The sequence below is a fragment of the Convolutriloba macropyga genome, chromosome 15, assembly GCF_964194025.1.
Source record: "Convolutriloba macropyga chromosome 15, txConMacr16.3, whole genome shotgun sequence".
NCBI lineage: Eukaryota > Metazoa > Xenacoelomorpha > Acoela > Convolutidae > Convolutriloba > Convolutriloba macropyga.
In genome coordinates this window covers 26,070,875-26,142,963 of record NC_134482.1, presented here as the reverse complement: position 1 = coordinate 26,142,963, position 72,089 = coordinate 26,070,875, and the positions used below count along the sequence as shown (strand labels likewise).

General features: G+C 37.6%; 1 protein-coding gene across 1 annotated transcript; it reads left to right on the top strand.

Moving 5' to 3' along the window:
* Positions 1-28,645: 28,645 nt before the first annotated feature.
* On the top strand, positions 28,646-68,362 carry LOC142354676 (mitochondrial import receptor subunit TOM70-like). The gene is made up of 8 exons (XM_075407031.1): positions 28,646-28,924; positions 51,250-51,525; positions 51,856-52,369; positions 54,024-54,226; positions 60,667-60,840; positions 64,116-64,264; positions 64,912-65,095; positions 67,420-68,362. The coding sequence occupies exons 1-8, from the start codon at positions 28,694-28,696 to the stop codon at positions 67,531-67,533; spliced, it is 1,845 nt and encodes a 614-aa protein (XP_075263146.1). The 5' UTR covers positions 28,646-28,693; the 3' UTR covers positions 67,534-68,362.
* Positions 68,363-72,089: the final 3,727 nt, after the last annotated feature.

The window sequence follows — 72,089 nt, the reverse complement described above, 5'->3', positions numbered from 1 at the left end:
AACAAGTGCTGGAAAACGATTTCAGCCCGACAGCCCGACGATAGACGATAGACAACCCGTACAAGATGTACACGAGGAACCCGAAGATGTTGGCACAGATATCGTAAACGCAAACTGGCAAATTCTTGATTTTATAGATGCTGAGCTCACTGAAAAGTTAATTGACTGCCAAACGTTGGAAACACACAAGCTCTGTTTTCATTCAGACTTTCAATCTCTTTTATTGAGAGATCCGAAAGCAAAAGCTCTGTACACGCAGATGTTCAAATCATATCTCGACTCCCTTGAAAATGTTAGTTTCCTCACTACTTCAAAATATGAACCACAAGATGGCTTTACACAGATGCGCGTTGTCGCCAAGAAGAAATTCAGGCCGAAAACAGTCATCTCAGGTCTGGAGGGTTTTACAGAAACTGTCTCTGATGACGAGCTCACGGAGGACATGTCTTTTTCGGTTTTTGCCCCCACAAACAATTTTAAGAGCACACGGATTATGCTCGGACCTGCTTCATTCGTCAATCACGAATGCAACCCAAACGCCCGATATGTTGTGTCCGGTGAAAAGAACAAAACGATCATATCAATTCAGGCAATTAGAACAGTCGAAATTGACGAAGAAATTTCAGTTTTTTATAGCCCTGACTATTTTGGAGATAATAATAGGAATTGCCTGTGCACCACATGCATGAAAGAAGCACCGAGTGATGAAGCAATCGTTCAAGTGTCACCCAGTGAAGCAATCGTCGAGGAAGCACCGAGTGATGAAGCAATCGTTCAAGTGTCACCCAGTGAAGCAATCGTCGAGGAAGCACCAAGTGATGAAGCAATCGTTCAAGTGTCACCCAGTGAAGCAATCGTCGAGGAAGCACCGCCTGATGAAGCAATCGTTCAAGTGTTACCCAGTGAAGCAATCGTTGAAATCGTACCCATCCGTGAAGCAATCGTTGAAATGTTACCAAATGTTGAACAAGCAGACGTCGAGGAAGCACCGAATGATGAAGCAATCGTTGAAATGTTACCAAACGTCGAGGAGAAGGCTCGACTCCAACGACCAAAGAAAGTTAAAACTGATCCCGTTCTGGAGTGCCTAATTTGTCATGCCGTTGTCAAGAGAATGGACAAGCACTTGCAGCAACACAATGACATTATCGAAAAAGCAGAGATAACCTTTATCATCGATTTCTACAGGACAAAAAATGTACAGAAGAAGCACAAAATCTACGACTGTATGGCTTGCTACAGACGATTTGCTTCTCTGGTGGCGCACAAGTACACCAACAAGTGCGATTGTTCTGCAGTCACGAGAGTGGAGAATCCGGAAAGCAGGGCGTAAGTGATAAAGTTATTTTACTCGGAGACCATTTTTGTTGAGTCAAACGTAAGACAATTGCATAAACAATCCAATGTTAAATCAAACGTCTGACAATTGCAAAACAATTAAATGTTGAATCAAACGTTTAACAATTGCATAAACAATATAATGTTGAGTCAAACGTTTAACAATTGCATAATAAACACTCCAATGCATAACCAATTTATTGTTTACTAAAACGTCTGACAATTGCACAATAAACAATCCAATGTTGAGTCAAACGTCTGACAATTGCATAAACACTCCAATGTTGAGTCGAACGTCTGACAATGTTGGGCAATAAATTACAATGTATTTCGGTTGAGTTATATTTTTGTTTGTTTTAGTTCACTTCCAGACAATCTAAGAGCCAAATTGAAGTCCTTAGTAATTGCGAGGACCAGCGATTTAGAAATTGCCCGCAGGTTCACTGAGCACCAAAAACAGTTGGCAAAATGTGCGGGCAATGAATATTGCAACGAGGACAGATCAGGCTTAATTCAGTTGATGGCTGTATTGTATGGGGAAACACAAGGTCTGAGGCGACCACAGCAACTAATACAAGCTTGCCTCCAGTTGCAAGAGCGAAGAGGATTGAAGCCTCAAACGATGCTAAACTATCTCGCAACTTTCAGCAACTTCGTTGATTACTGTTTTTTGTATTCAGACGGTGTCTCCAACAGGATGGAACGAGAGCACTCAACGATGTTGGCGGCAATTAAAAGTGTAAGGAAAGCGTTCTCCACTGCAGCTATTAAGAACTATCGTACCACAGCCAAACAATTGCGAGCCCGGGTCCCGTCGATTGCTCTGGTACGAAATCGTCACAAGCTGGCCTTGAGTCATCTAAAGGACAACTTAGCAACATCTACCTTAACGTACAAGCAACAACAGGCCCTAAATTTCTTTGTGCTACAAGGTAGACTTAATGTACGGTCTGGACCCTTACTGGCACTCACTTGGGAGGACGTCAAGTACATTGAAGAAAACAGCGTTCTGGAAACTGATAGGCACAAGACGGGAAAGTTTTATACGCTGTATTTGAAAATAAAGGCCGATCAAATACCGCTGCTTTACAAGTTAAAGGAGACATTTGCCGACGAGAATGATTCAATGGAGTCGAAGTATGTCTTCAGCTCGAAGCAGAACAAAATTGAGCGGTCCATTTCAAAACACATTCAGGAAACTTTCTTTACTCTATTCGGCGATGACCCAAACGAAGTGCGATTTAACGCCAACTCCATCAGAAAGTATTGGGAACGCCGATGGAAAAGTTTCATTGGCAAGGTTCCAGAAGGGGTGACAAAAGCGCATTTGGCACAAACGGCTCACAACAAGACAACAGCTGAGGATATCTACATTGGTAGAGAGGGAACCTCAGAGGACCGCGACCAGCTGTTGTCGATATATTGTGACGATTTGTCGTCAGATATCCCACCGGAAGAAGCCGAAGAAGCAGAAGTAGACGACAAAGAGTCTGATGTAGAGTCTGACTTTGAAGCGCCCGAAGAGCCACATCCCATTGATCCACAGACGCCAATGGAGACGCCTATATGTTCGGAACCAATCGTACGGCGATTCAATGCAATTAGGCCGTCAGTTAACCTAACTCCAATTAACCCGGTTACTCCAACAGAACAACCTGCTGCAAACGTGACTCGGGAACAAACGGTTACTGCAGACGCTCGACGGAGGTCAACTATAGGTCAGAGTAGTGAAGACGTTCTCCGAGAGAAGTTTATAAAGTCTTTGAAATCATTCCGCGTCAAATCGGGAGCCCCCGCGTGGACTGACCCCGAAAAGAAAGCATGCTTGCTGTTTTCCGGAGTCAGTTCCACAGTTTCAGTTCCCGACATCAAGGCACGATGTGAGGAAGCTGGAATTAGATTATCGAACGATGCGCATTTGCGGATATACACAAAACTAAAGTCTGCTGTTCAAGTATTCAAACATAGATAAATTTTTTATTGTTTTAGCCATTATATTTGTTTAACCTTGTTTAACCTAGTTTAATTGTTTAACCTTGTAACTTAACATGTTTAACCTTGTAATCATAACTTAATGTTTAACCTTGTAATTGTTTAACGTTATTTAATTGTTCAATCATAACTTACCTAAAGTACCTGTCTTTTCTACCAAGAGTACTATGTTTAATCAGTCGTCCGACGATTTTAGTAGTGAAAAATAGACCAAACGTCCGACGCAATGTTTGTTTGTCTGTAAAATTTGAGAAAAAAGTCTGTAAAATTTGAGAAAAAGTTAATTTTTTTAAAAAATAGTCTGTAACTACTGTAAAAAATTTGGTAGTAAAAAAACGTATTCTCAATACCAATTTGAAAAATATTGTAAAAATTTAGTAGTAAAAAACTTAATCTCAATATCATATTAAAAAAATTGATCTGAAATGCCAATTTGAAACCCTTAAAACCACCCTTACTACTTTTTTAAATTGGCATTTCAACAAAAATGTTGTTTCAAATTGGTATGAGCTTTACACTTTTCGCTTCAAATTGTCCTTCAGATCATGTAGTAGTAGTAGTAGTAGTAGTAGTAGTAGTAGTAGTAGTAGTAGTAGTACTAGTAGTAGTGGTAGTAGTAGTAGTTGTAATAGTAGTTCTGGCTTCTAGGTAGAAATCTCAAGTTTAAATTTGCACGAGTTTTGATGATAACAGTTTGAGTTTGGACATTGGGCTTCAGTTTGTTCAATGAAGTTTCGGTGATTCTCAGCAACTTTGGACAGCGCACAATACTGAATTAAAGATTCTAGATGCAGGTCGCGCGGTTGATAAACGGAAGACAATAGAAGCCATCTACATCAAAAAGATGAAACCTCAACTAAATACGCGAGATGAGTACCGGGGACCAGAACTGACATTGAAGTATTAGCTCGAAAACTATTTATCCGTGGGTTTTTCGCTGGCCGTAATTTTGGCAAACTGGCGGATGAAATCTCTTGAAAACTCCTTGCAAAAACCAAATCAAGGAAGCAAGAGCAAAACTCAAAAGTTTCAATTCACTCATGAGACAGCCCGCGGTAATGGAGGCCTGCCGTTTTGAGATCTGAACGTACATTTAAACGATGAAATAAAAAATTGCTGTCATTGGTGTCTAAAATCAACTTATACCGGCATAACCCTAATTTTCCGTAGCTGTGCACCGTTACAACATAAGAAAAATGTAAATCAAGTGACAGTACATAGAATTTTCTATTTTTTTCTTCAAAATTGTATCCTTAACAATGGCCTGGCATCTTTCGTGTAAGTCGTAATATAATACCTGGTAACCTCTGGAAAAAGATGCAGACCAATATTTGTTGACGTTTTAGTAATTATTACAGTGTTTTGACAGAACAAGCCAAAACAAAGTACCAAATTTTAATTTATTAATTCCATAAAGCCTGCTTGTTTGCAAAACAGTTGCCATTAGCCTGTGGTAAATCGTTTTATATATTTTCCCTGTTTCTTTAGTTGATGCAAACTGCTATTTATCTGTTTCTCTTCGTTTAATGGTTAGATCACCACTTTTTCCATTACGAGACTCAAACAGACTGACACTAAGGAATTCATTTAGTTCATCCATGTCTGTTGTCTTTTTCATCATACAAAAACAAAACAATTTAACAATTGCTTTAGCTGGTAAATTCTGACCTTCCAAAAATTGTAAACCTTTTTAATCTTTCTATCCATTATTGGCTCAGGCAAATTTTTGGCGTACCATTTTGCCGACGCTTCCAATTATAATCTTTCACCGTCTGTGTTGTTCTCCCAAAATTTACAATATAGTTTCTCTACATCCGCGCGTAAGTGAGCATCAGTAAACTTGTCTCTGATTGTATGCTTTGGACCTAATAATGAGACGTTCAGGATTAATTTTTGAATCTCAAAACCGTCCAATGTAACAACACTACTATGACAGCCATTCATCAAAGGCATTTCCTGCCTCTCAAACAGTTTCACCATTTTTTCGTTAAGTCTAAAAAACACGCTACTGAGATTTGGATAAAAGTTGTTTCTTTTTGTCTTCCAGTTTTTTTTACCATTGTTTAATCATTTTTACTGATATTTGGTCTGCTTTTTTGTTCCCGATATTTTAACGAATTTCTTTCCTTACCTGATGTTTCAATTCATAAATCTGTGTTAGTTTCTGTCTACAGGGTCGCAAGCAAACCAGTTTGGGATGCCAGCAAATCAGGACCTTGTCAATCTGTTTTAGTAGTAGTAATAGTAGTAGTAGTAGTAGTAGTAGTAGTAGTAGTAGTAGTAGTAGTAGTAGTAGTAGTAGTAGTAGTGGTAGTATTAGTAGTAGTATTAGTAGTTGTAGTAGTAGTAGTAGTAGTAGTAGTAGTAGTAGTAGTAGTAGTAGTAGTAGTAGTATTAGTAGTAGTAGTAGTAGTAGTAGTAGTAGTAGTAGTAGTAGTAGTAGTAGTAGAGTAGTAGTAGTAGTAGTAGTAGTAGTAGTAGTAGTAGTAGTAGTAGTAGTAGTAGAGGGGGACAAAATCCAACCTCACCTCCACGTGGTGTCCCCTGGGGGTAGGTCATGTGCTGCGGCTCTCCGCTCACATGGTCGAGCTAACGAGGCACTGGTCTTCTAGTTTGTGGCGCAACTAGTCGTATCTCAGCCTTCAAACACCAAAGCAATGAATACAATCAATTATGACTTGAAGGAGGTTTTTGGGGCATCACAGCAGATTTGCCGAAACTGGAGTCCCCAGTTGACCAAATTAGTTTCAAGCACTGGCGTCAACTTACGGACGAAAGAGAAACGACTTGAACGCTGGACGGAACATTTTAGTCAACTCCTGAATCCCTCAACATCCAGTTGCAGTACGAGATTGGATCCCGAAGAAGCAGCTGAAAGCTGGTCGATTGACCTGAGCCCAATTCGATTTGAAGAAGTGCTTGAAGCTGTCCGCAGGTTGAAGAATGGCAAGGCAAGTGGACCCGATAACATTTCCTGTGAGATGTTGAAAGCACACAAGGGTATTGTCGAGTGGCTCTGGGACATCATAGATAAGTGTTGGTCGACGGAAGTTCTGCCCGATGACTGGAAGGTAGCAGAAATTGTCCCATTATACAAGAGTAAAGGAAAGAGGTCAGAGTGTTCGAACCACCGAGGGATCTCTCTGTTGTCAGTACCAGGCAAAGTGTTCGCTTCCGTTATTCTCAATCGATGCAAAGATTCAGTGGATCGCGTCTTAAGGGAAGAGCAGTGCGGCTTCAGAAAAAGCAGAGGATGCGCCGATCAACTCTTTGCCCTGCGTCAAATAATAGAGAAATCAATGGCGTTTCAATTGGATATTAGCTTTTGTTTCATAGACTTTCGAGCGGCATTCGATTCTGTCGATCGTGAGCAGATGTACCAGATAATGAAACACTATGGTCTTCCGCAAAAAGTGATAAACATCATAAGAAACAGCTATGATGGATTCAAATGTCGAGTCAAAGCCGAAGGTGAGAAAGGACGCTTATTTGATGTCAGAACGGGCGTTAGGCAGGGTGATGTGTGGTCCCCAATCCTATTCGGCCTTGTTATCAACTGCATTTTGGCTAACTCGGTGCATGGAGGATTAGACATTGGGAGATTGGTGGCTGACTTAGATTTTGCTGATGATGTTGCTCTCGTGGGGGTCTCAGACAGTGAGGTGCAAGAAAACCTACATCGAATCGAGGCCCTTGCGGAAGCCGCTGGTCTGAAGATTAATGTGGCCAACTCCTGGCAGAGACATCTAGCCAGTCACGACTAACCATCAGCACGGAGGTGCTGATGGGAACGAAAAAGAAAGCGGGTTGGTTCGAATGAGAGTCGTTCAGTGGTGGCTGACAAAGAGTCTTTAAGATGTCAGAATTGTCAGCGGCAATTCAGTACAGTTACCGGACGCAAAGTGCACCAAACAAGATTCTGCAAAGCCGGTTTGTGAAAGAATGTCGTCGACAAGTCAAAGTTCGAGCAACTAGAGGCGAGCCTTACCTGTGACAAGTGTGAAAGAAAGTTCAAAACAGTCAATGGCCGAAAAGTTCACCAATCGAGGTACTGTGGCAAGCCTAAAGCAGTTGCCACACGCGTGTTTTCCTGCAAAGTACAAGATGTTCTCGGAAACGAGTTTGAAAACATAGAAGCGTTCAAGTATCTCGGATCATATGTCAGCCTCAAGCATGGAGACCTGCAGGAAGTCAATTGCAAACTTGCAGAAGGTAGACAACGGTTTGCTAACTTCCAAAATCTCTGGAAGAGCAAGCAGCTCAGCGTGCACCTCAAGTGCAATTTGTACAAAGCACTCGTTTTATCAGCCGTGCTGTACAGCTCAGAGACTTGGACTCTTTCGAAATTAATGGAGAGAAAACTTGAGAGCTTCCACTGTGGTTGTCTTCGGAGAATTCTACGTGTGTCATATCTGGAGAAAGCAACGAACGAAGAAATTATGTCAAGATCACGAATGCCCCAACTATCCATGATGATCATGCTCAAACGGATAAAATGGTACGGACACATCCAGAGAATGGAACCAGGAAGATTAGCCCGCAGTGCCTTCGATTGGGACCCGCCCGATCAATACGTCCATGCTAGACGCGCTCCTGGGGGGCAACGGAAAACGTGGATGAGTCAAATCGAAGGAGACTTTGTACGAAACAAAGTATCGTTCACCAGATTGCAGGAGAAAGCAGCAACCGGGTCAAAGAATGCCTTCAACAATTTCGTCGTACAGCACTTCACAGAAAAACCAAACAAATAACTCTTCTTGTTTTGTTTGTATTTGTTGCCAACCGTGCCTTTATTTCATATTTGGAATTAAAGTGTTGAAACAGTAGTAGTAGTAGTAGTAGTAGTAGTAGTAGTAGTAGTAGTAGTAGTAGTAGAAGTAGTAGTAGTAGTAGTAGTAGTAGTAGTAGTAGTAGTAGTAGTAGTAGTAGTAGTAGTAGTAGTAGTAGTAGTAGTTGTAGTCAGAGGGCGAGCCTCTGAAAACAAAAGAAGAAATGTCGGAACGTTGTACCGAGCACTTTAAGCATCTGTTAAATCCAGCCACGACAAGTGGCAATTCTGTATTGAGCATGGTGGAAGCATCCGAGAGTCTTGAAATAGACCTAGGTCCAATTCTGATTGATGAAGTTCTATATGCCGTCCGTAAACTGAAAAACGGTAAAGCAAGCGGACCAGACGATATTTCTGCCGAAATGGTTGAATCGCATAACGGAATCGCTTAATGGCTGTGGGACATTGTCAACAAGTGCTGGACTGAATAATATCTTCCACAAGACTGGAAGTTAGCAGAAGCTGTCCCGCTATACAAAAACAAAGGAAAAAGATCTGAGTGTGGGAACTATCGCGGAATTTTACTGCTCTCGGTACCTGGAAAAGTTTTTGCATCAATCATCCTGAATCACCCTTGATCAAGTGCTAAGAGAAGAACAATGCGGATTCCGAAGGAGCAGGGGCTGCACTGACCAATTGTTTGCGTTGAGGCAAATACTAGAGAAATGCATGACCTTCCAATTGGATGTCAGTTTCTGTTTCATTGATTTCCGCGCTGCATTCGATTCGGTGGACCGCGAGATGATGTACAAGATAATGAAACATTACGGGCTCCCACAAAAAGTTGTTATGTCATCCGCAACAGTTACGAAGGCTACAAGTGCTGCGTCAATGCAGAGGGCGAGAAGGGCCAGATGTCCAACGTAAAAACAGGTGTTCGCCAGGGCGAGGTATGGTCGCCTATTCTCTTTGGCCTTGTGATAAACTATGTGTTCGCTAATTCAGTTCAAGGAGGAATCGACATTGGACGCTGTGTTGCTGATCTTGACTTCGCGCATGATGTTGCCCTATTGGGCGTCTCTGATTCCGAAGTTCAAGCAAATGTACACAGAATTGAGTCTTCAACCGAGGCTGTTGGCCTAATGATCAATGTTGGGAAGACAAAGAATATGGGTGTTAAATGCGAAAAACCCGGAGCCAGTGTACCCATTGCTCAAAAGAACGTGGAAGTTCTTACAGAAAACCAAAAAGGCCGTTTGGGACTCTCATTGAGGCCGAAAACCAATCCCGACTACTCATTGGCAGGGAGGTGGTGGTGGGCAAGAAGAAAAATGCGGGCTGGTTCGAGACACTAGCTGGTGAGAAAGTGAGATTGAAAAGTTCAGCGGAGGCTGAGCTTGTAACAGTTAGCAGCGACGAGAGGTCAGTGGTTGCTGATCTAGTGTCTACGGCAAGTAACAGATCATCTGCGGTCTCTGATGACGATAGTTGTGTATGTTCAGGTTGTAAACGTCGCTTCGACACTGCAAGAGGATGCAAAATGCATGAAGCCAGATTCTGCAAGTCTAAGAATTCGAAGAGGGTCGAAGACAGCGCGTCAAAGTTTGTTGGGCTAGAGAAAAGCCTCACTTGTCAGAAGTGCACTAGGAAATTCGCAACTGTGAAAGGCCGACGAATTCACGAGTCACGATACTGCGCCAGAGAAAAGGCTGGAAGATCTCGCATTTTCTCCTGCAAGGTCCACGATCGAGATGGAGTGGAGTTCGAAGATGTAGAAGCTTTCAAGTATCTCGGTTCTTTCGTGAGCTTGCAACATGGTGACCTAAAGGAAATCAGTGCTAAGCTGGCGGAAGGGAGACAGCGATTTGCGAGCTTTCAGAAGCTTTGGAAGAGCAAACAACTTAGTATTCCCCTCAAATGCAAGTTATACAGAGCTCTCGTGTTATCAGTGGTCTTATATAGCTCTGAAACGTGGACCATGAATAAATCAACGCAACGGAAACTTGAGAGCTTTCACACCACTTGTCTGCGAAGGATACTATGTTTGTCATATCTGGAGAGGGTGACAAATGAAAAAGTACTGGCTAGATCACGTATGTCGACACTTTCTGCAATGATCATGATTAAACGGTTGAAATGGTTTGGCCATATCCTGAGGATGAATGACGATCGTCTAGCGCTCCGAGCCTTCACCTGGGAGCCGACAGAAAAATATCGATATGCTAAACGAGCTCCAGGGAGTCATCGCAAGACGTGGATGGATCAACTTGAAGAAGATTGCTCAAGGAACAACATGAGCTACATCACCTTACGACAGAAAGCGAAAAGAGAGTCTAAATCCCGCTTCAACAGTTTTGTCGAACAGCATTTCCTGGATTAAATAAACACAAATAAGCTCAAACTTATACGCATTTTATTAACTTGTTTGTACTTATTGTCATTGTTCCTTTATTTCTTTATGGAATTTAAGTGTTCAAACAGTAGTAGTAGTAGTAGTAGTAGTAGTAGTAGTGGTAGTAGTAGTAGTAGTGGTAGTAGTAGTAGTAGTAGTAGTAGTAGTAGTAGTAGTAGTAGTAGTAGTAGTAGTAGTAGTAGTAGTAGTAGTAGTAGTAGTAGTAGTAGTAGTACTAGTACTAGTAGTAGTGGTAGTAGTAGTAGTTGTAATAGTAGTTTTGGCTTCTAGGTAGAAATCTGAAGTTTAATTTTGCACGAGTTTTGATGATAACAGTTTGAGTTTGGACATTGGGCTTCAGTTTATTCAATGAAGTTTCGGTGATTCTCAGTAAATTAGTTATTGTTTTTTGTCATACCATGTATTGTCTTAATGAACCTTATTTTTATTGGAAACTGTATTTATCTCGTCGGTGTTGCCGAACAAATACAGATCTTTCTCGTTTGTGCCCCCGCCCCCAGCTTATTGGGTTCATAAAATTTGCGGTAGAGAGTGTTCTTTATACTGAAACAAAAAATCATCTGTCAAGGGCAACAACAGTCCCTAGACTTCTTTTGACCCCAATACAACGAATCGGCTTACTAACGCACAAAACCTTTTGAACAAGTCCGATCGAGCACAGGGACAGACATAGTTGTGTGGCATGATCTAATCAACAACAGCCTTTCAAGCCACAAATCGAAAAACTACAAACCAAATAGTGTACGAGAGCTGATAAACTACTTGACCGCAACAAGGAAGAAATTTAAAGCGCCTGTATACTGCCAGCGCACTGGAAACCCTGTTATTTTCAACGATTTTTTGAGTACTGGGATACTGGTGCTGAGGGTAACAAAGCACCTGATATCGAAGCGGAGAAGGGAAACACAGCTGGGAGACTGGTGGCGAGATAGGAAGGCGAGAGCAAAGGTAAGACTGGTATAAGGACCAGAGAACAAGGTTTTAGCTCCTGAACAAAAGGAGTACATTCCCCCTGATCTTGAGCGAGATTCCGTGATGTATGAAATTCTACAACAACGATGACTCAAATACATTCTCAGGCATAAAAACTGCTTAACAATTCTACCACAACCATGGTTGAGATACTTTCTCAAGCATAACAAATGTTTGGCAATACCTAAGTTATAGAAAATCCTCAAATAAACTAGCAAACTCTAATTATCGAAAAGATTTTTTGAACAACTGTAGAAATAATAATATCATTCCGGATTTTTGAAGTCCCAGAAACGAAGTTTTTTCAGAATATGCGGTGCACCTCTTTCAACTTAAGCTCCTACGGAAGGAATCAAACCGTGCGGAACTGGGCCGTAGATTGTTCGATGAAAAACTCGAGAACGATAGGGACATTCTAAGAAATCAGGAGAGAAAAGAACCTTTGCCGTCAATTGTGTAGAGCAGTAGAAAAGAATTTGAATATCATTTCGAACTGTTTGGTAGGAGATTCAACGACAAGTTGACAAGGCTATCTGAGAGACAGGACCGGCCTTCGCGGAACGGATCTCATAATAATATTGTTACATTGGACCGCGTTGAATTGTCCAAATTGTCCTTGACGTCTTATCACTAGGTCCGAAGCATCCAATAAAATTTAATGAAGTGCACCTCGCTGTGGTTCTAGACAGATTGGTTCGTGAGTTGAGGGAGCACAACACTGTGAAACAATGGTGAAATGTTATGAGAAAGAACAACACTGATGGTGAAAGAAAATTGTTAGCAAAATGCTACGCCGAAATTGAGCATGAGACACCGGTGGATAGAGGTGTTAGAAAATCATGATTCTTTGAAAGATCAAACACTACTGACTGTACCAAACGATAAAGAGTGTGGTTTTTGTGCTATGAAAGAGACAACACAATCGGATAAACTAAAGGAAATCTTTAGTGCCACTCAGTTTGTAATAGTAAAGGTGAAGTTCTAACCATAAAAAAACCAGGAAACCAATAAAAAGTTGTCTGCGTCAACTAATGAAGCAGGGAAAGATCAGTGAAAAGACTTATCGAAGGCTCAAGAGAACTGGATTGCAACCAGCCAGGCTTTATGGACTTGCTAAAGTACATATAAAAGGTACGGCGCTTCGGCCTGTTCTGTCAATACCCAGTAGCAGTTACAAGAGCCTCAAAAAAAATTCTTTACTTTTTTCCAGAGGTTACCTGGTGCAAACATTGAGACAAGCTCGAAAGATGCCACAGCCGTTTTAGAAGGTACAAATTTGGAGGAAGATGAGCTAGTATTATCTCTCGATGTTAAATTGTTCTACACCAATGTACTGGTTAAGGAAGCAATTCAAATTGCGCTGAAAAATCTTTAAACCAGTGACGAGGTTTCTGAGAATCTGAGGTCAGCTATTTAGAGCGTTTTGAGACTAGCTGTAACGAAAATTCACTTTAAGTGTAATGAAATATGGTACAGTGAGTCGGATGGTTTAGACATGGGTCTTTCGCTGGCGGTAATTGTCGCAACTTTGAGGTTGCAATCGTTTGAAATATCTTGCAGAAACCAAATGAAGGAAGCGAGAACAAAATTCCCGACATAAAAGGAATATGCGTTGATTGTAGCCGACGCGTTATTTTCCAAGGGAAAGGAGTCGATTGCGAATCGTTGAAAAACTGTTGTCCTGCAGAATGCCAAGATATCACTGACAATAAGTATAAAAACAAGAAGGAAAATGTGTGGATCTGTACCTATTGTACGTAAAAAGGTGCAACAGATGACACACGGGAATTCAGGTTTTTCAAGACGTGTGTGGGTGACATTGTGTGCACTGTCAGAGGGAACCCTCTAGATTATCTTGAGGATGCAAATTTCATTCACAAAAACTTATAATTATCTCTTAAGACTCCACAGGTTAATTGACATCTGGCGTTCCTATATCTGAACATATATGTAAAAGATGGAAGGAAAATTGCTGTCATTGCTATCAAAAGTCAACTGATATTGGCATAATCCTAATTTTCCGTAATTCTGCACCGTTATAACTTAAGAAAAATGTATTTCTTAAGGGACACTCCATAAAATTTTCAACGCAACCAGTATTGGCAATCATTTTTTGTTGCTCTCAAAACAGTCAAGAGATCTGGACTGAATATCAGTATCCTACTGAGTAGTCTTTCAGTATTGTTAATGAGACATTGGATAAAATAGTCAAAAGGAAAAAGTTACCCAAAGGCTCCCCAAAAATGAACGAACAATATCTCAAAATATTTTTCAAGTCTCAACAAAAACGAACTTAAACCGATGTTTCTTGTTCAATACAGAGGAAACATCAATCAAACTTTTGCAGGTAGACAAACAAAATTATGTGATATTCCACTTATTTTGACAACGAGAAAATAAAGCAATTGCTTGCCCACCCTGAAATCATCATTTGATAAAAATCTTAAATCGCATCTGGTATTTAAAGTTACTTGTAACGGATGTAGTTCCATCTCCATTGGCCAAAACAGCCGACATTTAACCACTAGAAAAATGGATCACCAAAAGAAATAGTCCCCTGTGGGAAAAAACTTCATTGAATGTTGTGGTACAGCGCACAATTTTGAATTGGAGATTCTAGATGCAGGTGCAGGTCGCGTGGTTGATAAACTGATGACAATAGAAGCGATCTACATCAAAAAGCTGAAACCTCAACAAAATACGCGGAGTGCGTACCGGGGGCCAGAAGTAACATTGAAGTATTAGCACAAAAGCTATTTAGCCATGGGTGCTTCGCTGGACGTAATTTTGACAAATTTGCGGATGAAATTGTTTGTAAAATTCTTGCAGAAACCAAATCAAGGAAGCGAAAACAAAATTCCCGACATGAACGGAATGTGCATTGATTGTAACTGACAAGTTATTTTCCAGGGGAAAAGAGTCGAGTGTGAATCGTGCAAAAACTGGTTTTATGCAAAATGCCAAACTTGAAAACATGAAGAAAACTGTATAGATCTGTTCCTATTGTGCGGAAAAAGGTGCAACAGAGGTCAAACAGTAATTAAAATCTGTCAGGAGGCATGTGTATGACATTGTTGGCACTGTTTAGGGGAACTCTCAAGATTCACTTGAGTATGCAATGACTCTTCAAGAAAATTTCAATTCACTCTTAAAACACCGCACGGTATTAGAGGCCTGCCGTTTTATGATCTGAACCTACATGTAAACAATGAAGGAATAATTAGCTGTCATAGGTATCAAAAATCAACTTTTACCGGCATAATCCTAAATTTCCATAGCTGTACACATTTACAACATTAAAAAAATTAAAATCGAGTGACAGTACATAGAATTTTCGTGTTCAATACAGAGAAAAAATCAATCAAACTTCACGATCATTTTCACGAGAGGAAAGTTCAAACTTGCTTGCCCACGCTTAAATCATCGTTTGATAAATACTTGAATTTGCATGTGATATAAAAAATTACTTGTAACAGTTGTAGTTCCATCTATATTGGCCAAACCATCAGACATGTTACTACCAGAATTTTGGAGCATGAAAGGAAAAATTCTCGTGTGGGACAACACCTCGTTGATTGTTGTGGTACAGAGCACAATACTGAATTGGATATTCTAGATGCAGTGAACAGTTACAACAATAAAAAAATAAAAATCGAGTGACAGTACATAGAATTTTCATTTTTTTTTGTTCAATACAGAGGAAAAATCAATCAAGTTGAATCTAAAAATTGTGTGATATTCAGATCATTTTCACAACAAGAAAGTTCAAACTTGCTTGCCCACACTTAAATCATCGTTTGAAAAAACTTGAATTTGCATGTGATATATAAAATTACTTGTAATGGTTGTAGTTCCATCTATAATGGCCAAACCATCAGACATGTTACTACCAGAATTTTGGAGCATGAAAGGAAAAATTCTCGTGTGGGACAACACCTCGTTGATTGTTGTGGTACAAAGCACAATACTGAATTGGATATTCTAGATGCAGTGCACAGTTACAACAATAAAAAAAACAAAAATCGAGTGACAGTACATAGAATTTTCGTTTTTTTTGTTCAATACAGAGGAAAATTCAATCAAGTTGAATTTAAAAATTGTGTGATATTCAGATCATTTTCACAACAGGAAATTTCAAACTTGCTTGCCCACACTTAAATCATCGTTTGATAAATACTTGAATTTGCATGTGATATAAAAAATTACTTGTAATAGTTGTAGTTCCATCTATATTGGCCAAACCATCAGACATGTTACTACCAGAATTTTGGAGCATGAATGGAAAAATTCTCGTGTGGGACAACACCTCGTTGATTGTTGTGGTACAGAGCACAATACTGAATTGGATATTCTAGATGCAGTGCACAGTTACAACAATAAAAAAACAAAAATCGAGTGACAGTACATAGAATTTTCATTTTTTTTGTTCAATACAGAGGAAAAATCAATCAAGTTGAATTTAAAAATTGTGTGATATTCAGATCAATTTCACAACAGGAAAGTTCAAACTTGCTTGCCCACACTTAAATCATCGTTTGATAAAGACTTGAATTTGCATGTGATATATAAAATTACTTATAATGGTTGTAGTTCCATCTATATTGGCCAAGCCATCAGACATGTAACTACCAGAATTTTGGAGAATGAAAGGAAAACTTCTCGTGTGGGACAACACCTCGTTGATTGTTGTGGTACAGAGCACAATACTGAATTGGATATTCTAGATGCAGTGCACAGTTACAACAATAAAAAAATAAAAATCGAGTGACAGTACATAGAATTTTCATTTTTTTTGTTCAATACAGTGGAAAAATCAATTAAGTTGAATTTAAAAATTGTGTGATATTCAGATCATTTTCACAACAGGAAAGTTCAAACTTGCTTGCCCACATTTAAATCATCGTTTGATAAAAACTTGAATTTGCATGTGATATATAAAATTACTTGTAATGGTTGGATTTCCATCTATATTGGCCAAACCATCAGACATGTTACCACCAGAATTTTGGAGCATGAAAGGAAAAATTCTCGTGTGGGACAACACCTCGTTGATTGTGTGGTACAGAGCAAAATACTGAATTGGATATTCTAGATGCAGTGCACAGTTACAACAATAAAAAAATAAAAATCGAGTGACAGTACATAGAATTTTCATTTTTTTTGTTCAATACAGAGGAAAAATCAATCAAGTTGAATTTAAAAATTTTGTGATATTCAGATCATTTTCACAACAGGAAAGTTCAAACTTGCTTGCCCACACTTAAATCATCGTTTGATAAAAACTTGAATTTGCATGTGATATATAAAATTACTTGTAATGGTTGTAGTTCCATCTATATTGGCCAAACCATCAGACATGTTACTACCAGAATTTGGGAGCATGAAAACAAAGATTCCATTGTGGGACAACACCTCGTTGAATGTTTTTGTACAGAGCACAATACTGAATCGGATATTCTTTTTGCAGGTCGCGTGGTTGATAAATTGATGACAATAGAAGCGATCTACATCAAAATGCTGTAACCTCAACTAAGTAAACGAAAGGAGTACCGGGAGTGACATTGAAGTATTAGTTCAAAAGCTATTTAGCCATGGGGCTTCGCTTGCCGTAATTTTTGTTAAATTTGCGGAAGAAATCGCTTGAAAAATTCTAACAGAAACCAAATCAAGGAAGCGAGAACAAAATTCCCGACATGAGCGGAATGGGTATTGATTGTAACCGACGCGTTACCTTCCAAGGGAAAAGAGTCGAGTGCGAATCGTGCAAAAACTGGTTTCATGCAAAATGCCAAGGTATTAATGACACAGAGAATAAAAATAATGAAGAGAACTGTATAGATCTGTTCATATTGTGCGGCAAAAAGTGCAACAGAGGTCAAACAGTAATTAAAATCTGTCAGGAGGCATGTGGATGACATTGTAGGCACTGTCGAGGGGAGCCCTCTAGATTAAGTTGAGTATGCTAAGTCTCTTCAAAAAACCTACATTTCACTCTTAAGACACCCCGCGGTAATGGAGACCTGCCGTTTTGAGATCTGAACCTACATGTAAACGATGAAAAAAAATAAGTTGTCATATGTATCAAAAATCAACTTATACCCACTTAATCCTAAATTTCCATATCTTGAACCGTTACAACATAAGAAAAATGAAAATCGAGTTACAGTTCATAGAATTTTCATTTTTATTGTTCAATACAGAGGAAACATCAATCAATTTTTTGTAAGCAGAGTTAAAAAATTGTGTGATATTCAGATCACTTTCACAACAAAAAAGTTAAAACTTGCTTGCCCACTCGAAAACCATCGGTTTTTAAAAATTTGAAATCGCATGTGATATATAAAATTTATTGTAATGGTTGTAGTTCCATATATATTTGCCAAACCAGCAGACATGTTACTACTAGAATTTCGGCGCATCAAAAAAAAAATCCCGTGTGGGACAACACCTCGTTGAATGTTTTGGTACAGCACACAGTACTGAATTGGAAGTTCTGGATGCGTGTCCCTTGGTTGAGAAACTGACGACAATTGAAGCGATTTACATCAAAAATCTGAAACTGCAACTAAATACACTATGAGAACGGGAGCGGGACCTGAAATTGAAGTATTAGTTCAAATTTAAGAAATTAACCTGGCATAATAGTTCGAAATATTGTCAACCCCAACAAGTACAGGATAACAACAGATCATGATGGGAGTAAAACTTTCTTTTGAGGAATAGAGAACAATTGACCCGGGATTTTCAAATTTACCGAATAAGGTTTGTAATAATTTTGGTGTAATAAATCTAAATAAACTGTTGTAAAAATATTTTTATCTGTAAATATTTTGAAAAATTCGTTGTTAAATTAACACATTTCTTAGTTTTAATTTATTTATGAATGATCTTTCAATAGAAAGCTGAAATCCCACGGGAAATATGAGATAAATTGTAATGGTTGCGGATCCATCTATGTTGGGCAGACAAACCAGCTTGTTACCACTAGGATATCAGAACATCAAAAGAACAGGTTTGCCAAGATCTTGTTGAATGCCATTCGCTCCACGAATGGCATTGAGTGGAAAATTCTGGATGTCTGTTGCACAGTAGAGAAGTTCTTGACTATGGAAGCTATATACATGAGGAAGTTGAAGCCGGCATTAAACACACGCGATGAATATAGGGGCAAGAACTCACGGTAAAAAATTATTTCAAATCGTAATTTTGAATTGGGAATGATAAATAGTGCAAAAAAAAGAATTTGTTCTTGAAATTTGAAAAATCTCTAGAAGAGGGATACATAGGGTTACCCTAGAAATACAAAAACATGGCTAAAATAAAAAAAATCCGGACTCGGAATGGTTTTAAAAAAACTGATAATAGCTGTAAATATGTGTTGGAATCAGATTAAATTTTGTATAAATGAAAAAGTCAATTTTTTACGATAGTTGCTGGAATTTTCGAAATTGTGGTCTCAGACAAATATAAACACATATTCGTTTTTTTCTTTAACAATTTGTGAAAAAGTTTTAACCTGGCGCTGAACGCAAAGATATAAAATGTTTGTTTTAATTATCAGACTTATTTTTCAATTGACAAATTGGTTTTGTTTCCATTATTTAATTTGTCAATTATTTGAAAACACAGCCTAGGGAAGAGCTAACTGCAATATACTTCGAGAAATTTTAGCGCTTCAGCAGGTATGAATTTTATAGATTTATCGACGATGAACATAAAACAGTGTATATTTTGGCTGCAAGCTCGCTTCATCACGCTGTAAAGTACACCAACATGCAGGATTTTGTTTTGATTCGTACGTGTTTCAGCAGTCAACAAGCAGAGGGTCGGTTTGGGGGGATGAAATTGTTAAAAGGTATGTGGATGATATTATCTGCAAGGTTTGTGGTGACCCGGCGATTAATTAAATTTTGCAAACTCGTTACACAGAAACCTGCAATATACCTTTGAAAAATTGAACACGGAAAAAGATTTGGCTTTTCTTGATATCATTGCAAATGCGAGCAGCAAAAGTAATACCACCTGTTATTGGTATCAAAAACCATCTGACTCAGGTGAAATACTGAATTTGCGCAGCTGTGCATCGCGTCAGCATAAAAAAAGAGATTCAAAGGACGGTTCACAGGGCCTTTAATTCATCATCAAATTGATTGGTCTTCGATCAGGAAATTGAAAAGAAAAAAACATGCTGGACAAAAAATCTGTATCCAGATGAAAAGTCTTCAAAAATAGTGAACCAGACTTTAGAAAAAATAATAATTGGAATTAGGGATCAGATGAAAACAACACAAAAAGAGCATCAAAAAACAGCACTAGATCTCATGATAAACCAACAATTTTACTACAATACAGAGGCAACCTTATTAAAAACTTTGCAAGCAAATTTAAAAAACTATTGGACTTGCAAGTGGTATTAATAACGCAAAAATTAAGAACATGCTTCCCGACCCTAAAATCATTTTTCGACAGAGATCTGAAATCTCACGTAGTATATGAGATGGAATGTAATTAATATGGATCCATCTCTGTTGGGCAGACACGCCCGCATGTTACAACTAGGATATCAGAACATCAAAAAAAGGACTCACAGGTGGGTCAACATCTTGTTGAATATAGTGGCTCCACGAGTAACATTGAATGGAAAACTCTGGATGCCTGTCGCACAGTAGAGAAACTCTTGACTATCGAAGCTATTTACATCAGCAAGTTGAAGCCGGGACTGAACACACTCGATAAAGATAGGGGGAGAACTTGCGCTAAAATATTAGTTCATATCATAATTTTGATTGGAAAGATAAATAGAGTGAAAAGGGTTTTTTTCTTGACAAAATGAAATTGCAAAACCTCCACAAGGGAGATACCTATGGTTAGGACAAATTCGGAGTTACCCTAGAAATACATAAACATTGCCAAAATAAAAAAATCCGAACTGGGAATGTTTTTAAAGAAATTGATAACAGCTGTCAAAATGAGTTGTAATTAGGCCAAATAATGTGCAAATGAAATTTAAACGTTTTAATATAGTTCCCGGAAAATTCTAAATTAAGGTCTCAGACAAATGTAAAACCATATTCTTTTTGTCCTTTAACAATTTGTGAAACAATTTTAAGCTGACGATGAACGTAAAGTTCGAAACCTTTGTTTTAATTGTCAGAATTAATTTTTATTTGACAAATTTGTTTCTTTTATATCATTAGATAGAATCAAAGACAAAATTATATGCTTTGTAAATCATTTTGTTTGGTTAATAAACTTCACAATGAACGCAATTTTCGAAGACGTTTGTTTTCCTAATCAATTTAAATTTTCAATTGACAATTTTTCCTCCTCATATTATTTGCACCCCCAGACGCACGCGCAATAATGATTTAATGTGTAATGACACGTGTTCAGTAACTGGGGGAGCATAGGAGCATAACGTACTGGGGAGCGCAAAAGGAAAACATCCACAACTTCTATCAAACTCTGCAGTCGCTGGAATAGAAGCTTGAATAGAGATCTGGCTCTAAAAAACATCAGAAAGCTTTGTCCCTTAATTTAAACAGCAATCAGAAACTCGTATAAGAATTCATCAGACCTTTTCATTAATAAAAGAGTAACGCAGTCTCAAAAAGAACAACACAAGGTGATCCAATAGCCATGACAACATACGGTGTTTCTACACTTCTTCTCATCGACATGCTCGAAGATCAAAGTTTGACTCATAAATGGTACGCAGATGACGGTAATGTGGCCAGTAGCCTTGAATCACTGCAAATCGTGCTAGATAAGCTCTATGAATGTGGCGGTTTATTCAGTCATAATGTGATAAAATGTCATCTCATTGCAAAACCTGAGGTGGTTCAGGAGGCGAAAAAAGTTTTTTCGGGAATAGGTGTTGATAATATTGAAAGCCATCGAGTTCTGGGCTCGGTTAATGGTTCTGATGAAAAGTGTAATGATTTTCTGAAAGAAAAGTCAATGAACTACTCTAACATGCTTCAGAAGCTCGCCAAACATAGTAAGGTTTCCCCTCAGAATGTGTACAAATCATTTACTAACGGATTGCAACTCAAATTGACTTTTATTGCTAAGACTACACCAAACGCGGACAGTCTACTGAGGAAAACCGAAAACATAATTGATAAATATTTTCTACCTTCAATGTTTAATCATCTCTCTTTCATTGACAAATACTGGAATGTTTTCTCACTTCCTTTTAAAGAGGGTGGCCTAAGCATTCTTCTTCCTGAAGACAGGCAAACCAAAACGAAAGATCTATTTGAAATTGTGAGCCCTTACAGAGTCATAAAGCAATATATGCAGAGTTTCATCAGGGAAAAATTCTTCAGAAAACCAGAAAAGAAAAACAGGAACAAGCTCAAACGATAATGGGCAAATGATAAATAGGTATATTCTCTATATTTGGCTGGAAAAAAAAGACCATCATGCTGGCTAAACGCGCTTCCAATAAAAAGATATCTTTTTGATTTAATCAAGGGAGAGTTTAGAGATGGAATTGCTCATAGATATGGATGGGATCCCGTAAAATTGTCATCAAGATGCGCATGTGGAGAAAAATTATATGTAGTGCATGCTCTTTATTGTCCAAAAGGTGGCTATACGCGCATAAGACACAATGACATCCGTGACTATCTTGCCAACCTGCTCAATAAGGTCTGCAATGATTTCGATGTCGAAGTAGAGCCCTGTCTTAAGTCTTTGCAAGGGAAAACCTTCGCAAATTGAACTACCACTATTGATGACGACGCTCGACTGATATCAAAGCTAATGGTTTCTTCGATTTACGTTTTAGCAGAACGGTCTTTGATGTGAAAGTGTTTAATCCGTATACGAAGAGTTGCCCAAGAAGCACACCGGATTGCTACAAATATCACGAGTCCATCAAGAAGCTGAAAAACGAACAAAGGATAATCGAATTCGAGAAAGACACCTGTCCGTTAATGTTCTCGTGTACATGAGGAGCTGGTCCGTCAGCATCAAAAAATATACATGAGATTGGCTTCCAGGATCAGCGATAAGAAAGAAGATTCAAATTTGGACGTGATCACGTACATGAGGACAAAATTATGTTTCGCTCTTTTGCGTAGCTCCATACTCTGCCTCCGTGGCACGCGCTCCATGCGCCGGCAAACTGCAGTAGAAGCGTCAACAGGAACCCTTGTAGAGGAAGTGAAGCTGTGCTAAAAGCTTTATATTTGTTCTAATCTTGATTCAAAATCAAGACAAATTTTACTGTAATTGCTATTAACCATATCTATTTTGTTTATAATTCTGTAGTAGTAAAAAGACTTAATTCCTTTTAAGATAAGGTTTAAGAAAACAAACATGTATGACTTATGCACGACAAAAAGTACAATAACACTTGACAAAATGTGAACACGAACAGTTCATATCATAGTAATTTGATGTTCTGGATTTCAGGTAATTGATGAGGTGTTTTTAATGGCATTTCGAATGAAATGATTTTTAACCGGATGAGCTCGTTTGCAGCTCTATTTGCTCGGATGAAAAAGTTGTATTCTGAAGAGACCTTGCGTGCTGTATGGACGCGAAACAGTCCATTCGAGGAAGATCGTGTTGGCAAAGATGTCAATTGAAAGTTACACTGTACTTCAACGGCCCCGTTGTAAAGCTTCCAAAGGAATACAATGTCATATCTGATTAAGCTGTAACACACAGGAAGTAACTGAAGGGATTCTAAGCCTAAAATATATGATGAGCAGCGTATTATCCAACGAAGGACTTTATACTGGAAACGTTCAAGTTGGTGTAGCATAGTTAAGGACGGAGACCAAACATGAGCACCGTATAATAAAATAGGCAGGAAAGGGATCTATAAAGTAAAAGTTTCTTGTGACTCGACACTGAAAAAGTGGATATTACGCTTCAGGAAGTTAAAAATTCTGTTGCATTTTAGAAGCTTTGAATCTAGGTGAGCTTTCCAGGATAGCGTACTAGACACAATAAAACCCATATCTTCAATTTGGTTATTGAAAGGTAAGTAGTCCCACCCTAGAAAAAATTTAGCAGAATCATGCCCAACAAAATTAAAAGCTTTAAATTTTGATGGGTGGAAATGAAGACCATTTAAATTACACCAATTAAATAAGGAATTGATGTCCTCCTGCTCACGGGAGAACGATGAGGTGCTGAAAATTTTCAGGTCATCAGCAAAAAGATAAAAACAACTGTTTGTCACATCATCAGCAATGTCATTAACAAAAATAGTGAATAACAAAGGACCAAGCACGCTGCCCTGGGAACTCCTGAAGTAACCGGTAAACGAGAAGAAAGACTTTGGTTAATTTTTACACACTGAGAACGTTTCGTTAGATAAGCGTTAAAAAAATTAAGAAAAGCTGAGTCGAAACCAAAATTCACAAGCTTAGACAAAAGTATTTGATGGGACACAGAGTCAAAAGTTTTTCTTACGTCGAATTAGATAGAAATGGCAGGAGAATTGGTATCACGAGCTGAATAAAGAGAATCAAGATAGATTATCATCTTACTTATTGTACTACGTGACTTCTTAAATCCATGTTGTTCACGTTTGATTTGATGCCTTATCATCGGGTAGATAAAATTGAACAATAATCTTTCAAGTAACAAGGAAAGTTTAGGGAGGATGCAAATGGGACGGTAGTTAGAAATATCATTATGAGGACCAGATTTATGTAAGGGAGTAACGTATGCTATTTTCCAAAGATCAGGCCAATATTGGGTTTTGACAATCGAGAAGAAAAGCTCAAAAACTGGCGCACACAGAATATTTGCACATTGGTGAAGGAGGAATGAGGGTAACTCATCGGCACCAGCGGCACTAGAATCATCACACGACTCCAAGAGGAGGAGAACATCAGATAGAGAGAAATCAAGGTTCATCAATTTGATGCATGGTTCTTTCAATTGATCAGGAACAGTATGGTAACTCTTGTCTTGAAAAACCGAAGCAAAAAATTTGTTGAATCCCAAGGCTTTCTCTGAATCGGTGAAAAAGGATTCATTTCCATGAAACATAACAAGAGGAAATGACGAGTTGAAACTAAAACTTCTCAGCAGCTTGTAATATTGTCGTGTTGAAGAGAGAACAAACTGATTGATGAATAATTCTTTATCTAATTCTATAGAATCTGAAATTGATAAGTTGAGTTCTCTCATTTTTAAGGCGAGTAAAAAAGAAGGATCACTTCCTAATTGCTTAAAAGTGGTTTCTCTTTGATTAATGAGATGAATAGTATGTGATGAATAAAACAGTGGAGATTTAAGGCGGGTAGCGCGTTTCAATTTAATTGCATTAGTGAAGGCGTCAGAAATTAGGATGTACCAAGCATCAGGAAAACTGGAATTATTAGAATTATCATGCGACATGACCGTAAAAAGAGGTTGAAGATTAGAATTGAATAAAAGAGCATTGAAGGAAGACTTTGAATAAAGGTTCCGAAAATATAATGGCGCTTCCGGGGAGTTAAGGTAGAAATAAATGCGAAATTGGTTTGAGAAAAGTTGCTTAGCTGCCGTAACTGATAGATTAGCAACGTTAGATAAAACAAGATCAAGGATGTTGTTACTTTTATGTGAACGTCCAGCGACGAACTGAGTCAGATCTTTTTCAATGACCATTTCAAGGAATCGACTTTCATGATATGAGGATGACCAGTAGTTTGCCCAATCAATACCAGGGAAATTGAAATCCCCTATAATATAAACATCATAATCGCAACCGTAACCAAATTGAACCAGTAACAGGTCAAATTTAGTAAAGTAGGACTGAATACAAGCCAATAAGTTAGAAATGTCTACTGAATAGTTTGATGATTTTGGCGGGTTGTAGATTAGCACAAAGAAGGAGAGTTTCTTACATAAGACAGCGCAAGAAATAGCAAAATCGAAGTCAGAAATTGTAATATCAAAAACTTTGACGGCTGAGTTAGAGGATTGTGCAATCTTCAGGCCACCATGCTGGCGACTATCATGATCTAATCTGGCAATATTATTGAAGGAAGAACCCAAAAATATTTCAGAGTTAACGATGTCCGTATTTAACCAAGTTTCAGTGAGAAACAATAAGGAGATAGAGTTCGACGCGCATAGTTTCAAAAGTTCGTAGCGTTTATCTAGAGAGCATATTGATTGACAGTTTATGAGAGCACATTTATAAGTATGTAGTCAATTGTTTGCTATATCAACAAGCGTATTTTTGTAATACAATTTTAAGTTCTTGATCTGAATGTCTTGTCTATCCTTTCCCTCAACTGTGACCATATGGTAACGCTTTGCCAAAACAGCTTTTTCCAATTGACGATCTGCAGAAGATAAGAACTTTTTGATGTATACCGGATGTTTATAATTCTGTAAATAATGACTGCGGGCAAAACAGTTTTCCATAAAATAAGAATTTGATGTTGTAACAAGAATAGGACGACGTCTTTGACTAGAAGGAATATTATCGTTTTGTTGTTTCGAAATCTTGCCAAGCTGCCGGATACTCAAGATATTTCCACCAGCTTGGAAGCCCATATGTTGAAGCAAGGCACCCCGTGCACTCCAGAAAGTCCAGTACTTTGTCGGATTGTTGTTGAGACAGTCTAGAGGAGGGTTTTCCCCCAGGGTCTGCTTGCGTTGGTCATTCCAGTACTGGCATTCCGTTATGTAGTGTGCTGCATCTTCAGGTCTGGCGTTGCAACGTTTGCAAGTGGTGTCGGATTCTTTTCCGAACCTCGCTAAGGTGGCCGTTATTCTGATGCTTTATTTTCTTTATCCTTTGCATCTGATGCTTCAATTTTTGACTACTGGCAGAATTCATAAATACATAGGCGTTGACTTGCTGCCCCCGAGTTGACCAACTACCCTTTTAGTGGAGGGGCTTTCTCTTAATTGACCTTTTTTTGTTGAACTTGTCTTTGTTGAAAGTTTTTCGAGTTGACACTTTTTGTAATACGGGTGATATTTGTAATATACATCCTTTTGGGACCTTTTTGTAATATAAATGCTTTCGGAAGGAACTGCTGCTATATAATTTTAAGGGTACTTTTCAAGTATTTTTTTAGTCAGTGCATCAGAGAATAAAAGTCCTGGGATCTATTCTATTTGCCCCCCAGTGTTTTTACGCCCCCAGTTAAAAATAATGTTTAATATAGCACTTGCGCCTGGGGGCGTAAAAAATTTAAGCCCATTAAGCTGGGAGAGAGGTCAAAACAGAATACATCCAAATTCAGGCTATTACATTTCAATTGTTGCATGATTATGGAAAACCTGTTCCGTGTTGTTGTTGTTGTTGTTTGTAGATCGGCTTACAATAATGCCGAGGGCGCAAGGCGCCCCGTGCACTCCAGAAAGTCCAGTACTTTGTCGGATTGTTGTTGAGACAGTCTAGAGGAGGGTTTTCCCCCAGGGTCTGCTTGCGTTGGTCATTCCAGTCAGTACTGGCATTCCGTTATGTAATGTGCTGCATCTTCAGGTCTGGCGTTGCAACGTTTGCAAGTGGTGTCGGATTCTTTTCCGAACCTCGCTAAGGTGGCCGTTAACTGAGGCCCTCGGTTGAGACAAAGCCGGTAGATCTGGACTTTTTTCTCTCTGGGTAGGTTTGGTAGCACCAGAGGACAACCCCCCTTGGCACTTCTGTGATGCGCATCTTGTGGGGTGTTTCTGCGGAATCTTTCCAGTCTTCTCGCTGTTGGACTAGAGCTTCCAGCGGGTCCGTGTTAGGGGGAACATTAGCGAGTCGTTTCTTCGCAGTGGGTCTGCAGTCGTCTCTGTATCGGCTGTCCCCTCTGGATTCGAGTCGTTGTCTTCCTCCACGGGCGGCCAAAAGGTGCTGATGGTGATCGTTCTTGAAATGTCCGCAACGAAGCAGAAGCCCTGCAGCCCCGTCTTCTATTAGTGTTGACTCTGGCATCCGCCTTGGTGGGAAAGGCTGGCGAGCCTGCGGGGGCTCCGACAATCACTCTAGCTGCCAATTTGTTGCAAGCTATCAGATCGTCTTGGGAGAAGTCAGAGAGGAAACTGCCGCAAACTTCTGCAGCGTAAAGTCCTCCAGGGCGCACGTATCCTTTATAGAGTAGTCGTAAATCCTGTGCACTTGGGCCCCATGACTTCCCTGCGACCACTCTGAGGATCTGAATCCGCTTTTTCAGCTTCGTGGCTGCTCCGCGGGCTTGTGCTGAGAAGCGAAGTTGCGAATCAATGCCGACTCCGAGGATAGTCACTTCTTTCTTATAGTCTATCGGCGTGCCGAGGAGAGTGATTCCTGGTTTGGCCTTTCCCGCGGTTTCGCTGGGATCTACTGAGGTCAGCACCGCTTCCGTTTTCTCTACGCTTATCTCTACGTGGTTTTCCTTGATCCAAAGAGAGACGACTTCTAGTGCTGGCTTCATCTGGTTGGCTGTTTCCTCTGCTTGATTGGCGTCTGGTAGGAGCGACAGGTCATCCGCAAATTGGGCCACTAACTCCTGTTGCTGCTGCCTTGATTACTCTTGGGAGCTTCGCGAATGCCAAGCAGTATAGCAGGGGTGAGGGAGGTGAGCCTTGTGGTACGCCGTCGCTGAAAACTCTGGGCCTGCTCTCCTTGTCGTTCCAGCGAACTCGGTATCTTCTGTCGCTCAGCCATGCTCCAAGCCACCGGAGTGATTTACTTGAGAGTCCGTACTCGGCTTGGTCCCTCAGGAGCCCCCCCCCCCCCCCCGCGCCGCCAAACTCTATCAAATGCTGCTCGGAAATCCAGAGCGACTAGCAGGGATCGTCTGTTCTCTTGCTTTTTGACAGATTGTGGCTAGTACATCCTGGGTGGATGTTCCTGCTTGGAACCCGGCCTGTTCCGGAGGGATGGTGGCATTTCTCTCGGCCCAGTGTTTGAGCCGAGCTTGGATGGTACCCGCCCTTCTCGCCAACTCCTTTTAATGACTGACAGCAGGCATTGTAATCCTTCGGTTGGAAGGAATTTAACGCAGTAGGGGTGCACTCTGTCTCTCCCAGGGGCCTTTTGCTTCAGCTTCCTCCGACTTCGTTCCGTTTGTGACCTGTTCCGTTTGTGAAACCCCCCCCCCCCAGTACATTATGCGCCCCCCAGTTACAGGGCACGTGTCATTACATAGTAAATTAATATGTAAAAATATTGAAATACTTTTTCGTAGTTATGTCAGAAAGGATATGTTTTAAGGTAATATGCCTGCAAGTTATCTTTTCTGAATTCCAAAATAGTGTGAGTTCTCATGTTGGGGAAACTGAAACCCGCGGCAACGGGTGCAGCCAATGAGAGCGGTCAATGGACTTGGAAGCATGTTGCGTTGGGTGCAGCTGGTGTTCTCTTAATTGGTATCAGCTCCTACGGAATATACACATTTTTGCTCAAATCAGATGAATCTGGCTCATCAGGTGCCAAGAGTAGAAGCAAAGCTTCTCTTTCAACGGTCTCAGATAAAACAGAAACATCTACTAGCAAGGTAAATTCGTTACGCGAAAATGGATACTGGAACGTGAAATTGGTGACTGATTTTCGTGTGGAAAAAGAATGTGAGGAACTAGAATGCACTGTTGTTTTTCTCCAGCGAAGTTTCATAATTTTACGCATATGATTAGGAGGATACCATAATTAATCCCATTCAAATTAAAAATTAACAATTTTGATTGCTTGCTCCGTCCCTCTAAATACAGGTAAGCCGAGCGACAAATACGAAGACTCTTAAGCAGGTATCATTACATATAAGGACTAAGATAAGGAATGCACAGAACCCATGCATATGCGGGGCTTATACCCCAGTGGCATATCCACGAAGCCATGATAATAATAATAATATTAATAATTTTGTCAATTGAAAGCAAAGTGCATCAGTTTTAAGCGATCAGCAGTCCTTCGCTATTTTTTTTTTGCTTCGGAGTGCTGGGACCTTAAAAGGACAGACGGCTATAAACTCGAGAGGTTCAACAAACGCGTGCTTAAGTGGATTTGAGGCAACGAAGACTAAGAAAATCGATTCTGCGGACGAACCTACTCCCACCTCTTTACTTTAAAGTTCTTAAAGATCTTGTTCTCTTCAGCAACATTTTCAATGGCCAATACAACATCGACTTTTCAAAGCACCTGAAGACATCCGGATCTGACCGACGAAGAAGAATTGTTATCCCCGACATCAAATATGAATACCAAAGACAAAACTTCTGGTACAGGACAGGACTCAGAGTCAACATTCTGCAACAACAATTTGATTTTTTAAATGCAAATTAGTAAAACCTCGGCTAATCAAACTTATGTTGAGCTACTTGGAAAGACGTTGGTCCCCTAAAAACCCTTGTACATGGACTTTCATCTGTCTATGTCATAACTGTCGTGCCAACCCCTTGATGTAGTGCAGTAACCTCGGGACTACCTTCCCAGTGGGCTCACCCACAAAGCCATTATAATTTTAATAATATTGCTAATGTCACTTACGGATCACGCTCGTTGCGACGACCGGCTTCATATTTAATGGGAAGGTTTTCGTGCAGAAAACAGCAATAAAAAATTAAAGTGGATAAGTGTCAAACAGGGTTCCCCCAAGTTGGTGTATTATCGCAAATTTTCTTCAACATCTACAGGAGCAAGCTGCCTTAACCCCCGAAAATTATAAAAATTACGTTTTATGCTGATATAACTTAAACAACATCTCACCCACAGTTTGAAAATTAACGTGACATAATACCTCCCTGCCTATATATTTTACACGACGGGCTAGAATCAAGAAAAGTGGCTAGAATAAGTTATCAGCTGAAAAGTCAAGTGTCAGTGTTCACAACCTGGAGCAAGCAGGTCAAGTTTGACCCACGATTCACTATCAACAATTAAACAATACCAGTAAAGTTAAAAGTACTTTGTGTTATCTTTGATAGTATACTCATTTTTGGAGAACATGTAAAGAGCGCCAAAGAGAAACTACAGAAGCCCAATAACATATTGAAAAAGATTGCTGGTGGTGATTGGGGTTGCACGAAAGACACTTTGTGAATTACAAAGCTACTGGTGGGAGCGGCCTGAACTATGGTGCTCTCATTTGGGCTTCCTCAATCAGCCATACAAATTGGAACCACCTGCAAACACAACAGAACATTGTTCTTCGCACAATTGCTAGTTGTGTAAAAATGTCTGACATCAGTGATTTACACAGTGTGGGTGGAGTGCTGCCTGTCAACGCTCATACAAATGTTAGCGCATAAATTTCTGGCTAGCCGTTATCAGAGCCACCGTGTCGATCACAAAACAACCTCTACTATCAGTTTTCGTCCCATGAGACCGACACTAAATCATACTTATAGGGACTGGGTGAAACAGCACACCATCAAGGAGCAAGTAAATCAAAAAAGAATACAAAATGCGCTGAAAAGCATTCAGCATTAAATGCCCGATATTCAGCTGAACAAAGACAGCAAGCAACTAGCCATCAATGCACCAAAGATAGCAGAGGAAGAACAAACGCTGTCACAAATTGCAAGTATCCGAATGGTACAACTGAGAACTGGAAACTGCCCCCTGCTGGACTCTTGCTTGAGTAGGATTTGTAGCAATGCTGAAAAACGCTGTCCCAAATGTGAAGTAGCACCACATGACAGGCCACAATTTCAACTGCAGTAAGAACACCACGAACCTGAAAGTGATTGACTCGTCGGAAATACCAATAGAGGTAGCAGACTGACTACACCTAATACCATCAGTCCAACAAGACGACACTGCACAGAGAAATCCGTGGACGACATGTCACCCACCATGAAGTAGATGCAAAAAGGTCGCAAACCACAATAAGTTGCTGGTGGAGAGGCACTCAAACTACTAATTTATATACTTTTTAAAGTAAAAATGCAAGCAAGGAACCATTTAAAAGCGGTAATAAGCCAAGATCCCGCCAAATTGACTTGAGAACTGCAGATCTATGCAATAGCTACAACAACAACAACCAGTTACAGTCGATAGGAACGGTTATGGAGTAGTCTAGACTTTACTATAGGTTTAAATAACCTCCCTGTCATGGTGCTTATGTTCTTTTTTTAGTTTATTACTGTTTATTAGTTGTATATTTCCCTAATTGGTACGTATACTCAGGATATGACTTGCCGACCTCTAGTTCAATTACAACCCTTTTTCGGGGAGGGACGCCCCTTCTAAATATATACAATGAAATCCTAATGTTTTTGTTATTTTTAGATGGGGTTTCAGTTGTCGGATCTTTCCGACCCTACTGTAGGTCTGGTTGGGGAAAGATTTTAACCATCAAAGAGTATAATTGTCTTGTCTTTTTTTTCTCGTTTTTTGACTGATCAAAATATTCTCGTGGTAATTCTTGAATGATACTATGAGACAACCCATTGGGCATAAAATTGTTGGACTTAAGTCCCCAATAACAAGTGAGCTATCCTATAGAAACTGTTTTTATTCATCATTGAATGGCCTAATATTTTAGGCTGTCACTTAGTGCTGCTTCAAAGTAATTACTGTAAAAAAGTTCTCATTAAAGAGATTTTTGAACAGTTTTCAATTTACATGGTTATTCCGAAGGATTTTTCACCAATATTTTTGAATTTTTACGGTGTATATCCGTTTTACCATTTCCTCAGAATTTTGGAAGGTTATTTTTAGGCCCTTAATTACATACCACGTGCACAATAAATATAATTAATCAAGTTATGATTGGATATTATCAGGTGAGGGTATACAATTCTACAGCAACCAAATATGGTCTCGACTTCTCAATTAGAAGTAAATTATAGTGATTGTCAGTGCTTTAATAGAGATGAATGATGTGAGAATAAATGGTGCGAAAGGAGCACGTGAGTTATTTGTAACAAGTTTTTTTTTGTTCTTTCAATCCATGTCAAGGGTCTCCATAGATTTTGGTCTTGGTTAAAAAAATGAACCACAAAATCAGTCGTCGTTATTTTAAATTATTTTTATAGTTATGGTCATTTTATATTGTAAATCATAATATTACTCTGCTCAATAATAATTAGTTCATCATATAAGTTGTGATTTCAATGAAACCACTATTAATGGTAGTTGTTGCGTAGTTTCTTGTGAAATCACTAGCTGGTCAATAATAAGTCTGAAAGGCTTTTCTTAATTTGTAAGAGTGCAATAGAGTGCTTACTTTACGCAGGAGGAGTAAAAAATATTTGAATCTTGTACATCAAGTTTTATGTGCGATGTAGAAGTATGGTCAGACTTTTGAATTGTGTAGAAGTTAGAAAGCCTGTTAGTTTGAGAACTTGAGTTTTAATTTTACGCAAATTGTTTGATGCTGCTGGACTTTAATTCTACTCATACGATTTGGCTAGAATACACTCTCTATGTATTTTTGCTGTTTCTTGAGAAGCATTTATTTACTACGTTTCGATTGTCAAAATGATGCTGAAGCTCTCTGAAAATGTCCCGAATACACATTTTTCTCATCGATTATCAACCGATGACAAAATTTTGGTGGCAATCGATAGCTTGCTGTCAAAATACCACGAGTTTGTTGAAACGATAAGTTCATTAGAGCACTCTTCGGGAAATTATTTGACATTCGTTTTCAAGTTATACTCACCTGAAGTTACTGCCCTAAAAAATCAATCAATTGAGTCGTTAGCCCAGACTATTCTGTTGTTCAAAGCGTGTCCACAACTACTGAAACTTAGTTCGAAGCTGCCTGAGTTGTTGGATAGTTTTGAGGAGAACGTGATAGAAGCGAACGATTCGGTTTATTTATCAGTGCGACATCTTAGGTCACTGCAAATGCAATTCCACCAAATTTTGACATTAGTTATGTCCCGCAATCAATCAGTAACTGACCATGTCTGAGTATACTACCCAAAAAATTTTAAACGTTTCAAATATGCCAAATTTAATCTTTGATTAACTGTAGTGTTAGATGAGTAGCTTTTTAATTTACAGTTGAAACAAGCGCTTTTTGACGAGTCTCGCTAAATAAACGAGTCAAGCTAAAGTAAATATGACACATTTAGTTTGATTTACTTTACAAGTTTATTTTTACTTTTTCATCTTTTAAATTACCCCAGAGCGGTTCCTAAATTGTTTTTTGTGATCTCTCTTGTACGAGAAGAATTTGGCCGATTTTTTGCTATTTATATAAACTTTTAGCGCCTAATTAGATATTTTAGCGCCTTTTAGATATTTTAGCGCCTTTCAGATATTTTAGCTCCTGATGACCAACTTCCTGATTATTTTTTAATTGCTCTTGAACGCAGTTCATAGCAATTATTGTAAACGTGTGTGTCTTTTTTTTATGCAAAATTTTCGCTTGACGGTTTTGACTTTTCGAGTGACTTTTACGCCCTTGACTTTTTGCATTTCGCGTGATCTAAAATTCTCTCTCAATCACAATTTCCAGCAGCTGAACTCAATTGGCGGCAATTTAATACTAAAAGTCAAATAAAAAGTGCGCCGAAACTGGTGTCATTTTTTACTTTAAATCTTAATAGTGGTATATGTTAACCTCTAATATGGTTATTTGAAGCCCACTATAGAACTTCTTAGTCCCATTTAGGCTACCCCTCCTCCCCCCTCCCCCCCCCCCCGACTGAAGCAGGCTGCAATTGATTAGAGCTCCCACTAGTCGTTCAAGAGCAATTCTTCCGACGTTTAGTCGGTTATGTTTATCGCTTCTGCCTAGAGTTATCCGTCGAAGCTGCTCGTATAAATGAGTATATTTTAATAATTATGTAGGTGCGAGTATTTTTTGCTTGGCTTTTGAACCATGTAAGAGTTTTTGTGCAAGCTTGTAAAATTTATTTAAGTCCGGTTGGTTTTAATGCCGTTTTTGCTTGATCATTTCTATCCTGTTTAAGTGCTCTCCGTTTTGCGTGATCTAAATTTCTGTCACTCGCAATTTCAAAGAGCTGAAATCAATTGGCGGTAATTTAATACTGAAAGTCAAATGATAAATGCGCGGAACTTGTCATTTCTAATTGCTCTCAAACGAAGTTTGTAGCAATAATATTAGTCCTGTCGGTCTTTTTTATGCGATTTTTCGCTTGACTGATTTTTCGGCAGACGCTTTTGACTTTTCGTCCTCAAAACCGGGATAAACAGATAGCGCCCAGCGGGCATTAAGTGCTCGTAGAGCCTTTCAGCTCGAACTGCTTTGGAGACTTATACTTATGGTGTGAAGGGCGGTTCGTAGAGGTTGACACCCCCACTATTGCCTCCACCCCCTACCGCGCTGTTGCCGCCCATCAGCCCCCGGTTGGCTACTGACGAAGCCAACCGCTCGCCGGTCGTTTGAGAGCAGTTCGCCCGACGTTTGTCGGTTAATGTTTTCATAGTAGTTGTATACATTAATAGTGGTAAAAGTGTTAATAGTGGTATATATATCAACCTCCAATGAGGTTATTTAAGCCGCCTAGTGAATTTTTTAGTCCCATTTAGGCTACCCCCTCCCCCCGCCGACTGAAGCAGGTTGCAATTGTTTAGAGCTCCCACTTGTCGTTCGAGAGGAATTCTTCCGACGTTAGTCAGTTTCATTCTTCTGTATTTTTTCCTGGAAGTCCCCTGGAAATCTTTTTTTTCAAGCGCTCTTTGACAAACGTCGGCATTCTGGTTCAAAAATATTTAAACAATGTAAAACTTAGATTCATTGCTAAAAATTATATGTCATGTTCTACAAAAAAAAATTGAAAATGAAAATGTCCTGTCTACAAAAGTAGATATGGCCAAATGAAAAACGGGGTCATAGGCATCAACAGCGAAGGATGAGAACTGTGAGCTGAGAATTTTGCGTTTTGCGATGAAGCCTTCAAAAATAGAGTTGATTCAAACACATTTTTAGTTTTCCTGCTTTTTATTTTTTTACTGCCAAACGCAACGCTGTCTAATAAAATAAAAAAAATAGATTTCTAATAGAGGCAATAGTTTGCTCTGCTGTTATTTTCACATGTTGAAAAATCCTCAGTGGTTAATTAAAATTTTTTCTCAACAACTATAGTTTGCCGGATACCAACAGAAACATCAAAATAGTATCAAATTAGCTGAAAAAATAAATTTTGAAAGCATACTTTGACAAGGACGGACAATACCTATTTTCAGCACAACGAATACAAATACGCGATTGTTCTACTTTTTTGCGAAATTATCCTTTTCTGCTCTGATTTTTCTCATTGAGAAAGTTAATTTCACAGCAACAAAAATAGAGGATCGATTTCTGTTGTTGAAAAGCAATAACCCGAAAAATAAATTGGAAATAAAACAATTTGCAGATTTTGTGTCGAAATGGTTTTTTAACAAATTACTGTTGTGTTTTCGTTTAGTCATAACTAGTTTTCTGCTTCAAATCCTTTGCCAAAAAAATCTGTTTTTGTTGGGGACTCTTATTTTCGCCGAATAAAATATAAACAGCCGAATTTAAAAAAAAACATACAATTTTTATTATTTTCAAATTATGAGGTCATGTAATTTCTACAATTACTACTCCAATAAATACTTTTGCCTAGTATGGAAAAGTGTGAAACATTTTCAGAGAAGCATCTTAAAGAACAAATGTGAATTTGAAGCTATGTAGTTACTAACATGACCCCGAGCAGTATCACCGGTATCATTAAGAAAATTTTTCGTAATTCTAAAAGTTAAATTTGCTTTATAAATAATCGAAAGTTAGGTCTTTGAAGTCTGCGTTTAAAGAGATTTTATATGGTACCGCCTTTTTTTACTAGGATGCGTATGAAATTTATCGATTTGGTCTAGAGGAAAAAAGGCAGCCTACCATAAATATTCCGTCATTTTTAATTGCTTTCAAAGTTTATAGCAATTATTTTAGTCCTATTGGTCTTCTTTATGCAATTTTTGCTTGACCGTTTTTTCGTTTGACCCATTTGACTTCTCGTCCTCAAAAACGGGATAAACAGGTAGCGCCCAGAGAGCATTAAGTTCTCTTAGAGCCTTTCAGAGTCTTATACATATGGTGTGAAGGGCGGTTTTTAGAGGTTGAAGACACCCCCACTGTTGATCCCCCTCTATTGCCCCCATCAGCCCCCGTTGCTGCTGACGAGCAGCCGATCGCTAAAAACGCGCGGTTTTGCAATTTTATGCTAATTATCACAATTTTTAATCTTTTTGAAAATTTGTAGTTTGTTGTTTGAAAATTTGTAGTTTGAAAATTGTGTAGAGTTTTTTCAGCCCTAGGTGTCAAGGAATCTCCTCTAGAGTTTTTCAATAGGTTTAAAATCACGAATTTTACCATTTTTTGACAAATTTTTAAATTTTTTTGAAATTTAGTTTTCATTATTCACGACTTTCCAGACGCAGGGGCCAGAAAACGTTCTTTAGAGTTTGATAATCAGTTCCTGAAAAAATCGCAGCTTCAAAATGTTTCGTCAGCCTCAAAAGCCACATAAACTTCTCTAGGGTTTGATTATAGTTTACTGCAAATTTTCTAGATAAAATGGAATGTTTTTCAAGATTTCAATATCAGCAATTTTTTCAAGTTTTATTCTTAAATTTTTTATCTTTTTTTGGAACCATGGTCCTAGAGACCTCCTCCAAGGCTTGATTGTAAGCTGTCGAATAGTTTCTAGAGTTAATGGAATGGTTATCATTATTTTAATGACTTATCATGTTCCAAGTTTATGGATCTTTGAGCCAGTGAAACTATTTAAAGCTTGAAATAGGGATACTGGATAGTTTGTCGAGACATTGAAATGGTTTTAAAGATTTTAATATCTTGAATTTTCGAGAGATTTTGTTAAAATTTGCGATTGTTTTAAAAATTTTTGAATATTTTGTCCTTTTCTGAGGTTAACGATCATTACTTGCCAACGAAGCTTTTCAAGTCTTGCAGATGGGCTACTTGACATAACCCCAGAGACAAAAAAATAGTTGAACATTTTCACTGAGAAATCTTGAAGCTTTTTTTAAATTTTGCAATATTTTGCAAATTTTTAAAATCAGTTTTCTATTTGATTTATTTTCTAACAAGGATAGAAAACTAAAAGTTGAAGAGTCGAATCAAACTAAAGCTAGCCTCACTAAACCGTGGCTAGCTACTGACGAAGCCCACTGCTCGCTGGTCGTTTGAGAGCAATTCGTCCGACGTTAGTTGATTATGTTTTAAAAGTTTTAACGCATTTCGGCGCATCCACCTTATTTCCTACATAATTTAAACGCATTCAGCGCATTTCGTACAAATTAATGCGTCAACACTTTGAACTGGGATCAATAGCATGAGAAGTACTCGATGCAGTTCCATACAGTTCGGGTGCCCTTCAGGTATCTGTACAATTGAAGTTCACCTGAACGAGCCATTACATCCATTAATGGAACAGAGTTCACGTCAGGCACATTTACCTGAACTTTTTAAGTGTGCATCAACACCCAAACAATCGTCTGTGAGCAATTTTTCCGATTTGAGAGTGTTACTTTTTATAATCTCTATTTACAATTTTTTTTGGATCTTTTCCGTTTGTGCCCCCCCCCCCCCCCCCCCCGCTTTGTGGGTGCATATTTTTTGCACCCCCCAACGCACGTGATTTGTGCCCATATTTTTACATGACGATTCACTGTGTAATGAAACGTGCTCTGTAATTGGGGGGGGGGGGGGGGGTCATAACGTACGGGGGGTGGGGGCACAAACGGAAAAGATCCTTTTTTGTAATAAATGTTTCTTCAATAGGCGAAAGATGAGTTTGCAAACGTGGAAGTGACGTGTTTCCCAGGATTCGAATTTCAGCTCTCTCGTTTTATTGTAAATTTCGTTTGTAACATTGTTAGCACAGCTTCATCATTCATAAGCAACCATTTTTCCTTTTAAGTAGCGGCGAAGCGATAGCCGCTATTATTGGGGACATCTTTTTTTACAATTCTAAGAATTCGAATTGTATAGGGGCGCGCGTCTCTTTTTTAAGATCTGTTCACACATTTTCATGATTTTTGAAGTCAAACTGGAGTAGTTATTTTGGTCATGTCGAAACAGGAAGTGGAGCGAAAAAGCGAGTGGTTTTGCGGCGTAGCATTTTTTCGCTCTAATTTTAAAGTAGTGAGAAAATGTGTGTGAACAAGAATTTGGTTTTTTGTTCTATGCGACATTTTCTCTTTGATTTTTATTGTTTTTTCAATTTTTTCTGGGATTTTCTAAATGGTTTTACCAATCAAGTAATAGAACACTATAAGTCTAGTTTTTCGCTGTCTATGAAATTTCTTTGAATTTTAATTCAGGACTTGCCCTGCTGTTTTTATAATCCGTCGTCTCTGTCGATGATTCTTGCGACCATCTATTTTTTCATTTTTAGTGACTTCTACTGCTGTGCAGTTGAAGTTTGTGTGCGTGAAGTTATTTGTTCTGCTTTTAGGTCAATTGCATGACTTGCCTCACTCAAAAAATGACTTCTGATCTCACTTCATGAACTTTAAATTTTTCGAACATTCACTAGTTAAAGATCAATAGTGTGCATCTAAGTATATATCTTAAATCTTGCGTATTAGAGTTTTGGGTTTTTTTATATTTAATATTAATTTTGAAAAAGCTCCTTTTGGGTTTTTCCTTATAGAGCGTATGTGTCTCATAAATATGAAAGTCTGAATCTAACCCTAAAAGTCTATTGGTCTATTAAAGGACCTGTGGTCAATCTGTCTATCTTATTTCTTTAGTTGTTTTAATTCCATTGAAGGCTTCAAGCGTCTATCGCAGCTTTTTTCCGGCAAGCTGCCGGTTATGTTCAATCAATTCAATGGCAGCTTAACTGTTTTTGGTCCCTATTTGAAAAACGAGATGCTCAATTACATTAAGAGAAATCGAATTCGAGAAAGGTTTTCGATAGGTTGTCTCGAACGAAGTTTGGAACAACTTTTTTAGTCTTCTTAGTATTTTACGGAAATTTTTTACATGATCTATGCTGTTTTTTTAATCGAGTTTGTTGTCCTAGACTTTTACGTTTTGTGTCTTGTAAATTGTTCTCTCATTTGCAATTTAAGCAGATGAATTTAATTGGGACAGTGTTCCACTAATGCTGAAATTATTACGCAGAATTTGTTTCGACTTTTTCTACTTTCAGGTTGAAAAGTGGAATATGTTTTTTTAATAACGGCATTTGAAAGCCTTAAGTAATTATGCATGAGACGTATACTCCGAAAGTTTTGTAGTTTGCATTTAAATATTTGAGCGATATTGCTGAATGTTTGTACGATTTTTGTCTCTTATTATTTGATTCATTAGACTTGTTGATTCGCTTTTCAAGTCATACTAATTACAAAGACGTGACGGAGGTTTTTTGCCTGAATACCAATTTTCTGATAGTTCCGCTTATGCTCGAAATATTTAACTTTCTATTGCATAAAAGAAATCTGAATAGAGGTAAGGAATGCTTATTTGCGGTAAAGATTTAAATGGGTCGGCAGTGAATGGATCGATTTTTGGCCAGAAATGTTTGATTGTTTATTGTTTGATTGTTTTGATTGATTGATTGTTTACAGTTTGATTGTTTATAATAACAGTAAAACGGTGCGAATTGTTTTTGTTCTTTATCAATTGTTTTTTATGAGTGATATGCTGATCCCTGGGGAAAACACTGGCGGTTAAATACTCTATTTCGAAGTTTTTCGATTTACTTTCAACTGAACTTGAACTGATTTTCTCTTGTTGTCACGCGCGCTTTTTCTAAAGCGGCGAGCGTTAGACTGAACTTAATTTAGTTACTAGACAGTACCTGTTAAATAAAGAAACAGAAAATGTTCCGGGGAACTGAAGTATAAATGAACAAATGCAACGAATGATAAATATATCTACGTTTAGTTTTAAGAGTGCTTATAGTAGTAGGTTTAAATGCTTGGTTGCGATCCCTAGGGATTGAGTTTCTATCAATACATGACTACTTGGTGTTCCTTCTGGAATTCCTCCATAACACACCCCCGCTGGGAAGAATTTTGTCCTCAAAATTCTGATGGGTCATAAAAGTCTCGGGTTGATGTCCGAGATGGAGCTTGGTGGGCCTCCTTCGTGCTCCTCGGTTTCGTTTGTAGGTAGTTGTTCAGCTTCAAGTATTTGGTTGTCTTCATTTGGGGTGGATTCCAGAGTGATCACCTCGTCCGATTGTTTTCCCGTTGAGTTGGTGCTCTCTCTAAATACACCACCTCGATTGGGTTGTCCTTTTGATCTTGTTTGTTGGGGAGTTGTTCTTCCATATGCGCTCTACTATCTTGTCGACTCGTGGAGTCGATCTGGCTTTACTTGGGCCCGGGATTGTTGATGGGTCTGATGGAGGGTTCATGAAGTCGTTTGCATCTGAGGATGCTGTTATCTTGAAGATGGGTCCCGAGGGACTTTCCCGAATGTTGAACGTTCTTATTGTTGAGGATGGTTGTATTATGCTGGGGGTTGCTTTGGCAAAGGATTTGTTCTCTGATGAACAAGAGTACAAAAGATTTCTCTTCTCCGATCTTGTTTGTTAGCTATGTTTTAGAGCGGCTTTCTTTGACTTTTGTGCAAATGTAGTTGCCCTGTTGTTGTCAGCTTTTTTGCTTCTGCCTTTCGCGTTGGGCTTAGCTTTTGTTTGTTTGGCCTGTTTTCTTTGATTGGCTTTTGCCATCTTTAGCACTTCCGAGTGCCCCAGGGATTCTCTGTTCACCGGGTTCGAACGGCTTGGCATGGTCAGGGCGGCTCTTGCATCTTGCTCTTCTAAATAGAATCGTCTTAGTTTACGTTGGTTACTGTGATATTCGTTAACTGTTTTGCAAGCGACCATATGTATTAGTCGTGGATTGTTATTAGTGATTGTTTCCGATGGTGTTGGGAGTGTTTGCCTTACGATTGCTAGGTCGCTATTTCTAATGACTGTGTTTTTTCTATTATTTGTGTCGAGTGTTATAGTGTGGGGTGAATAATTAGTTATCGTTCCATCTGGAATAATATTCCATTGTGGTTTTAACGATCCTCGAGTTGTCGGATTAGTCTTACGTGCTATAGTTTTTCTAGCTATATTTTTCTTGTTGTAAATGATTGTTGATGTTTTATCACCGAATGTTATTTGTAGTTTAGATGGAGTGAACCTATCAGGAACGCGCTTGTGCAGCGGCGCGTTCTCTGAATCTGAGGTGTCCGGTGATAATGCCCTCAGGACGGCACTATGTGATGGCTCTTCATCCTTGCACTGGATATCTAATTCCCGTTCTGAATCTTGTTCAAGATCCCACATTGCTTCCCTGGGGAGTGCTGGATGTTTCAGTTTCGTCTTGTCTGAAACAAAGGATCGTATTTTGTTATGCGTTAACCTTGTTTTGTGTGGTTTTATTATGATATTCGATAGCTCGTGTTAGGTGGTCATCCGAAGTGTGCCTCAAATGGTTTTATCTTTGTGACAGAGTTATGAATGAGTCTTATAGATTGGTTTATATTTGTTACGATTTGGTCTAAGTCGGCGTTAGACCATAGTGGGACTGATTGCATTGTTGCTATTCGGCGTTTGATCGTTTGGATGAGGCGTTCTACCATTCTGTTGCTCTATGATCACCTGCCGGAGCTAGTATTAGTTTGATATTTTTATTTTTACAATATAGTTCGAATTCCCGCGCTTTAGAAGCTTGTGCTTGGTCACATCTTATAGAACGTGGTATGCCGTGAAAGTTACAGTATTCCTCAAGGTATTTAAGCGCCGTTTCCGTATCACAGTTTATACACTTGTGCATGAGGGTAGCGTGTTAGACGGTCAACCGTGACTAATATATAATAGTCGTCCTTATGTTCACGGAATGTTACGGGACCAGCGAAATACATTTGGATTTCTCCGTTAGGTTCGCTTATTTTTGGTAGTTCTCCTAATTGTGATTTGTTTTGAATTGCTTTTGAATTTTTAACGTTCTTAATGCAGTCCGGGCATGATTGAGCTTTGTATGTCACGTCTCGATGGATGCAGGGGAACCATATTAGGTCCGCTAAGCGCAGCATTCCTAATTGTCCCGGGTGGGTCTGGTGGAGCGAGTCAATAACAAGTTGTTTCAGTAATTTTGGAACCATTAATCGATTGTCATATAATATACATCCCGAGGGAGTGACCAATAGATCACGTTTGAGGGAATAAAAGTCAGGGCTAACGGATTTCAGCGTATTCTAATCCCGATCTCTAATTAGTTTAATAATTGGGGCTAATTGTTTGTCCCTTTGCTTTGCTTCTGCTAGGAATTATTCTCCAAACACCTGGCAGAGATTTTTCCTATACTGAGGCATGTTTGTTTCCTTCCCTAGGGGATAGATTGTAATGTTTGGGTCATCTCTCAGTGGGGCTCTGCCCAGGCCTTTATTCGACGTCCCCTCCGTTTGAGTGCTAGTTGATGTAAATGTTTTCGACGGGCTGGTCATTTAGTTTTATTCCAGGCTCTTTTTCGTTTTTGAATGGGTTGAAAAAAGGTTTCAACTTTTGGATTGCTTCTGGTTGTAACAAAGACTTTTTGGAATTAAGAATATGGAATAGTAATTGAAAACTTAGCTGGGTTAAGCGTAGTGTTTGGGGATTGTGGAATTGGGGGATTAGATTTTGACTGTATGGGATTTATTTTAGATGATTTATAATTTGATAAAATTTTTTTTGCAATTAGAGGATTTGAGGGAAAATTTTGAATTAGAAGAATTGATAGAAGATTTGTAAATTTGTGAGTTAAGTTGATTGGATTGGATTGAATTAATTGTGTTAGAAGATTTATAAGTTGTAATGTAAGCGAGCGACTGATTTTTGTTGCGATTTTGGCAAGCGTTCGTTTTCTGTGCTGTATGCGCTTTGCTATGTATGACGTCATTACTTGTTTGGCATTTGTCTGCATTCATTTTTTGATTGTATCGTTTAGCAGAATATACTTGAAATTGTTAATTGTGTTTTTTTTAATTGTGTGTCGTCGCTCAAAGGTGGCAGGGGAGGTTGTGACGAATTTCTGCTTAAGTAATCAGCAAACCCCATGTCCTTCCCTGGGAAATGTTCAATTGTAAAATTAAGTCGGAGTAGCCTATCGACCCATCTTGTTAGGCAGGCGATTTTGGTATGTTTTATTGCCTCTGTTTTCCTTTAAAGCTGAAAGAAGCGCCTGATGGTCGGTTAATAGCTTAAATTCTCGCCCGTGTAGATAGTGTTTAAAGTGTTCGACGGCCCAAATAACGGCTAGATGTTCTAATTCGTTTGAACTGTAACGGGATTCGTAATTATTTAGGAATCTGCTTGCGAAGGCTATGGTGTGCCATACATTGTCATGTTTTTGTTCAATACTGGCGCCGAGAATTTTATTGCTAGCGTCGCATTTGATGCGTGTTTCTTTTTTTGTATCGAAATGTTCGTTTTCAATAATTGTTTTATTTTTTGTTTTATGTTGTCGAAAACTTGTGAATGTATTTCGTTCCAATTGAGACGTTTGTTTTTGTTATCTTGTTTTTTCAGAAGTGGTCTTTGTGGTTCTGTTAGTTTTGCTAATTTCTGGATGATTTTTATTAGATGATGCTTCCCATGAATGACCGTAGTTGTTTCGCATTTTTGTAGATTTATTGCGAGATTTTCTTTATCCAATTTTTCGAGTATTTTATCTAATTCATTTTCGTGTTCATTCAAGGATTCCTTAGTAATGACCAGAATATCGTCCAAAAATGCAATTTTCGATTTTATTTCTTCTAATGTTTTGTCAATTGTTTTTGAAACGTTGCAGGCATATCCGTTAGTCCATAAAAACCGTTTATGAACCTATATGTTCCAGTAGCCCTGGCTCCCAGAATACTAAAGTTAGTGTTTGGCTATTGATTCATCTAGGGGGATCTGGCTGTAGGCGTATTTTAGGTCATTTTTCGAGAACCAGTACATCTCTGGGGATGCTTTTCTTTCTGAAATATGTAATGCTACTGCATCGATTAGGTGAAGACTAATGAAGACATCGTCGGGGCATTTTTCCAATCGCACTATTTGTTTGTCATTGATTAATTTGTCTAATTCTTGTTCTACCTTCTCTTGTAAGTGCAGTGGGACTCTTCTGCCTTTTTGTTGATTAGGATAATGATTTTCTCGGAATAGTGATTTTGCTATGTGATTTTTGGATCTGCCTAACCGTGTGCATAGATGGGGATTTTTTAAAATATCCATTTTATTATATTTTTCCCGGTTTCGACATCTGAAATAAGATGGATTTGCCTACCTTGTTGTTTTGTTTGTTTTAAGCTGATGCCCAGTTTTGGCAGGACGTTGCGTCCCATTACATTTGTCCTGTTTTGTTCCACTATGAGGGTTGCGCACAAACTCCCGGACGTGATATCCATATGGATCACCCCTTTGATCTTTATTTCTTTTTTGTTGAAGCATCTGTAGCGTTTGTTCTCGTTATATTTTTCGATTCTGACGTTGGGCTTTTGCGTCATGAATTCGTTTGCCGTTGTAGGGTTGATGAAACTGCGAGGTGATCCTGTATCTGCAAGCCAGTCGATCTTTTCCGAGTTGTTGCAAGTTGTTTGGACCCAGATTTCATCATTTTGTTCCTTGTTCACAAGATGTTTCTTACTGCGCGAAATACTTTTGGTTGTACCAGGTTTGTATTTGCCCATCCTTCTGTTAGTTCTTTTAAGTAGAGTGTTGCTTCTGGGTCTATTGATTCCGCGTCGTCCTCTGTGATTGCTTGGTTTACCTCTTGGCTTTGTTCGGTGACGTGTCGTACACGTCTTGTTTGATTACTCCCTGGGGATTGGTTGTATGTTTGTTGTGGAGGTCGTTGGGATGGTCGTGGTCTTGGTCGTTCTGGCATTTTCGACCGACATAGTTTTTGCAAAATGTCCCATCTTTTTACAGATGTTACATTGTGCTTGTTTTGCTGGGCAGTTAATATTGTGTCCTTGTGTAATAGGGGCTCCACATCTCCAACATGGTTGTATTTCTTGTGTTGTTTGTTGTCGTTGTACGTTTGTTTGAGGGCAGATATTTTGTTGTGTTGTTGCGTTTACTTGGTTCCAATTGGATGGGTTAGCGCGTAAAATCTTTTTGATTTTCCTGGCCTCTCTCGCGTGAGAGGGCAAAATTCAACACCTGAGCAGCTGTGCAAACTTCGGAGAGCAGCTCTATCTGAATTGCGGAGTTGCTCATTTTCGCAATAAAGAAATCTGTTATTAAATCTTCTTCGACGTTTCCTAGGGCTGCTTTGGAGCCGAGTTCGCGTAATCTGCTGAAGAATGTTTCGAGATCCTCGTTGGAGTTTTTGTTGTACTGTGATCAGCTGGAAGCGATCAAATGTTATATTTCTTGGTCGTGTGAATGTTATTCCTAACTCGTAGATGAGCTCGTTTGTGGAACATCTATCAATTAGTGTGCTGGGATTACGTTGATGGTAGATTCGGCTTGCTTCTGTTCCGAGGGACAGATACACAAGGCCTTTGACCTTGATATCTGCTTCATCCCAGGTGTAGCGATCGATCATTGGTCCCCGGTTGCGGATTGCTCTGCAATCGTTTTCCCAGTCTACGCGGCGTCTTTCATAAGGAATTTGTCTTTTGCGAGTTTCTTCTTCAGTCGCTCCCTCTATTACTTCTTCATACGATGGGACTGTGGGGTAAAAGAGGTCCGCTACCGTGGGCTTTAGTCGTAGCAGTTGGTCTACGTGTAGATTTTCCTTCGCCATGACTGCCAGTTTAAACGTGGACAGCCATGACGGCCACTCTTGAGGGGGGTTGGCGCCGGATTCCCAATATAATGGGACGCCAACAGGAGACTTTACCGACTGCGCCATGATACGCTGATCCCTGGAGAAAACACTGGCGGTTAAATACTCTATTTTGAAATTTTTCGATTTACTTTCAACTGAACTTGAACTGATTTTCTCTTGTTGTCACGCGCGCTTTTTCTAAAGCGGCGAGCGTTAGACCGAACTTAATTTAGTTACCAGACAGTACCTGTTAACTAAAGAAACAGAAAATGTTCCGGGGAACTGAAGTATAAATGAACAAATGCAACGAATGATAAATATATCTACGTATAGTTTTAAGAGTGTTTATAGTAGTAGGTTTAAATGCTTGGTTGCGATCCCTAGGAATTGAGTTTCTATCTATACATGACTACTTGGTGTTCCTTCTGGAATTCCTCCATAACAATGAGAGTTTGTTCAATCATGTATTATTTAATTTTTGTGCTTGTTTCTACTACTTTTAAGACTCACTTTTTCATTAAAGGTATCCTCACTTTTAATTCCTCGCTCCGATAGTTTGCAAAGGAGAGGCGTTGGAATATTGTCTAAACGCACATTAGGGAGCCGCCATGTTGTGCACGTGGCTAGTACTTGATGTAGAATTTGCACGCAGTAAATCATAGAGTAATAGAAGCGACGAGAGCTTTGCTAACAGCTTGAACTAAATCTGTGATTAATTTGAGAATTTCTGCTGTTTTTTATTCGATGAATTACAATTACTCCATTGTTGCGCATAAATATTCTCTTTAGATAATGCAGCTCCTATGATTTTCTCGAACAAATTTTGAGACAAATTTTTGTGTCTTTATAAATAAAACTTTTGTTTGAAAATTTGAGTTAATTTTTTTTGGTCTGAACAGCTCTTTAGCACTCTATTTTACGCGTTTGAACTCAATAGTTGGCTGTTAATTACTAAAAGTTCTTTAAAAAGTGCACCGATATTGGTTTCATGGTTTGCTCTAAAATGATATTGGTATTCAACAGTCTGTAATAAAGCAAGTTACGCTCCCCTTTCGTCTCGTCTGTCCAAGAGCTGTTGGTTCGACGCTGGTCGGAAATGTTTGTTGTGTTGAGTTCGTTAGATTAATTTATTTCCGCTTAGAATGCAGCTGGCTTCTTTTCTTTTGAATGTAGTTGGAGGAGAGGAATCGACTTCGAAGTAACGAATCGGTAGGAAAAGAAGTATCAAAATTCTGTTTGTTTGAAATGCAAAGCAAAGCCTTCTAGTCGTAGAAATTTTACGAGTTCCATGTAACTCTGTAACTCTAAGTCCATGAACTTATTTGTAAATGTTAATTTATAGTCATAAAATTTTAAAGGAAGTGCGATAAAACATTTATTCTGCTGTGCAATTATCTTTTGGGAATTGTTAATTTGTATCACCTGTCATCGGTTTTCGGCGTACAATGATTTAAATATCTAAAAAAAAATTAGTGGATTGAAAGTTGGAGTTCAGAAAGATTGAAACAGTTAGCTTTAAGTTCATTGTTTAATGGCCACGAAGGACGTTGAGTGGTGGAATCCTTTTTTGGCTTGGGCTGAGTTTTTGTTCTCGAAATTTTACCTAATTTACTTTTTGAGGGACGAAAGATTTCGTAGTCAAGAGTTCAGGCATTTGATGAGGACCAAAATTTTGGCTGAGACTCGTTTTCCACTTTTTGTACAGCTTCCCCGGTAAATTATTGGGTCTTGAAAATGAAGTTTCGTATTTTTTTCAGATCTCCCAAGTAAACTGGAACCTTAGCTTATTAGAAGATCTACCAAACAGTTTTCGCGCATTCGATTGTTCTGTAACCCAAAACGTAAGTGACTGCCTGTCCATACTCGAATTTTTTGCGAAAATTCGACTTGATTTTAAGCTGAATTGCTTCGATTTTAAGCTGAATTGTTTTTTGTGAAATCTGAGATTTTGAATCGAAACAGCATGGGGGATATTTAGTATCGGAACCGCATGGGATAACAGTCCAAATACAAAGCAGCTTAACCATCTTTTCTGTATACGCTGAGAAACTGAGAACGAAATTTCTAATTTTCACTTTTTTTTGCGCCTTAGCTCAAATCAAACGTCGTGTGCAAAATATTGCTTCAAGGGCGCAATTTGTGTTGCACGCAGTTTTTTGGTACCATAGTGTATGTTTTCTCTTAAGTTTAAAACACGCTTAGTTAAACAAACAAAACTAATTGCCGAAATTGCTCAAAAGGAATGCTATGTATCTGTTGGTCAATGATTGTTTCTATCATTTACAGCTTATGATAGAATAATATTGCTAAATCTTTGTCATTCGGATGATCGTATTATTCGCATAACGGGAAACTCGGCTAACTTGCCGCGCGTCCAACTGGTCATAAAATGATATGAAAACAAGGCGGCTCGGTAATGTGCAATGGCACATAAGGTTCCGACCCCGCCCATCCACAATTTTGTGGATGGGCGACCAAATGAGGAACAGATAGAAAAACCCAAAAATTATTTTTTGCGAATCCCAAAAAGCCCAAGTCTTTTTCAAAAAATTCTGTATGAACGATAAGATAACCTCCAAAACAAATAACTCAGTGGAGTAAAAATTGATGCATTAGATTGCTGTAATATGTCAATATTAAGAAAGCGAGTCAAAACGAACAGCAAAATCAAACAACAACAACAACAAACATTAATTATATCAAAAAATTTATGTCCCTCTTAAAAACTAAATTTAATAACAAAGTCAGCATACCGTCAGATAAACCTGAAACTAAACAAAAATAACTTAAAAATCACCAGAAAACATATGCGACCAGTCCATAGAAAGGTTGGGTAACAATTATACAAAAAAGAACAAAAACAGAAAAGTAAAAAAAATTAACTTATTTTTTTGAAACAATTAACTTCAAAGTAATAAATACCATTAGGAATAAATTAATATTACCACAAATTTGAGATTACCACTGCTTCTATAGAAGGGCATTAGGACCTGACCTTATTCATTTTATAGAGCGGCTAAAAAGAACAACAAAGAACAAACAAAATTTAAATTGAAACTTGCCAGAAAACGCTGTCAAAACCGTCAAGCCAAATTTTGGCACTCAAAATATATTTGATTGCGCCTTCTTTAAACAGCTATAATGTAGTACGTGGCCATTCATTAGTAAGACTAGGTAACAAGTAGACAAAAAAGCGGAGTGCTAAAGTATGTAATACTTTTAATTTTTTTTTCGAAACAAAATTACATTCAATGTCATGAAAGGCATTAATTACAAAAAGAGCTATTTAAATATCGTCGTTTTTTCATGAAAAAGAAACCCTCGAGACCTGTAATTATCCAGAATATTTCTTGCATCTACAAAAAGAACGTCAAATATGACAAAAATCAAATTAATTTAATTTTTTTTGTGAAAAAGCGGTGTCGAAGCCAGTAAGGTCATAACAAAATCTTTAAAAAAAGATTTTTGGACACTAATCCCTTTTATTCCCTTGACACCCATAATGTCATATTTGACCTGTAATCAACTAACGAGATTAGGTAACAAAAAGAAACATAAAAAGAACAAAATTGCGAAGTTAAAAAAGTTATTTTTTTAATTTTGGAAAACGATGGGTTTGAAAGTCATAAAAGCCATCAGCTATCTGCTAATATCAGAATATCAGTTTTTCTATTCTTCCATGAAAAGCCAATGAAATCTATCACTAAACAGGAAATTTCATACGACCGAAACGACAAAGTATAAATGACAGTTAAGACAAAATTAAAAAATTCAATTGATTTCTTCAAGAAAGAGGCGTCGAGGCCATTAAAACGATGATTTATATCTTTCAAGATTTTAATATGTTCAATTGTGTTTTAATTTGAATGCTAATAAGGTGACATGAGAACTGTCAATAATGTGATAATGTGACAAAATTAGAAAACTTGAAAAACTGGCAAATATCAAAACAAACAAAAATCTAAAATCTTGTAGTATCAAAGCCAGAAAACAATAATTTCAGGCTTAAAACTGCAACCGAGAATAAATGTTAACTCAGTAGAAAGAAGAAGCAGTCTTTTTTTGCTGACACTAAGCTGGAAGTTGAACAAATTAAGAAAAAAATAGAGGAAAAGTTAATTAAGCCATTATTTATTGAAAAGTCAATTATTTTTTAAAAAAAACGACCATAAACTTTCAATTAAAAAACTAAATGAATTAGCCTGGAGCTGTTTCGCAAGCGAATTGGTTGGACCTATCACTCCTGAGCTTTGATTTGATATGTTCTGTTCTTTATTATTAAAAAAAGTCTTTTTTTTTAAAAAAAAAGACCGACTGATTACAACCCGATTTTTTTTGGATTGTAACAGTCCAAGAATGGCCCAAAACTACCCCTGTTAATACTTATTGTCCGTTAAGAACAATTGATTTTTCAATGTTGTAGATATAGATAATTTCTGAGTTGAAACTCAAAATAAATTTTGCATTTTTGATAATCAACGAGTAAAGTTAGCAAAAAACGGCAAAGTTTTAACTACAAGGCACTCTCTGCGGACTCTGAAGTAGAAATAGCCCCCCTCTGAGTCTACAAAGATTGTATGAGTGTTGTTTGGGGGTGTACTGTAGGCAAATTTAATCAAAGTGGACTAAAGTAGCTTATTTCGTGCTGTTGTTGATGAAAAAGGCTAAATTTTGAAATGTTTATCCAGATTTTTTGACCAAAAAATTAAATCAAAACAATCAAAAATGCATGTTCGTCTTCAAAAATGAAATCAACGACACTATTCTTAAAAATTATAACAAATTTTAGCAAAATTGACGAAAATTTAGGCAAAAATTCCGGAAAATGTGAATAAAAACAACGTGAATTCACTCTTCTTTTCTCAGAAGTTTAAGCCTCGATAACTCCCTGTAGAAAACGAAAATTAAAAAAATCTTTTTAATTCCATATTCTACGCTGGACGAGCTTTCTAATGATACCAGTCTCAACTCTCTACGATGAATATATCGAGCGGCGAAAATTCACTGAACAAAAAAAAAAACCCAGTTGAGTATATAGTTCCTCCCCCCTCAAGAGGGTCGGAACAATAAGACTTCGTATGCTCCAGTGAGCTAGGACCGCGAAATAGTCATACAAAATACAACAGCATAATACGCTAAGAATAAAAAATGATATTGTTTACGTTGCTTTAGACACCCTTAGAATCAGCAGTGGAAGCCAAAGTGCGAGGCAACAAATACTTCAAGGCCAGGGAGTATGAAAAGGCGATAGAATGCTACCACAAGGCTCTAGAGCTATCATCAGAACTGCCTCCATCTGCTGTAGTTTCATCGGTGCCTTCGGGTGGAGATTCGCCCAATTTTAGTAAGAAGCAGCAGAGTGGCAGCAGTAGCAGTGGAGAGAAAGATCTAGCTAAAGCGGAGAGGGCAACATTTCATCACAACCTAGCGGCTGCTTACGAAAAAATGGTTGGTTACTCTGAACTATCTTTGGAAACAGAAAATTTTTATATTGATTAGAGAAATCTGATATTTCTAATCGGATAGTGATTTATTGAGGTCAGCAATTAGAACAATAGCAACTGCTTTCAAACGGCGGAAATTTCACGCGAGAACAGGAAACAGTTCATGAACTCCTGTTGAGAATTTATCAGAAGTCAGTTAAAAGCAGAAGTCTTCGAGAGAAATTTAAATTTTTTGTACCTATCATTTCTTCATTTTATCTAGATAAAGTATTTTTCGATCTTGGGCAAATTTGGACCCTGTTTTTTTTGGAAATCAATTGATTTCATCTTTCAGGAGAGTCACAATGACGTAATAAGAGAGTGCTCCAATTGTTTGGAAATCAACCCCAAATATATCAAAGCCCTTTCCAAACGAGCCAGGAGCTACAAGGCACAGGGCGATCTAGAAAATGCTCTATATGACGTGACTGCGGCTTCCGTTTTAGAAGATCTTACTAACATGGAAAATCTACAGTTATCAGAAGTAATTACCAAAGAGCTTGCTGAAAAAAAGGCAAAACAACTAGCTGAATCGAGAACCACCAGACATTTGCCATCGAAGCTCTTCTTGAAAAATTATTTTGCTAGTTTCACATTCGACATTTTTGAATGCGAACTGCAAGAAGAAATAGAGAACCCGAACATCGAGGAGTCTATGAAGGGGTTCTTGAAAGCGAAGAAAAGTTACGAAGATAATGATTTCGATAACATTGAAGATTTGTGTACATACGAGATCAATAAAGTGGGAACTGACTCGCCCTACTATGTTCACGCTTTGTTGGTCCGAGGAACATTCCGACTTTTATCAGGTTAGCAACAAAGTTTCGAACGTTTCTATGCACCCTCTACTAACTAATGCTCGAACGCAGTTCGAAGAAAATCATTGTAGTCGTGTGTGTCGTTTTTAATAGCCACCGTTAGCCTCTGAACTATTCTTTAGGCGCTCTTCATTATTTAGTCGCAAGATCTCTTCACACATTTTGATGCTGAAGTTGAGCTGTAGTGGTAATTTTGGTCATGTCGAAACAGGAAGTAGTGCGAAAAAGCGAGTGGTTTTGTGGCATAAATTTTTTTTCACTCTAATTTTAAACTTGAGTGAGGCAACGGTTTTTGAACAAACACTCGCTTTCTCGCTAGTGGTTTTTTGTTGTTCACATGTGGCAATTATTTGACTATTTTTTTCTGTTTCCATATTTTATCGGATTTTTCTTTCCAACTGGATTTCAAAAGCATTTCTAAGTCTAGTTTTTTGTTTAGTCAAAGAAAATTCTTTGAGTTGTAGGTCAGTACTAGTCCTGCTATATCTTGGGTGGCGTTGATGCGCGGTCAACTTTTTATTGCCCTCGCATGAAATTTCAGGCAATTTTGCAAGCGTGTTTTTATGCAAAATTTTTGCTGGAACGTTTTCTACTAGAGCGTTTGGACATAAATTGCTTTTGTTCAAAAATTAAGTCTGTTGCCTGAAGAAAACCGATTGTAAGAAAACCTAATACGTTACTCCGGAAGTCGGGCGTTCGAACCCTGCTTGGACACCAAGTTTTTTACCCATAACAATTTTTCTTGGCTACAGCCCCCTCTGGATTAAATTGCCACGCCTGTCGTTAGATCTGTTCACACATTTTATGATTTTTGAAATCAAATCGGAGTGATGATTTTGATCACGCCGAAACAGAGAGTGGAGCAAAAAAGCTAGTAGTTATGCGGCGTGCAACTTTCTCTCTGTTTTTTTTTCAAGTAGAGCAAGAAAACTGAATTTGAAAAAAAAGTTAGCTTTCTCGCTAGGTGTTTTTTTTTACATGTGGCAATTTCACTTCCGTGTTTACTGTTTTTTCGAGAATTTATCGGTTTTCTAAATGCTTTTCCTAGTCAATTCCCAGTTCAGACTTTTTCAAGTCGGAGAAGTCAAATTAAAATGGTGATTTCAATCACACTGGAATAGTAAATGGAGCAAAAAGTCACCATCGGAGTCTAGCAGTGCTTTTTATGACTTTAAAACAATTTCGTTTAAGAAGTTTTTGTGGAGTTTTGAATTTTGCCCATTTTTATTGCTTTTCTATAGCCATTTAGCCGGAGGGCATAATAAGTTCTCATAAGTAGCGACAAAGCAGCACATTGGTTAGGAATAAATTTTAAAATTTTACAAAAGTTTAAATTTAATTTTCAACCTTCGGGACAAACAATCCTGTTTTAGTTGTTCACTTTTGTGAGCTTATTTTCAGGTAAGTGTGAAAAGATTAATATTTGCAATGAAGAACACACGAAATGCTGAAATGAGAAATTACGTGGCGTAAATTTCAGATTTTTAGCGGAAAAATGATGCAACGATAATTTTGAAAGCAAGCAGACCTTGAAATTAAAATTGAATGATTATAATCAAATAAATACATAATGGATTATATGCATCTTCGACAAAGTTTTTCCAAAAATAAACAATTTTTCGATTCACATCGTGCCTGTTTGCAGGTGCTGCCAAGTTGGCTCAGGAGGATTTGGACAAAGTTGTTCAACACTGTCCCTCTGCGACCCCTCTCCAGAAGTCCAACGCTCTCATCAAGCGGGGCTCTCTCCACATGCAGAACCAGCAGAACTTTGCGGCTATGGCTGACTTCGAGGAGAGTGTGAATGTCGCGAAAGATAGTGTAGACGCTCATCACCATAGGGGGCAGGTTGGCGACTAATGATCATAACATATGCGAATATTCATTCATGACTTTAGTGCCACCTTGTCTGTCGTGATTGTTGTTGATTATGACCATCAACTATCAAATGGCAATATTCATCATGATTTTGATACAATGGTGCAGAGATAAATGTGGTACCATTAAATTTATACAAATCAGATTGAACGTTTGTTAGATGCTGATTTTGAGTAACCTTAATTTGTATCAATTTTCTTTAGGCAGGTAATTGTTCGAAGCCTGCAAGTTTAATTTGGGCTTAGGAAATTTGTTTTATCCCCGCATTTATTTGTGAAGTCAATTTTTGTTGATAGAGAGTTGCAAAGAGTGAATCTACTCAACAGCAAGCTCTTTAAAAGTTAAATTAGTCCTGGAAATGACTTGTTCCATTTTTGCTTAAAAAGAGCAATCTTGCCTAATACTGTGCGTTGTACAGAAATTTTCCATTATTAACGTTGTAGGACATAATCACTATCCTCAGAGAAGCTTTAATGAACATGTAGAAGGCCGGTTTTCGAAAATAACGCCAATTTCGACTGGATTTCGAAATCGTGAAAAGGATTTTTTTTTAAATGGCTTGTTTTCCCGTTGATCTATGGAGAAATAATGGAAATACATAAATAGTCATTCAACAAAACTTAATAAACTTTTTATGGTATTCGAAGCTGTAATGAAAATGTAAAATAGGCCCGGAGGACTCTTAATCAGTTTTCAAACAATTTGAATATTTGGCATTTAAGCTGTCACTTTTCAGTAAGAAGAAGTTCCTAGGTATGACAGTGCTTCAACGTGGCGTTACAAAACGTGAAAATATTGAAGCTAAATATAAGAAGAATGGTTAATCGTTCAACTTTTCGTCCTCAAAACCACAATAAATCCCGGAAATCCCGGAAGGCATTAAGTGGCTGAGAAGCGCTCTTAGAGCCCTACGCCTTACTAAAAATGCGATTCAATAAAACTGTTTTGAGAAGACAATTTCATGGTGTGAAGGGCGGTTAGTCTTAAAGTTTGACACCCTCAGACATCCCCCACTCACCCTCCCCATCTCCACTCAACCCCCGCCACACACACACACACACATTCCCAGTCCACTCTCTCCCAACTGGCGGCGGTTTGGACTTCCTACTTCCTTTCAGTATGCGATGCTGAAACTGTTGAGGAGACAATTCCATGATGTGAAGGGCGGTTCCTTATCTTAAAGTTTGGCTACCCCAGTCACCTCTAAGTTAGGCTTTCCCCCTCAGTCTCTAAGAACGTGATTCAATAAGACTGTTTTGAGAAAACAATTTTAGGGTGTGTTTAAATTCATGCAATTTCATCCGAGTTGCGTGCTTGACGTCATTTTTCGCTTGTAGTGGAGAGTGTTTTTTTTTGTTTCTTTGAGTGATTAAATTTATGGTCCCTCGTGACTAACCTCACTCTCAAAAACGACTTTTTCACTCTTCACGACTTTTCTTTATTTGAATTCAAAGAGATATGCTCAAGTGAATATGTGTGTCGTTCTAATTGAAGGGTATTTGAGGGCAGCTAATAGAAGCAGCATTAAGTTCAACAGATTCTTATTCAAAATATAAGCCTAATTCTTAAGCCTAATTGTTGTGATAAATGGTGGTAAATAGTCTCCGCTTGCACGTGGGAAGCTATTTAATTTCGTTTCAGCTTGTGTGTTGTTATTTATTGATTATTCAGAGGCCGGACATTGTTTTTGGGTAGCCCCAATTACATTGGATTTTAGATTCCGGCGGAAGAACGAAATCTTCGAGAATTATTTTTTTGTTTACTACGTGGAAGCATTTGGTGTAAGATTTCTCCACATCTGCTTGATCTGCGTGATACAATTTTAGCATTTTCCTTCCAGTTCAATTAGCTACCTTTTTCTCATTACAGTTGAACATTTAGCGTGAGAGTTCTCAGCATCTGTTTGACTGAATAATTTCCCGGCCCCTTAGCGGGCTTTTCCCTTCGTCCCACTGATTCCCCAATTGAACCCAAAGTGAAAGTGGCAACACCACCGCCGCCGCTCCCTGAGCCACAATGCGATATTTGTATGAAGCAATGTAATCCATTAACAACTGCGAAGTGTGTTAAATGCAAGAATGTATACGTTCATGATTGCTTAGGAATCACGAGCTGTTCAAATTTACAAGGAATGATTTTCTGGTCGTGTAAAACATGCTCGCCAACTTTTGCTGCTTAGATGTCAGACCTTGACAGAATATCAGCTATGTAGAAAATAGAATGCATCGATACACTAATCCGCGATGTTGCTGTGCTTCGAAATGAAGTGGCGTTGCTTAGAAAACCAAACTTTCCATTCCTGAATGCGGCTAAAACTGGATTTCACAGGAGTAGAATTGACAGCTCTTCAAGCTCTCAAAGCATTTCGGGCAGCAAAAAGAAAAGCTGAAGAATTTTTTGAACCTACCCAAAGAAAAATAAGGTCTTCTTAGGAAGACGGGAACAAAAACGAGTTCCTCGATATGAGTTGTCAAAAAACCTCCTAAGCGACGGCATATCTATGTGGGAAGACTAAGTCAGCAAATAACTACAGCAGAGATGCAACAGTACTGTGCTATAAACGATGTTGATCTTATCTACATCCATCAGATTTCTAAACCAGAGTAACTGCTTAAATCTTTCCACTGTCACTAAGTTTGATGTTGAAAAAGTTTAATCACCTGATTTCTGGCCCGAAAATAATGGTTTTTAGATTTTTTCTAGTCAATACTTCTTGTTAATGGATATCTCGTCTTGATCAAAAATGAATAAAAATAAGAAACTCATTTTAGAAAAAAAACTCAGCACAATTGTTGCTTACATAATGCGCGTTCTGTTCAGAATGACAAGCGAATTAAGTGCCATTCTAGAATTAAACGAAATTCAGAGTATATGTGGATTCTTGAAATAGTACTGAATCTGATGACAACTTTTTACTCCAATGTTGTCTACGCTGATTTAAGTTTTGAAGTGCTCCAAGACTCAATAAAAGAGGTGTAGTAATCTGCATTTATAGATCTGACCTTGTATTCGAAAATTTTTGAAGTCGTTTTGTCTGAATTTTTTTAGTGGTTTTTCATGATACTTAAAGCTGAACGAATAACTTCACCCATTACTTTCAGTAGAAAAGGTTGCTTTAAGACAGAATTCTGCTAGGTGATCTGAATCTCTTTGACAACCAATGATGCCTGAACTCTATGGAATTTATTTATGGAAGACTTCAGCTCAGTTCAGCACGTAGAATGAGAAACTCATAAAAAAGGAGGTCTTCTTGATCATGTCATGTCCTCCGAAAATATTTGCATTGAGGTTACTACAAATTCATTCCTTACAACGTCAGATCATTCAGTAATTTGCTTCTCGTTGAACAATTTAATTGTAACTAAGCCAACGCAACAAACTGTTTACAGAAATTGGAAAAAGTTCAACTCTGACATTTATGTAGAAGATCTTCTAATTTTTTTTGAAGGAAAATCATCCGGCAGATGTTGACAGTGCTTGGAACAATTATCTTGCAGCTGAAGAAAAAATCTTAGAGACTGTTATCTCGCGTAAAACAAAGACCCTAACAACTCACAGATGTCTGTTCTTTGACGACGAATGGATGAATCTGAAGAGGAAGAAAAGAAAATCAGAGTGTGCTTTTCGAAAGACAAAGAACATTGACTTAAAATCCGTCCTTGAAATAAACACGAAAACTTATTTTCAGAAGTTTCTTCAAAAGCCTGCTACTTAAATCAAAAAATCACTGAAGAATGAGTCTGCCCGTCAGAAGTTTCCTTTATTGAAATCTCTTTTAGGCAAGGAAGGACGTCAATTGGCAGGATATGAAAGCAAACAAGCTCTAGCCTCCGAATTCAACAAGTTCTTCATAGCATTCAATCACGTCTCAGGAAAACCAATGCATAAGACGGAATAGGATGAGTCTTTTTGGGCAATTATCTATGAATGACGTGAGAAAATTTCATTTCGGAGTCCTCTAGCAGTACGTCTCCGCTCGACTGAATCCCGACGGGTTTTGTAAAATTGTTTCCTGATTTTTATCTATCCGTGCTTTTCAACCTTATAAATTCCCTTTAGAGCATGGATTTCCACAGGCCCTAAAACAGCTTTTGTAAAATCTTACATAAAACATTTTAATCTCGTTTGTCAAAACTCAGCGAATTATCGACCTGTATCAAATCTAAGCTTTATCTCAAAATTTTGAGAAAGAGCTGTCTTGATGCAAAATTTTCGGCTGTCCATTTTTTTTAGATTTCGAGTGACTTTACGCACGCCCTTGACTTTTTGCGTTTTGCGTGATCTAAAACTCTCTCAATCGCAATTTCAAGGAGCTGAACTCAATTGGCGGCAATTTAATACTAAAATTTATCTGATAAATGCGACGAAATGGTCATTTTTCCACTTTAAGTCTTAATAGTGGTATATATTAACCTCTAATGAGGTTATTTGAAGCCGCCTAGTGAATTTCTTAGTCACATTTAGGCTACCCCCTTCCGACAAGCAGGTTGCAATTGTTTAGAGCTCCCACTAGTCGTTCGAGAGAAATTCTTCCGACGTTAGTCCGTTATGTTTTCATACTTCAGTATTTTCCTGGAAGTCCCCTGGAAATCTTTTTTTCAAGCGCTCCTTGACAAACGTCGGCATTCTGGTTCAAAAATATTTAAACACAATGTAAAAGTTATATGCATTGCTAAAATTGCATGTCTTTTTCTACAAAAAAAAACAAATTGAACACGAAAATGGCCTGTCTACAAAAGTAGATATGGCCAAATGAAGAACTGTTTCATAGGCATTAACAGCAAAAGATGAGAACTGGGAGCTTGCAATTTCGCGTTTACGAAAAAGCCTTCACAGAAGGGAGAATTGATTCAAACACAAATTTTTCAGTTTTCCTGCATTTTATTTTACTGCCAAACGCAACGCTGTCTAATAAAATCAAAAACAGATTTTTTAATAAAGGCAATAGTTTGCTCTGCTGTTAATTTCACTCTTTGACAAATCATCAGTAGTTGATTAAAATTTTTTCTCAGCTACTGTATTTTGCCGGATGCCAACAGAAACATCAAATTAGTGTCAAATTAACAGAAAAAATAAATTTGGAATACATACTTTGACAAAGACGGACAATACTTATTTTCAGCACAACGAATACAAATAGGCATCTGTTCTTTCTTTTAGCAAAACTAACCTTCTTCTGCTTTGATTATTCTTATTGAGAAAGTTGATCTCACAGCAACAAAAATAGAGGATAAATTTCTATTAATGAAAAGCAATAACCCGAAAAATAACTTAGAAATGAAACAAAGTCTGCAGATTTTGTGCCGAAATTGTTTTTTAACCGATCAAATTCTCTTCAATTTTTTAACAAAAAAATCTTTTATTGGGGACTTTTATTTTTACTGAATAAAATGTAAACAGCCAAATTTTGAAAAAAAAACAATATACAATTTTTTTTTAAATTATGAGGTCATATAATTTCTATAATTACTACTCCAATAAATACTTTTTTGCCTAGTATGAAAAGTGTGAAACATATTCAGAGAAACATCTTAAAGAGGAAAATTGTTAAAGCAATATAGTTATTAACATGCCACCAAGCAGTATCATCGGTATCATTTAGAAAATTTTCGGTAATTTGAAAAGTTTTATTTGCTTTAAAAATAATCGAAAGTTAGGTCCTTGAAGTCTGCGTTTAAAGAGCTTTTATATGGTACCAATTTTTTATCTAGGATGCGTATGAAATTTACCGATTTGGTCTAGAGGAAAAAAGGCAGTCTAGCATAACTATTCCGCCATTTTTAATTGCTCTCAAATTTTGTAGCAATTATTTTAGTCCTATTGGTCTTTTTATGCGATTTTTGCTTGACCGATTTTTCGTCTGACCCATTTGACTTTTCGTCCTCAAAAACAGGGATAAACAGGTAGAGACCAGAGAGCATTATGTTCTCTTAGAGCCTTTCAGCTCATTAGTCTGCGATTCACAGAAACTGTTGGGGAGACATACTTATGGTGTGAAGGCCGCTTCTTAGAGGTTGACGCACCCCCTCCCCTCCCCCCTCCCCCCCCCCCCCCACACACACACACACAAACACAGCCCCTCTCACTTTAATCCCCCAATCCACACCTCGGCGCATCTTTTAGGCCGTAAGGGCCCCGTGCAGCCAAAGTTCTCCCCACCGTTGCACCCCATCAGCCCCCCATCCCCCGCTGCGCTCACCACACGCCCCTTCAAAACCTTTTAAGCTAAAGCTAGCCTCACTAACCTTTAGCTAGCTACTGACGAAGCCAACCAACCGTTCGCCGGTTGTTTGAGAGCAATTCGCCCGATGTTAGTCTATTGTTTGAAAAATATATTGGACCAAAAATGGGCATCAGTTTATTCACATCGAAACATTGCACAAGAAATGTTTAATGTATTAATTTTTTAGCTGTTCCTGCTGATAGAGGACATAGACAGATGTGTGGAAGAGTTCAACAAGTGTATCAAGCTAGCGCCTTCATTCGAACAGCCTGTGATACAGTTGTGTTATGCCAACTACAAGATAGCATCCAACAACAGAGACATCGAGGGAGCCAGGGAGAGACTGGACGAATTCAAAATGGTAAGTTCTATTATCATTGATGTCGCTTCCCAAAATGTTGAATTTATCGAAAAGAATCATTAGACTGAGAAAAAATTTGTTTTGACTGGCATAACAATTCAAATGAGCTTTGTCGTTCTCAATTGAGACAATTTTAACACAACAGCCAAAAATAAAATAAAATGCAGAATGCCTCTGTAAAATACATTGTTTTTTTTTTATAGAAACATGTAAATCAAAGAGCAGCACCGTTAAGTTATACTTACATGTTCAAAATTATCAAGTGACCAAGTATCGTGAGTTATTTGTTCTTCATTAAAAAATAATTCAGTAGGCTGTTCGTGTATATAAAAATAAGATTTAAATGCTCCATTGTGTCTGTTATGAGTTGTGTAAAATATAGGAACTGTTTTCGCATTTAGAGTCAGTTGCGTGTTATTCAGATTATTATCTATTTCGTCCGATATTCTTCAACTTTTTTATGTGTTTTCTCCTATCCCAAATTGGCAGATCAAGCAGGTATAATCTGCGCACTGAATGATGTAAAACAACTTTCAGTTGATTCGGAGAAGCCGTTGAGGTGTAAAAATGTTAGAGGTCCAACAACAGTACCTTGGGGAACACCGTGGTTAATAATGAGGTTTTCTGAAAATAAGTTTGCCGCATTGAGTTCATTTACTGAGGAAAGATTTAAGATCAGGAACATTCGACAAAAAGTTGAGTTTTTTTCTGAAACTGATTTAAAGGCTTTTGAGAATTCCGTAAATTTTACTCCTGCTTCATTGTAATTCTCCAGTTTGCCCAGAATTGTTAGTTAAAAAGAGTAAAGCATCTCTGGAAGATTTATTGGTGTGGAAGGCAAATGTTTTTTTAATAGAGCACAGCGGTAGCTGCGGCTATTATTGGCCTTCTCTTGGTTTTTTTTAAAATTCAAAGAACTCGAATTGTATAGGGGCGCTCATCTTTTTTCAAGATCTGTTCACACATTTTCATGATTTTTGATGTCAAATTGGAGTAGTTGCTTTGGTCACGTCGAAACAGGAAATGGAGCGAAAAAACAAGTGGTTTTGCGGCGTGAAATTTTTTCGTTCTAATTTTGTAGAGTAAGAAAACGGCGTTTGAACAAAAAATTCGCTTTCTCGTTAGTGGTTTTTTGTTCACATGCGGCAATTTCATTTTGGTTTTTACTTTTCAATTTTTTGGATAGGATTTTTTCTAAATGTTTTTCCCAATCCATTCATTGTTCATTCTAGGCCTAGTTTTTTTTTAGAATCAAATTTACGTTTCTCGCTAGTGGTTTTTTGTTCTCGCTAGCGTCATTTTGACATTGATCTTCTGTTTTTTATCTGGTTTTTTAGAAATGGTTTTCACTCATAGTCCGTTCTAGGTCTAGTTTTTTTTTGTTTAGTAAATGAAAATACTTTGAATTGTACGTCAGGACTTGTCCTGCTATGTTTTTATATTTCGTCGTCAAGATTTTTGTTACGACCATATGACGTCACAACCACTTCAAATCTTGCTTTTTGCTCATTCGTTCATGCTATTTCGACTGAATTGCGTGCGTGACGTCTTTTTTTACTCTTAATGGAGCGAATTTTTTGTTCATTTGCGTGATTAAAATTTTGGTCTAACGTGACTTTGTTCACTCTCAAAAGTGACTTCCTGACTCTCAAATTGACTTTTTTTAAAAATTTAATTCAAAGAGATAAGGTCAGGTGAGTGTGTGTCACTCTAATTGAAGGTTATTAAAGAGCAGCTAATAGAAGCAGCAGTTAGCTACACAGATTCATAATCAAAATATGAATCGTTGAATTCTCAGCATTTAATGAAAAAATAATTTCCGTCTCTTTTACTATGTTTTTGAGATTGCAAAGCTACGAAGCTATTGCGGTTATTTTCTGGCAATGTGCCAGCTATGTTTCAAAAATTTTTTGTTCAGGTACTCTGGTAACTGGTTCAGTCGTTGTCTTCCAGAAACTTCGATAAATTTGATTTCACAGATATCGGGCGATAATTTTTATATTATGTTGGTTCTGCTTGAACTGGTTTTTTATGTGCATGCTTAGGAAGTTGGAGAAACATTAGCTTCAATACATTCATTAAAATGATTTTTAGATTGTATTAGCGCGTATTATCCGGCCTTCAACGGTTGTTAATTAATATTATAGGACCGGAGCTTTTTGTTCTAACTGTCAATAGCTTCATGAAATAATAATTGATATCATCTTGCTTTTGTTCAATGTTTGTTTAGAAATACTAACTTTTGGAAAGACCAATTTCAATGAAAACGTTAATAAATGCATTGGAAATTGATCATTTTTCTGGAAATAAAATTGAAAAACTATTGAACCACTTTTTATTATTTTACAATAACTGTACTTTTTTTAAAATGTGCTTGTAAATTTATGGTAACTTCATCACAGGGGTCTTTTCGGTATAATATTTGGCGACCTGTGAGAGCCAGATCTCTAGTTTTTCATCCAAAAATTTCTCTTAATGGTTCTTTGATTTCTAACCTTAGTGGTTCAAAATGTTTTTGGTCAGCTTTCTAATTCTTTCTTAAGTTACCTTGTACTTAATATTTTTTGGAACCCAGATTGCTACTCCGCTGCTTTTTTCGCTCCCGCTTTTAGCGACCGACTTTTATGGCCAAACGTATGATGAACTCTGACAAGGTTTTTGTTGTTTCACTGTAATTTTTTTGTGAAAATTAATTTTTTGTCAGGATTTTGTCTATTGTTAACGATTTTGAAGCATTAAATTTCCAAGGATTCTGTTCAATGTCCCTGCAAAGTAATTTTCAGTTTTGAACAGTTTTTAGTTTAGGTTCTCAATTTTCATAAGCTTGCCTGAACAAGTTATTGTGGCAACTTAATGGTTTCTGTAGGTCAATAATAGGTAGCAGTGGCAATTTTCATTAGAAAAATTAAACACTGGAATGGCAGTGATAAACTGAAATGGATGGTTGCCTACCAGTTATCTGGCGGAATATTACTAGACGATGCATATTCCTACGAGGTCGTCATCTTTCTACAGGGATTCTTTCTGCCAATTTGTCGGTCTATAGATAATTTTTTTCTGCTTGAACCCTGCAAGATGACCGTGTTTGCACCAGTTTCCCAGAATTCTGCAGAATAAACCTTGTAAATCCTGCAGTACAATAATTGGTTGTAACTACTGTTTGTGAGATCTACTGAAGTGTCATTTGATGTTGAAAATTTTCTATCACTACTTTAAGCTCCTCTTGATATTGATATGGTTTCTTTCTAACATCAAGGACACAAATGCTCTTTCAGAAACTGAAGCGGTTCCCGAGATCATCAGACGGGTATGCGATGTATGCGCAAGCATTAGCAGACGCAGGACAGCCGACAGAGGCACTGGACATGTTTGACAAGGCAATATCTCTCTGTCCATCAAATGCAGCCAACTATGTCCACAAAGCGTAAGTTGAGATCGTATGTGCTTTAAGGAGTCTTGTTTTTGAACATACCGAAGTCAATTTTTCCCAATGGAATTGCCATCACCCTTATCTTTAAAAAGTTTTTGTAAATTTTTTGTAAATTTTGTTTGATTGAGCCCTGATAGCTTAGATAATGAATGAAGTCTCAAATACTAGACCACATAACTTAGTTGAAATTAGATAGAGGAACTAGTCACCGAAAAAATAATATTACACTCTATAGACGGGTGTTTTAAGACAGTAAGTGGAAATAATTTTGATGAATAAATTCGCTAAACTAAAGTATCAGCTGTGAACGTAAAATGCCATCAAATGCAAATTTTACTTTTTAAAATATCAGTGATGTTTTGGAAACATGCGAGCTATCATTTTGCAGTAATGCGCTTGCCTGCATGAAACATGCAGATTGCGTAGTTATTTCATTATGCCATCTGTGCTTAAGCACTTTGATGTTGCGCATAATTTCATGTAATGTAATGCTGTTTATATGCTGTGAACTAAAATTTGGAATGTCTTATTAGCTTCATTTTGGGAATACTAGGTGTAATTTACGCATCAATTAGTTAGCCAAGATCTGAAGTTTTCCATGTGTCCTTCTCAATCTTTTCCAAGTACAATATTTGCTTTAGGATGCTTCTTCTGCAATTGAGGGGAGACTACAATGCGGCCATAGACCTCATCAACCAGTCCCTGGAGAAAGAGCCTAGGAATGACTTTTCTTACGAGATGCTGGGAACCATTGAGATCAAGAGAGGAGACTACACAGCAGCTGTGGCTGCCATGGAGAAGGCCATCGAGTCTGCAAGATTTGAGGTAAAAATGATAACTCCCCATTTTCTATTTGTAATTATATTCAAACATTGTGTAAGTAAGATTGTATGATAAAAAACCTGCATTTCTGCTTCGAGATTCACTTCAAATAAACAACTGTTTTCAACCCGGAACCCATATATACCTTCAAATTGCTTTCTGCGAATTGAAGTGGAGTAATGAATGGGTGTAATGGGTTTCTTTCTTAATCAATTTCGTTCGCCCATTTTTTTTCGGAACATGAAATAGATTTTTTGCTTGTAGACATTTTTAGTTACCAACAAATGTGACAAAATTTGAGGAAATAGTTATTTTTGTCAATTTGCACTATTTTTCTCATTTTGTTCATGGTAAGGGAAATTTTTCAGTCTTTTAAATCTTGCCAAATTTTGTGTGAAAAATTTTATTTTATAACTAACTTATATTATATCAATAGAGGATTTTAATATAAAGTCATTTTGTTTAAATTATTTTTTGGCTATTTTGGTTATTGCTGAAATTGATTTTTGTTGAGTTTTTTAAGGATTTAACAGTTATTCCAATGGCTAGATTGTTTTTTTTTTACCGAAGTCGGCTCTTTTTAAATTGGCAGTGTCAGTGAAACGGAATTTAAAAGTTGATGCGCGTGAATTTAAAACTCAACACCGCGCGGTAAAGTGTCAGTGAAACAGAATTTAAAAATCGACGATGACGCGCGCAAATTGAGTATATGAGACAGTGGGTTTTGTCCACGCATTATTCTGACAGAAAATAAGCAATCATAGGTGCGTCGGGCAAGAACTAGGGTTTGAAGACAGCTGATTTGAGAAGAACGTACAAAGCATACGCCAAGCCTGTGGAATGTACGCAGCAGAAGTTTAGGGACCCTTCTTAGCCGACAGTAACTTAAAGAAACTGGAAATTGCAAACAATGCGGCGAGCCGCACCATCACCGGAACCCCTCGTGGAACGCCGTCTGCAGCGAAAGTGATGGAAGCAGGCATCGACAGACGCAAACTCGAAATTGAAGACAAGGCTGCAGTTATTCTCGACAGATACAAAAGATTTCCAGAAGGCAACCACCTGAACTACCTGACAAAACCACGAGCACGACCTGGTCTGAAGTCAAGAGGAACTTCGGGATACCGGCAGGACTGGAGGACGGTGGCCTCCAAAGGACTCGAAAGCGCCCCAGAACCGATGACAATCCAAGAAGCAATAAAAATGCAAAAAGAGGACAGGCGAATAGTTCAGTACATGCGAGACCTACCCGAAGATTCGCTACACCGACGAATCATAGGTGGGAAACCGCTCCCCCTCTCAAGCACCAGAAACTGCCTAGAAGACAGGACTCTGTCACAGCTCAGAGTCAAACATAGATACACTACGAATGAACCAGCAACGTGCCCAAACTGCAACTCTGGAGAAAATGAAGACAACAATTCATTCCAGCATATAGTCGTGGGGCATTGAACGAAGAGCGACATTCGGCCCAGATCAAGACATCTCAATACTTCAAACAATTCTTTCCTATCTGCGATGTACTGGGAATCTTCCCCCGATCAATGAAGGGCTCCAAACACACACACACACACACACACAAAACGTTTTCGCTGATCGGGTGGATTGCTTTGTTGTGCGGCATTTTCAAAACATTTTCTTAGATTCCGTTTAAGGCCCAAGGGGCTCTTTGTTTGAGCTTTAAATAATTATACTCTCAAAAGATTTCTTAAGGCATATATTTTGCAAATGCAATTTTGATATATTTTTTCGTCAATTTGTTGTTTTAACAAGCGATAATTTTCACCTGCGGAAAATTTTTGGGTTCTTTGCTCTGAAACGCAGTTTGAAGCAGGTATTGTAATCTGGTGTATCATTTTTCTTCAAAATTTTGGCTTGACAATTTTTGCGATTTTCTTCAAGAATATTGTTTCAATTGAATGAATTTGAAATTCTTTCATGCATTGAAATACGCAATATAGTGAATACGGTCAAAGTCAAAGGAGCAGAATCAAAAGAGACGTGATAAACCGATAAAGCCCGCTCAGTAAGTCATTGAGAATTAGGTTATCAAAGTTCAACAGAGTGTTTGCTAGCTGACATTGGTATTAAGCTTATTAGCTTTCAGTTTAGAAGATGAATTAAGTATAGTTTTAGAATCCAATTGAAATTTCACGCGAAATTAGAACACTTTTTGACACGGAAAAAAATAGAAAAAATTCGGTTAATTGAGCTTTTTTCTTTTTCTGTTGTGCATCCCGATGTGCAACAAGCGCGTCAGCGGGGGATGTTTTTCGGTAATCTGCCGGCTGTTTCCCTATTGATTTTTATTGGATTGATGTCTTTAGGTTGAGATGGCCAGACTCTTCTTCATGTATCTGTCAGCCTTGTCATGGAAGAAAGTGAAAGAAGACTATGGTATTGACGTGTCAGCAATTCTTGCCAAAAACATGGCCATGTAACTTCAACTCAACCAACTCATGAAATGTTAAAAAACTAATAAACTTGAACAGATCAGCTTGTGTAAATTACGGCATTTTGAATCTTTTGAGTGAATAAAGTCAGTTTCACCCAGAAATATCATCAACAATTAAAGGCGGTGCTTCCGAACAAACTTCTCTTTCCTTTCCTCTAAAAATCAGAAAAATTATCGAAAATTTTCATTAATAACTTTTTGATATAGGATTGAATATCTAGAATGAGTTACCTGTAAAACAAGTCCTCGTGGTTAATATTGCTAAAACGTCGGGCAGAATAAACTTCGATCGCATTTTCTGATGGTTTAATAGCGAAAGAGTGGGATCACTTTCTTCTATGTTGGCAAAAAAAATATTTTGAGGTGCTTTTTGGGCGGGTTTGGTGGATTTAGATTATTTCCATCCGCATTTTTTAAAATGTGTGTCCCCTTAGTGGCGCCACTAAATGAATGGTCGACCTTAAATTAGGTTATGCGAACATTATCTTTTCAAAAAATTTTTGTGTATGATATAAAAACATGCTTATGAAATTGAAAAATGTCCACTTGGAAAAGAAAAGAGTTCCATTTCTACATAACCAAATGAAATATTCCTAACCTTGTCAGTTTCCGACTAGAGTGATGTGAGATCTCAGAAAGTGTAAAATATGGCAAAATGAAAGTTATCTGAAGTATGCGATGTTGTTTTGATGTGATGTTTGTAACAGTTGTTGTATTCAGTTGTAATGAAATGAAACTCATTGTTATCTGCAAGAGATTTTAATGAATCACTGATACTCATAATCATTTCTTTAATTTCAAATATTTTAATTCCATTCTTATTAACTACAGCAAAATGCTGCGAACCTTTATTATCAATTGCTCTCAAACGGAGTTCGTGGCTATTATAATAGCCCTGATTGTATTTTTAATGCGATTTTTTGTACTACGTGAGCACTCCAGGAGGCTTAATAGTCTTAGTATGCGATGCAGCTTAATTGCTCCGGAGACGTAAATTAATAGTATGAATGACAATTATTGGATTTTTAGACCCCCCCCCCCCCCCCGCATCAAGCCGTGTCTGAAGCCTAAAGAACAATCAAGCCGTGTCAACGCATACAATGGGTTGACATTTCAGCTGTGTGCAGCTATGGAATTTGGGTGATCTTTTAACTCATTATAACAGTTATCTCTCGGTCCTTAGCATAAATCACAGTTACGAACAAACAGAAGCTTAAATTCGTGCAGGCACCTGTGCAGGACGCAGAAACTTGTATCTTCGACTACTGGGACATGTCCATCACAATGACATACCAATTCAACCCACAAGAATTCGATCAGCAAGTTTGGTAACATCGGACCGAAGGTGAAAGGAGACATAGGGATTCCAACTGCAAAAAATGGCGTATCTTTTTAGGTTAATCAGCAGCCAAAAGTAGTGGATAAAACAAGGCTTCCAGCCACCAGCAAAAATTTGACCCTTTCTCCAAGCGCTAATCACGCATGTCGAATCTGGCCAAATTTTACTGATTTCTGGAAGCCTTGTTTTATCCACTACTATATATTAGCTCTAAATTTGATAAAAATTAAAATCAAAAATAAAACAAAAAAATCAAAGCAAAATTTATATTTCACCCTTTAGGAGTGATTCACTCTTATTCGGAGTACAAAAGATCGCTCTTTTTCGCTCTTAAAGAGTGAATCCCTCTTTTTTGAGATTTTTTTATTTTATACTTTTTATTTCAAATTATCTATACTTTTCAATAAATTTATATTTTCTTTTATTTTTTCTATATTTATTCCATTATTAATAAGAAATGATACAAAATTATAGTATTTACATGAACAACTTTCTTCTGTTTGGTTAATAACTAAAGGACTTACAGCTCTAGGACTTTGCCAACTAGGATTAATTGTTTTATCCGCGAAGCGGTTACACCGATCAGTTATATCAGGGAACCTGCTTTGCAGATTTCTACTAAATACTCTAGTCAATTCTATATCTGGATGTTGTTTCTTTACATGAGCCCGTATCCCATCATATCTCACAACAGAAGTACAATATGGACAATTAACTTTAGCTGAAGTACAACTTCTACATGTATACTTACCCTCATCAAAATTATTTAGTGGTTTTATATAACTACACTTATTACAACATCTAGTTAATACTTCTGAGCTAGGGTTAAGGTTAGGGTTAGGTTTGGGGATAAGGTTAAGGTTAGGGTTAGGATCTGAGTTAGAGTTATAGTCATAGATAGAACCAGAACCAGAACTAGAGCTAGAACTGGGGTTAGAACCAGAACCAGAACTAGAACTAGAACTAGAGCTAGAACTAGGGTTAGAACTAGAGTTAGAATTAGGGTTAGAACTAGAACTAGGGTTAGAACTAGAATTAGAATTAGAACTAGGGTTAGAACTAGAATTAGAGCTAGAACTAGAACTAGATTCATTTTTTAAAGAACAACACCACGGAGGCAAATTTTTAGCACAATTACCACTTAATATTATATTACCACACATACATTTATCAGTTTTATCTTTATGAAATGATTCATATTGATATTTTAAAACAGCAATGTTTCCACATTTATAGTTACACTCTAAACATTGTAAAAGCATTTATAATAGGGTAAACTATAATATTTACCTAATCCTTCACAGGGTAATATTTAGCCATAATTTCAATTAAATCTTTAGTATTATCTTTAGATGTGATACACTCTACTAAATATTTATTTCCTAAAGTAGTGAGTGTATTAGTTTTACATCTCTTATCTAAAATCAAATCAAGGTCTAATTCTTTTTTATCTTTAACAAAATTTATAATCTCTTCTCTAAATTCTTCATTATTTATATATAGTTTGTTTAAAAAGCTTCCCCCCTTTCTCTTCAAAATTCCCATCTCTTCATTGACGAAGTCATAGTTACACTGATCAATATACGAACAAAGTTCGTGGTTTACCAAACTGCTTCCCTGATCAGTATAACTGCTTGTATTGTATTCTTCTTTATTGTATTTCGTGTTTCACCTTCCAACTCTTCTCCATATCCAACACTAACTAATGTATTTACTCTACTCAACATTGTACTTGCTCCCATTGCTACAGTTCCAGCATTTCTTGATATTGAATTAGGATAAAAACAATTAAATATAAGTAAACCTCCGCCTATAATTCCACCAATATTTGATAAAATTTTCATACCCTTTCCCATAATCATTTCTTTAGTTAGAACATCATTCTGAATTTTAATATTATTTAATGTAAGAAGTTTATTAAAATAAAACTGATAATTATCATGATTAATAACATTTCTATCTGTTGCATTAATCATTAGTGGTTTCATATATGCTATAAGTTTATTTATATCTTCTCTCTCTAAATCATCTTTTAAACTAAGAGCTTTTAAATCAAGGAAACCAACTCTTGAATCATATATCATTGTTCTATTACTACTAATAATAATAAAAGTATTTTCCTTTTTATTATATTTAATTATACCATAACGAAGTTCATCTGACATTCCATCTGTATAATTATAATAGTTACTATTTAATTCACTAATTATTTTAATGAAGTCATGTTCACATTTATATATCTCATTAAAGTTTTTAAATAGGTCAGGTCCATTATAAGTTGTTAAATAAATAGTATCACAACTCATTCTTGCTGTATTAATTATTTGAGCTGGTTTATGATACATTACAATCATTTGAATATTATAATGTCTACCTTCAGTAAAATAATAACCTATATCCTTATTTAACCTATCACCCATATCATCAAGTACTATTACACAATTTTGAAATTTATGCATATTATTTTTTGTGATCATATTTATATCACATTTATTAAACCCAGTATAAAACTTATTAGACTCAGGATCTATCCAGTCTCTGTCAACTTTACACACTATAACTATAATTTTAGCTTGATCTTGAACTTGATCTCGATCTTGATCTTGATATTGATTTTGGACTGAGTATAATTTTAAATATTGTCTAATAAAATATGTTTTGCCTGTACCAGTTCCACCATAAACAATAGTATGTAATGGTGACTTTTCATATTCAAATCTAACTAGACTCCTATTTATAAATCCACCAAGGCTTTCTTCTAGTTTTGTATATTTACTTGGTCTTGAATCATATATTACATAACAAATTCCAATAATAATAATAATAATAAAAACTGCACTACCTGTTTCCATTTTTATATAATAAATATAGATCTGATTTAGATTTAGATTTAGACTTAGACTTAGATTTAATAAATTTATTATATAAAAATGCTCATCCTAACTTTTGAGGAATTCAATAATAAATTTAATATTGATAATAATGCCATGAGTGATATCAGAATGAAAGATATAGGTAAAGATATAAGTCTAACACCAATTGAGATTGTAATGAGAGATGATAAACCAGAAATGGTAAGTGAACCTAACTCTAACATTATTGTAAATCTACATCCAACTGAAAGTACACATTGGGTTTTAGTTATAAGAAGAGAAGGTGGTCTAACATATTACTTTGATAGTTTTGGTGTAGAAACTCCACCT

Coding starts and splice junctions, on each gene's coding strand:
- LOC142354676 (XM_075407031.1), top strand. CDS start 28,694: ATGTTGGGGAAACTGAAACCCGCGGCAACGGGTGCAGCCAATGAGAGC. Junction 60,841..64,115: donor GACTGGACGAATTCAAAATG/GTAAGTTCTATT, acceptor ATGCTCTTTCAG/AAACTGAAGCGGTTCCCGAG. Junction 64,265..64,911: donor GCCAACTATGTCCACAAAGC/GTAAGTTGAGAT, acceptor TATTTGCTTTAG/GATGCTTCTTCTGCAATTGA.